The 60,843-nt window shown below is 46.1% G+C and overlaps 2 protein-coding genes across 2 annotated transcripts; both read left to right on the top strand.

Annotated features, from left to right (window-relative positions):
* Window positions 1–23,328: 23,328 nt before the first annotated feature.
* On the top strand, window positions 23,329–60,250 carry LOC144138199 (UDP-GlcNAc:betaGal beta-1,3-N-acetylglucosaminyltransferase 7-like). Its single transcript, XM_077670374.1, has 2 exons — window positions 23,329–26,710; window positions 56,520–60,250. Exons 1-2 carry the CDS (start codon window positions 26,701–26,703, stop codon window positions 57,917–57,919), a joined length of 1,410 nt encoding a protein of 469 aa, XP_077526500.1. The 5' UTR covers window positions 23,329–26,700; the 3' UTR covers window positions 57,920–60,250.
* On the top strand, window positions 50,521–52,858 carry LOC144139217 (acetylgalactosaminyl-O-glycosyl-glycoprotein beta-1,3-N-acetylglucosaminyltransferase-like). Its single transcript, XM_077671636.1, has one exon. The coding sequence runs from the start codon at window positions 50,624–50,626 to the stop codon at window positions 52,082–52,084; it is 1,461 nt and encodes a 486-aa protein (XP_077527762.1). The 5' UTR covers window positions 50,521–50,623; the 3' UTR covers window positions 52,085–52,858.
* Window positions 60,251–60,843: the final 593 nt, after the last annotated feature.

The raw sequence follows: 60,843 nt of genomic DNA, 5'->3' as shown, positions 1-60,843 counted from the left end.
ATCGGAACAGAGTAACAAGACGCGTTTGGCGAAGCGCTCGTTCGCGGAAGCAATTATTGGCGAAGCCTCGGCGGACTCGCAACTGTTTCGGCGGCCCATCGCGAATGACAACAAAGACAGCGGTGGGAACTCGTAAAACCCCTGGCACCGCGAGGCTAACGACTACGGTTAATGATAAAACAGCGTTCTTTCGCTTCCAGGGCTACAGCTGCGGAGGCGGTTTCCGCGTGACGAGAATGGGCGAGCTTTGATGGAGTCTGCTTTCGACGCGGCAAGGTGCTCGCTGCGAAGATTTGCAGAATGAATTGGGCGCAGCACCGGAGCAAAAAAAAGGAAAGAAATTAGCAGCTGGCTTAGCTAGGCTATGCCAGGATATACGTAGCGTGAGCTAAGGTTCAGCAACTTCAGCTGGTTATTCTTAGCTTTCCTGGTTGCCTAGGGTTAGCTGATTATCATGCTTACTGCTGCTAAAACAATTTCCAATCGAATCCAATTTAATCCAATCTAATGCAATACAATTTAATCCAATTCAATTCAATCGAATCTAATACAGTCGCGGCGGCAGCGGCTCCGGCGCGCCAGCTGTGCGCCGTGAGACGTCACTGCCCCTCTCACATGCGCAGTACGGCTCTCCAGGAGCCACGCGAAACTGCTCAACCTCGGCCAGTGTAGCTCACGCTACAAGAAGAAAAAAATTGGCTAGCGATGACGACACTCCCTACTGCGATGTTTGGGCGCAGCAGCAGTGCGCTGAGGCAGCACTCACTCGTGGGTTCTTTCGGCGGCTCTGCATCGGCGGCGCGAAGTGCGTCTCAGGAAGGGACCGCGACCCGCGTCGTAGGCAGAGAACGCACTGTGATGGTCGGCGATTCTCAACGTGACCCTGGGTCCACACGGGGCATGAGGAGATGGAAGCACAGACACATGGAAGGTTTTACATGGAATTTAATTGGATCAACTGGCTCGATCTCGCTTACGGCTCGGCGTCGCTATGGGCTGCTTCGCCGTGGTGCGGCACGGGCTTGCAGGAAGGGTCTGACGTTCGCCGCGGTCACACAGCGGCGGCTCGGGCTGGAACGAAGGGCCCGCCGCGATGAGGCTGCTGACTCGGTCTCGTACGATGGCTGGACGTCGGTTGGCGTAAGTGTGGAGACGGGTGGTCAGACGTCGCACTCGAGCGATGGCTAGACTCCGGAGTCTTAAGCTCCTTTGCCTTCTGCCTACCGCTGCGTCTCGTCTCGTTCACCCCTCAGGTCACTCTCCCGACTTCCACTGTTTGTCCCTCCATTATTACGGCTTTAAAAAGAATGTGCCCTAAATTTAAGCGCGAATAGATCGTTCGGCAAGCTCATAAGACCTGCCTAATTTGCGTTTGCTTTTGCGACCCTCCTCCAATCGCAGAGATGGCTGGTGTGACATCATAGGTTCTGTTGCGGGGAATGAGCTGGTGGGTCGCATGGTCATTCCCTGTTTTCTTAATTATGTAGCTTATTTGAGCGAAGATTACGTTAAAAGTGGTGTCAGTATGATTATAACGAGGCAATCGTTTGGATGAACCAAACTTGTGTTTTCTCTTCATGACTTCTTTAATGGGCCAGGACAGACCTCGTGATCGTGCTCTGGTGAGTGTACATCTAAATTAGCCCTCATATAATTTGCTTCGGTATAGTTTCGACAAAATAAGAGTTAGAGCCGTTTTCTGAAACCATACTTCCTCCGTTGACGGCCATGTACTGGCAGTGACAGCAGACGGGACTTCTGCAGCGTTTACAACTACGCTTTGAACCGAATAATCACGACAAGTAAACGAAACTCGGCGTAATGAAAAAGTCGTCTTAGCTGCCAATCTCAGTATGATTTTTCTCTGATACCTGTATATTAGGTCGCGAGCTGCAGATAATTACTTCGGGAGCCAGCGCGTGCGATTTTTTGTCGACCCGACGCTATAGACGCCCGCAAGTTGGTTAGAACCTAGCGCGAGACCACATCGCTGTGAAAAAAGAAAATCACGCATCTCCACGAAGTGAATCATGACGAGTGGGAGATGCACTGGGGATCGTTCTATACCGTAAATCACCCGTGGCATTGCCCACTCACGCATGCAAATGAGTGACAACGCGTGTGTACAGTATATACAATTCCAATCCAATCCAATCCAATACAATTCAATTTAATCCAATCCAATCCATTTCAATCCAATCTAATCCAATTCAATGCAATGCTCCTCGCGCATGCTCAACATTGTGTACACGGGGACCAAGTCCCGGACAAATCGAGGTCCTAAGGTGCTTCGCCCGGTAAAAAACGAACTTAGTTTACCTTATGGTGCAATTCGCTTCTAGGAAAGCAATAAATTTGCTGCGGTAGATTTTTCGGGGTGCCAGAAGGTATCTAGCCTTTTTTTATATGTTCGTGTTATAAATAACCGCACGGCGTCACTGAAACACTCCAGGCGTAAACACCGCGTTTGGCATTGACATATTGTTCGTGACGAGAGTGAACGCTTGAGTCACGAGCTGCGGTTGAACGCATGATGTGACGCTCGTCGGAGCGAGTTTTTCAACGCGTCACTAGCATAGATCAAAAAGTTGCGAAGAGTGGGCAGACTCGAAGTAGGCGAGAAATAATTTCGAGCAATTCGTTTTGCCGCGACGCAGCGAAAAACGATATTTTGCATGCCGGCTGCGCAGTCATTTTCCGTGTGCTTGGATTTAATTTACGGTCACTGTTTATTTCGCGCGAAGCGAGAGAAGAACAGGTGGCTGGCAAGGCCTTTTTATTCTTGCACTTTATTTTCTAACCTTTAATTTATGGAGTACCACCGGATGCCTGTATGTGCGAAAAATTTCCCCGCATTTCCCCGAGGGGAAGAATGTGAAAGTGCGAATGCATGAGTTGAATTTGCGCGGTTCGGTAATGTTCGAGAAAGAGAGATCACACACACACACAACTACAAAGAAAGAAAGATGCATTTATTCACAGACACCTATTTGTGTTGTCGTTGTACTTGATTGCTAGAGCGGATCTCAGCTTTAAAATTTCGTGTCAGTACTCCTTTAAGCGGGTGCATTAGCCCTTCTCACGCCCGATTCCTGGCCAATCCCCCACGTGGGTATGTGCCATGTCAGCGGCCAGGCAGCGCGCGCCCATCTCCCCCCGTTGCCAAGCATAGAGTTTCATACTAATATACACTAGAGGGAAATCTGGCGCCACTGTCTAGGGGAGCCGCACTTCAGCGAGCGTGCCGTCATGTACCGGACAGGCACGTTCCACTTGTCCTTGGCATGGCTCACGAACAGGCTGAAAAGTTGGCTTTGGCTGCAAAAATACAACAATATTACTGCAGAAGATTAACTGAATTTGTTTTGTTATTGTAAAATTAAAGCTCCAGAGAGATTTATTTGTCAGGGATTATTTAGAAGCTTCATGCAAGATGAACAAAAAAAGAACGTTACCCCTTTTGGCTTCAAGACGAAAAAGAAGCCATGTGGCTAACCAAGCCAAGGAGGCGAGGAACGTCGCTAGCTGCAATGGCGCCGCCCACGGCGGCACGCGAATGCAGCGCCAGATTTCCCTCTAGTATATATTAGTATGAAACTCTATGTTGCCAAGGAAGACGAGGAGATTCCTGGCCAATCCCCCACGTGGGTATGTGCCATGTCAGCGGCCAGGCAGCGCGCGCCCACCTCCCCCCGTTGCCAAGGAAGACGAGGAGATTCCTGGCCAATTCCCCACGTGGGTATGTGCCATGTCAGCGGCCAGGCAGCGCGCGCCCACCTCCCCCCGTTGCCAAGGAAGACGAGGAGATTCCTGGCCAATCCCCCACGTGGGTATGTGCCATGTCAGCGGCCAGGCAGCGCGCGCCCACCTCCCCCCGTTGCCAAGGAAGACGAGGAGATTCCTGGCCAATCCCCCAAGTGGGTATGTGCCATGTCAGCGGCCAGGCAGCGCGCGCCCACCTCCCCCCGTTGCCAAGGAAGACGAGGAGATTCCTGGCCAATCCCCCACGTGGGTATGTGCCATGTCAGCGGCCAGGCAGCGCGCGCCCACCTCCCCCCGTTGCCAAGGAAGACGAGGAGATTCCTGGCCAATCCCCCACGCGGGTATGTGCCATGTCAGCGGCCAGGCAGCGCGCGCCCACCTCCCCCCGTTGCCAAGGAAGACGAGGAGATTCCTGGCCAATCCCCCACGTGGGTATGGGCCATGTCAGCGGCCAGGCAGCGCGCGCCCACCTCCCCCCGTTGCCAAGGAAGACGAGGAGATTCCTGGCCAATCCCCCACGTGGGTATGTGCCATGTCAGCGGCCAGGCAGCGCGCGCCCATCTCCCCCCGTTGCCAAGGAAGACGAGGAGATTCCTGGCCAATCCCCCACGTGGGTATGTGCCATGTCAGCGGCCAGGCAGCGCGCGCCCATCTCCCCCCGTTGCCAAGGAAGACGAGGAGATTCCTGGCCAATCCCCCACGTGGCTATGTGCCATGTCAGCGGCCAGGCAGCGCGCGCCCACCTCCCCCCGTTGCCAAGGAAGACGAGGAGATTCCTGGCCAATCCCCCACGCGGGTATGTGCCATGTCAGCGGCCAGGCAGCGCGCGCCCACCTCCCCCCGTTGCCAAGGAAGACGAGGAGATTCCTGGCCAATCCCCCACGTGGGTATGGGCCATGTCAGCGGCCAGGCAGCGCGCGCCCACCTCCCCCCGTTGCCAAGGAAGACGAGGAGATTCCTGGCCAATCCCCCACGTGGGTATGTGCCATGTCAGCGGCCAGGCAGCGCGCGCCCATCTCCCCCCGTTGCCAAGGAAGACGAGGAGCGCGCGCACCCGCAGCTGTTGCTATGTGGACGGACGGCGGTCACCGGAATTCAGGGTCGCTTATAAAGTGCATTCGCACTTAAAAAAACAGCTATAGTCCCCAGTATAGTGTACAATCAATCTCATATTTCTCGGACCCTGAAGGAGAAAGAGCTGACGGACTCTACTATTGTGGCGGGCACCATTTTATATAAACGTCCATTCGTTGACAGAGCAGCCACGCTATTTTACCGTCTGTATACCATCTTACCCCCTCTTAACTCACCTTAATCCATATAAATCCATCTTATTCACGGTGCGAGGACCAAGAACGCCTCATCGCTTGCGCCCAAGCTGCTGCGCTAGCTCGCGGCTATCTGGACTAAGAAAGCCACCCACGTTTTTGCTCAATAAACGTTTTCCAATCCAAAAACCTTGTAACCCATCATTTCATATTTTAATTCATTCTAATTTGTGTTAATTTATCTTACTCCGCCTTAATCTCACTTTAAAAATAGTAACGATTAGTGAATAATCAACAATTAATGAATAATTTTGATTGTAATTTTTGATGTCTCATACATAGCTAGCAGGCTTTGGTTCGCTTCTTGCCTTGCTCGCGTTTTTGACCGCCGAGGTCATTCGAGCACACTGTTCAATGAGACATATAATGCTTTTTCGTATTAAGTGCTTAATGTTGATTTTTTAACAGCAATGCAGAACTAAGCTAAAAGAAGCTTCGTAAAAGCAAAAGTCGTGAGAGGGGCCATTAGGACAGCACACGGGTCTGGTTCATTAAAGCAGACTGCTTTGTCTCGATAACAATGATACCAACGTTAACGCAAACTTCAAGCAAATCATTGGGATATAATGAAAAACAGACGAAGCTAGCTGTGGCGACTCCCTTCTTTCCCCCACACACGCACTTTCGGCCACTTTTCTATTACGTCACAGAATATTTTTCGTGCAATTGCCGGCCTCCGACCTGAGTTAGCGGGATTAAACATGACTGGGCGACTATATACTCTGGTACAATTTAAGAGTGGCAACGATGATGATGATGATGATGATTGCTATTGGTTTCCCCTTTGAAGCGGGGTGATGACATGTCATCTTACCAAAAAGGACTAATACCACCATGTTTTACACTCTTGGTTTAATACTAGTGCTGCTTAGGGCAGGCACTAAAGCTTATTAGGCCCGACATACTTTTTTTTTTCCTGTTACAGGTGGTAACTGTCCTAGGCAATATTCCCCTCTCTGCGTTTCGTCCACCAGCATTCTAATCTTCTTTTCGTCCCCTCGACAGCCTCGAAGTTAACTTCCTCTGTGATACCCTTAAATCCTAGGGCTTCTGAAAGCACAGCGATGATGATGATGATTGCTATTGGTTTCCCCTTTGAAGCGGGGTGATGACATATCATCTTACCAAAAAGGACTAATATAACCATGTTTTACACTCTTGGTTTAATACTAGCGCTGCTTAGGGCAGGCACTAAAGCTTATTAGGCCCGAAATACTTTCTTTTCCGTGTTACAGGTGGTAACTGTCCTAGGCAATATTCCCCTCTCTGCTTTTCGTCCACCAGCATTCTAATCTTCTTGTCGTCCCCTCGACAGCGGAAGTTGCCGCTGTGCCTTATCACCGCAGCCGGATGTTACTCCGCGTGGCGAAAATAGTGCGTTAATTGGAATACTTTGAACGTGGTGTTTTTTTTTTTTAACTTAATATGCTTATAAGCTACTGCAGCGACGGCACACAAACTACGTGAGAAGAGGCCGACGATATTCATTCACCTACATATAGCAATGTCCTCCTTTCGAAACGCGAGCGCCCGTAGACATCCAGGTCCGTCGCTTAGGCGGAGTGAAACCGTACATGAGCTATTGCCGTTATTAACTTGTTCCCGTGTATAGTAAAGGCCTCTATTCCTGTTTCATCGTATAACTTGAATGCTAACGCGCAGCATTCCGGTCTGGTTTGACAGCATCCGGTATCGGTTGACAACTAGAGACCGGATTTTAGGCAAATGCCTTTTTTGTTCCTTGCACTCCTATCCCCCTATTTTGATATATGAGCATGAATCGGAGGTTATGAATAGCTCACGTGGTGTTTTTATAGTGCCTATAAATGCCTATTTTGCCGTTTGTGCCTAAATGCCTATAAACGCATATTTTCACAATCGACGCCTATATGAACACTTATACGCCTCAAGTTTCGCTTTCGAGTGCAGTTTGAAAACGTTATTTATGTTACCAAGCAGCATTAACTGTTCGGAACTTTATATGGTTCAACCTAGTCGTCCAGTTCAATGAACTCCCGGAAAATAACTGCTAGCAGCAGTGGAATATAGGACGCACATTCTCAGAGACAATAGGCGCAATTAATCCAAAAATCTGGAGACAGTGGCAGTTTCCTTTTGTTTCCATAATTTTCACAGTGATTCTTGGACTACGTTCCGAGTTCTGTCCAAACAGATGTCTTCAAACTTGTGCAGTCGCATCTTCGTTCCTAAAAGTCGAGATCGTTTCCCGAAGTCCGGTGTCGACCAGGAACCCAATCGCCCGGGCTCCGGTTGATTTGGCAGGAGGCTGGCAGGGCGATGGTGTTGAAGTTCTTGGAGATGGTGGTCGAATTGACGAACTCGAGGCGTTGGGGTTGATTAAGTGAAACGAAGAGTTTATATACAGCTATTTACAGTACGAAAACTGGGTACATGAGAAATAAAAAGAAAAACTTCGAACTTCAGCTAGACGCTAGCTCCGAGTGCGCACAAATCACTCGAGCTCCTCAACTTCGTCTAACTCTCCTATTCTCGGAGCGTACACAAACCGCTCGAGAAACAACGGCCGAGACCCTGTCTCGCCACAAGACCCGTCTAGTTGCCCGGTGCGGCGCTGCACCCTAAACCTCCGACGCGATCTTAACCTCAACTAGGGGGCTCACAAATCCCAACCTAGCGTTAACGGTCGAGACTCCTTGTCCCGCCGGGAACTGCCAGCTCAGCGCTCAGACAAGAACGATTTCCAACGGCCAAGTTCGGCCTTATAAAACCTCGAGATCACCCTCTCTAGGTAACGCCCCTGTAGCGTTCGTACACGCGTATGGGAGTGCCCGAATTCACGTAGACAGCTGTCACTCAGCACGCCACGGAATATTCAATGAGGCGCCGCCATCTTCGGGTCAACGGCACGCTCGCAAACGAGCAGGTCGTGCGACCCCGCGGGGTGAAAGCGAAAGACGGCGACAGTGCGTCATGCTGACCAGGGCGCGACAACAATGGAGACACGCCGGTAATCCCACCACCTCCGCGCGTCGAGCAGACGTTCCTGGAATCCGGCGCCGCTGTTTGCTGTCTCAATGGGGGATTATACTTGAGGTATGCGGTGGGCCAGACGATCCGTCTCCCGTGCGCGCCGTGACGAATTAGCGGTGGTTGCAGCGCAGTGTTGGCAGTGCTACGTCGCTAGACAGAGCGGCGGGTTCTCACGCGCAGCCCGGGCGCCCGGCCGCTAATCTCATAAGTGGACCTTACACTAAAGGAATACTCAATTGATTGTAGGGTTTAACGGGCCGCCGCAACGCAGGCGATGAGGCGCGCCGTGGTGGAGGGCTCCGGATTAATTTTGACCACCTGGGGATCTTTAACGTTCGCTCAAATCTCGCACACACGGGCGTTTTTGCTTTTCGCCTCCATCAGAAAAGCGGCCGCCGCGGCCGGGAAACGAACCCGCAACCTCGGGCTCAGCAGCACGACGCCTTAGTCACTGAGCCACCTCGGTAGGTCTAAAGGAATACTCAAATACAACTCTATTTTCAAAGCACCGGTTGAGCATCGAACACGACTTTGTTAGCAGATCATTCCTGTACTAAAGAGTCAACGGCGAAGAATCAGTGCGGAGCTGCACTTTCTTGCGCCTTAAAATTAACACTGCCGGCGGGCTCTAAAACACGTTTTTGAATAAAAGATCTATTGGGCTGCTAAACAACCTTTTGAGAAATGCTCATCAAATGCGTTGAAGTGTATATGACAGCGTTGCAACGTCTTGCAAGAACAATCTGGATATCATTGTGTATAAGAAAATTGCTAGAATTGTACCTAATAGTCCTCATGTAAGAACACGTCCTTCTAGAGTGTCCGGCATACATCCATGAAAGAAATCACCTCGCACAAAAGATTGAGTGCCTCCACTAAGGATTCTATATCTGTGAAAGGCCTCCTTGGACCCCTACATCATCTCAGAAAAAGTGTTGGTTGTCTTATTTGACTATTTACACGAAATCGGCGTCGCAGAGACAATCTAGAACTTCACCTTTGAGATCGTGTGGACTTTTACGTCACCATGCAAAGCTTCATGTACCCTTTTTTTTTAACCTCTCCCTTTCCCCCCTCTCTTCTGCCCTACTTCTTTTAGGACCTTTACTCCCTTCTCCCCATCCCCGCAGAATAGCAGGTAGGCGGGAACATGCCGGCAAACCTCTCTGCTTTCATATAATAAAGAGCTGTCTCTCTCTTCCTCTTAATAAATCATCGTCTGTCTTGTGTTTGTCTTCTGTCGTCTGTCTTGTCGTCCGTCTTGTGTCTGTTTTTGTTGTGTCGTAATGAAATTGCGTCAGGGAAATATAAAGCAGCACTCCTGTTAATAGCTATTACCAACTTTTAAGTATTCTTTTTCATGCCTGTTTCACAATACGCGCGACGCTCGAGCAAGCGACAGTGATTACTGAACACGAATGTAAACAGTGCGCTTATTGAATGAAGCCAATCGATCGCCATTGGTACAGCAGTTGTATGGGACAATTGAACGGCTGCGTCCAATTGTTGGCCCTATTGTGCTATCATAAACAATGGCATTTTTAGTTTTCCCGTCGTAGATGGAGGTCGCGCACATATTCGTTTGAAATTAAGTGCATTGACGTAAAAACTTGGGGTGCCTATGTTTAGGCTGTTGCAGGCCTAAACAAATGTTTTGCCTGCCTGGTTTTGGGGCCTAAAACGAGCTTTTAATGCCTATATATCCGGCCTCTACTGGGAACCATGTTATTAGAGCTACCCTACACTGCGTCACTATTTCCCAATGTTATGTCAATGTAGCGCAAAATTTAAAAGGTCTTCAATATTTCTTGGGTTTTTTTGGCAAAAAAAAAACGGCTTTCGTGTCTGCAAGGTAGATGATTTTGTCTTGGTGGCTTCTTCAACACCCCGAAGCTCGTTGTGGTGAGGACAGTGTAAGGCTATGTTCAGAATACCGACGCAAAAGACATATCGTGATCTATGTACATAAAAAAATGGCGTGTCACGCAGTTAGGTTGGCTGAGACGTGAAATGACGTCATTCTTTAAAGTTATTACTACACTTGGGGCAACAGCCTGAACCCGACCTAAGGGACGCCCACCGCTCCTTTCACGTGCGTAAGAGCCCGTGTTAACGATTGTTTTAAGTGCGAATGCACTTCTTAAGCGAGCCTGAAGCGTCCGCCGCCGTCCGCATAGCAACAGCTGCGGGTGCGCGCGCTCCTCGTCTTCCTTGGCAACGGGGGGAGATTGGCGCGCCCTGCCTGGCCGCTGACATGGCACATACCCACGTGGGGATTGGCAGGGAATCGGGCGTGAGAGGGGCTAATGCACCCGCTTAAAGAAGTACTGACACGAAATTTCAAAGCTGAGATCCGCTCTAGCAATCAAGTACAACGACAACACAAATAGGTGTCTGTGAATAAATGCATCTTTCTTTCTTTGTAGTTGTGTGTGTGTGGGTGATCTCTCTTTCGCGAACATTACCGAACCGCGCAAATTCAACTCGTGCATTCGCACTTTCACATTCTTCCCCTCGGGGAAATGCGGGGAAATTTTTTTTTACGAAGGGATTGCGCACATCGCTAGTACGGGAATCCACGGCCCGGGACAACGGGATTTTAAGCGGCGGAAACTTAACCAGCACGCTCCACCACGGTACGCAGGCTTGAGGTTGTACGTGTTGTGCACTAAATGTAGGTGCACACATGCCGGCACAGCCGCACGTCGACAGTTCGCGCTTCGTTGGCTGCTACGTGAGCGGAACATCGGTAAGCAGGTGCGTTCTTGCCCGCCGACCCTGCCCCGTTTCCGTACACACAAACACACACACGCGGCAGTGTAATGTATTCCGCGGACAGCAACGTTCACCACTTAGACAAGAAGGCCTTCACTTGACGCAAACATACAATGATTGGCTAATTCTACTTTTGTGTTATGGGTAGAGATCATAAGTTGTCTCAAGCGGACCGATGCAATTGACCAATGAGGTTCAGTTAAACGGTGACGTCAACTGAGACGATGCGTATGCCTTGCTTTCACGTAGGTGTTTCCGTAGTTTAGCAATACCGGAGCAAGGTTAACCCGCGTCGACATTCGAAGCACCTTGTCGGTGAACGACAGCGGAGAGAAAGCGGGACGGCCGCAGTGCTGACAGGGAGACTGTGTCGACGTGACAGCTTCGGGTGACAATGGCGCCGTGAAACTGTAGCGTTGACGAGTGCGCCGATGCACGTGCCGGAAACGAACAATATAGTGGTGTAATGGGAGCACGATGTGTAAACCTCGGAAGCAATGAGTTCATGGGCGGCAGACAGGCCTTCTTCGGGCGATGTAAGTGGTGCTGCATAATCAGTAGGGCGAAAAATGCTTTGATCAAAAAAAAAAAAAAAGTGCTCACAACACAGTATCAGCGGTAAAAGGGAATTGCTATAGATGTTGGTAGAGTAAAAAAAAAAAAAAGACGGGTGACCAAAGGGCCCACCTCATTTAACGCACAGTTTTCGTCAAAAGTATCTGAGCCATGTAATGAAAGTGCCATAAACAATTCCAATAAAGGGCTCAAGGTTCCAGAGCGGGCGAAATATTTTATGCCAGTAAGAAAACAATGCGCTTTAGTTAACTTTCTGGCCTCAAAGCGTTGTGTCTAGCTCGACAGATAAGGTTCCGTATTAAATTTATTGCCCCCCATTAATTTTGGTATCACCCAGAATCGAAATTCGACAGAGACTGTACATATTTTCTCTGGTTATGATTTAACGCCATGACGCTTCAGAGGCGATGAGGCGCGCCGTAGTGGAGAGCTCTGGATTAATTGTGATTACCTGGGGATCTTTAATCTGCGCCGAAATCTCGGAACACACGGGCGTTCTCGCTTTTCGACTCCATCGGAAAAGGGGCCGCCGCGTTCTTGGGCTACATATATTTTCTGCCTGGTGCCCTGTACGCAAGTCATTTTAAATCGACAACAAAGTGCGCGTATAAGTATGGCCTACACACATAAGATGTGGGCTCCGATGATATGGTTACTCTTCTTCATAAACGGTTATAGTAGTCCTAATAAGTTTGTGGGTCCCATCAAATTTATAAGTTTAAGTCATCGTCGGCTGGTAGCAGTGAAAGTTGTGGGAGGCTGGCATGCCTATAGCTTGTAGTTTTCATCCCTTTAGTCGTTCTCATCTTCGCACTTGTAGCCTAGTGACTTTAACAACCTAATCTGGCCATCAAAATAGAGGCACTCAACGGTTTATGAAGAAGGCTGCGTTCGCATTGTAGCTTTGGATCACTTCACAGTGCACATGCACCCCGTATGCGAGCGCATGTGCCTACGTGTTTTATTGTATCCCATTTGATGGTCTTTTTTAATGGTTACTGTAAAGAGTGCTTCCAAATGTCTCCGGGGTCGTGCAAGTGTTCACACACGTGTGTAATTTCCTTTTTCTTTCTTGTTTTTGTACTTTTTTTTTCCCCCGCTGCAGTTGATCGCAGAACTAGGCAGCCTTTTTTATAGCGGATGCATATGATACGTGGACATTTCGCTCTTTTGCTTGCTTACTTTTTTTCTTTTTTTCGTCAGGTATCCACTCATCCCGCATCCGCTACGATTGGCACATGCCGCCAGCGTGGTGACGGTCAGGGAAGAGAACTCATCACGGCAACAGCTGCACCAACTGAGCTGAAACAGCATAGGAAACAGTCATTGCACCTGCCGCATCCATCGCCAACTCCGCAGCAAATTGGACAAACCTTACAACCGTCACAGACCCATAGACGACCTTCTTTGAACTGAAACCCTTCCCGTTCCACCGAGGTATAACGGGTATATTAAATAATTTGAAAATGGATGTTTGGATTTAAAACTAAAAAAAAGAATTTAAAAAGTTGCCGAAAATATATAAATTTTTCAGAGGATCTCCTCACCAGTGCTTGCTTTTCTTTGTAAAGCAAAAAAAAAAAAAAAAAACTTCACGCCTTCCACGTCACCCCCGGTACGGGTCCTTAGAGAGAAATGAAGGCGCAAATGAAGGTGCAATCACTCCGAAGCGTTTCCCGAGAGGGCAAGGAACCACGACGGAAGCCTTCATTGAAGCACACCGAACTAATTAGCCCTGTACCGTCGCAGCACTGTGCTCCTACGCCATCGCCCTGTTACAAGAGATAAAGCAATTATTTTCCGAAATGTATGGACAAGTTCCCACCTTCTGGTCGATTGTAGGGTTTAGCGCTCCGACGCATCGCAGGCGATGAGGCGCGCCGTAGTGGAGGGCTCCGGATTAATTTTGACCACCTGGGGATCTTTAACGTGCGCCGAAGTCTCGTACACACGGTCGCTTTTGCTTTTCGTCTCCATCAGAAAAGCGGTCGCCGCGGCCGGGAATCGAGCCCGCGACTTCGTGCTCAGAAGCGCAACGCCTTAGCCACTGAGCCACCACGGCGGGTAATTCCTACCTTCTCGGCGCCTTACTACACGCTATATACCCTACCCCGTACACAGCAAACTGAACATTAAAGTGAAATCTTTGTTACTGAGACCGATGGCGTACTGTCAAAAAACTCGTGGATTTCTCCATAGACTAGTTCATGTGCAGCTTTCCCGCTCATGGCACTCCTTTCAAGAGCGATTACTTAGCAGTTATTTAGCGTAATTGAAAGTTATTTTGCGTTGCTAATATTGGGGGTGAAGACGAGCTGTGCGCACAGTTTCAAGTCTTGCACGCTTTGCGGCTAGGTTCCTGAGCCACGGAAACTATCCCATAGAAATGCATGGGGAGTGAGATTTGACAGCGAATTGCACATAAAATATTCAGAATCCTGGAAAGTTCTTCTAGTGTTTTCACCTCCACGTTGACTTCGTACTTTGTGCCAAATATCATTTCCCTGAAGTGGTTTCCCTAGGTTCCTGAGAGGTCGGAATGTTGAGCGAGAAAGCTGGGTATGGGTCGATTGAAGAGCTCTGATAACTTCTCCGGGCACGCGGCGCATGCGTGAAACCGGGCTTCCATTGTGTCAAAACGGTTACTTGAAAATGGCGAAGAAGGAACGCTTCTAGATAAGACAACACACGCATCGGTCATGAAGAAGGGGTGCAAGAGTATACCTTTATCTCATAAACCACGTATCGGTATACATTTAGATCGTTCGTAGACGCGTTTACTTGGTGCGCGAGAAATCGTCGCGCGGGTTCATTATTCGTTTGCGATATGTGGCATTGAAGGTTTGACAATCGGTTAAGACGCACTTTCAACTAAGGTTGGACGCGCTTTAGCGAAAGTTTTGACGCAATTTTGATGTTAAAAAGCTTTCGCGCTTCTCTCAACTTTCTTCATGAAGGGATGGTAACTTTTTATGTAATAAGCCCCGAATGCTGTTCCGCATTGTGTTGAACGGCTTCCAAACCCCATGCCGCACATCTATAACCAGAATCCCAGTTATAAGCACCGGGAGGCCAGGGTGACTAGTTACCGCCCTTTTCACCAGCGAGACCCGGTGGCCACGGCCAGCCCGGACTGCCTGCACCGAAGACTTCGGCCGACTAAAGCGGCTCCCTAGAAGAGATGAAAGCGGTTTAAGAAAAACGTTAAAACTTTATTATGCCGGATAGAATTTACAGAAAAATAACGCATCTACCCCACACCTGATTGCCCCCTATGCGGCGCCCCATCAAATCTACCTCACATAATGTGGGCCTGCCCTCGAAATAGCTTTCCCTTCATCACATCCGAGGGGCAGTGGGAGGAGGCACTGCGTAGCCCGGACCCAGGCGTGCAAACCACCCTGGTCACCCGAGCTACCGACGTCGCCGCTCGGCTCATGCCTGTGGCCACGAGTATCCTCTGACCTAAAAAGATGCTCAATAAAATGCTCTCTCTCTCTCTCTCTCTCTCTCTCTCTCTCTCTCTCTCTTGAAAGATACACTTGTAACGTATTGGCGTTAAAATGTTTGGTCAATCTGTTGTGTGGATATGTTCCATATTTCATGTATGCGTAAGTTTGGGTTCGGGGCAGCCGGAGCCTTTTGTTTTTGTTTCTTTTTTACGCAAGTATATACGCTCATTGGCATAAACTAAATGAAATCTCGAGTAACATTGCATAATAATTTCATGCATACGTTCAAGAACACCGTTGCGCACATGGACAGGGCTTGTAAAAACTACACGCTGACAAGATCTTTCCGCACAACTGTACCAGGACTGCATCCAATGCCCAATGATACCTCGACTGACGCGAAGCAACCCCACCGAGTGACGGCTCAACGGCCACCTTTTTCTATATTAAACTCTTATTCTCTCTCTCTCTCTCTCTCTCTCTCTCTCTCTCTCTCTCTCTCTCTCTCTCTCTCTCTCTCTCTCTCTCTCTCTCTCTCTCTCTCTCTCTCTCTCTCTATCTCTCTCTCTCTCTCTCTCTCTATCTCTCTCTCTCTCTCTCTCTCTCTCTCTCTCTCTCTCTCTCTCTCTCCATCAAATTGTGTAGTGATATAAAGCTCACCGGACGTCGGAAAACGAGTCTAATGTCGCGCGAAAATGACTGATGAACTTGGCTAGCTAGCCTGCAAAAACTTGTGTTCGCGCGATCCAACCGCAACGTCTGGAAGGCTTTGCCCGCTGCCCAGATAAACATTGACGCGCAAAGCGAAAATAAATTGGATACGGATTGATTTAAATGTTAATCTTGGCTCTGGGATGTGAAATAAATGCATCCACGTGAAATCGCGCCTAGACATTGAAAGAAGAATCTCTGCTGGGACATTTTGGTGCTGTTATGTAGCAATTACATTCTTTGTAGTGTTAACAAAATGAGTGTGCCGAGCTTATCGCAGCTCGGAGCAGTCGCCGTTTTTTTTAAAGTTTTTGTATGAAAACAAAAACTTTCTTTCGGGCCCTATAAAATTTTATGAGTACATCTCTACGCCTTTCAGGGTAGGTGCCCCTACCACCAGCATCTAGGCGCTTTCCAATAAATGTTTATTCCACAAACAAACAAACAAACAAACAAACAAACAAACAAACAAACAAACAAACAAACAAACAAACAAACAAACAAACAAACAAACAAACAAACAAACAAACAAACAAACAAACAAACAAACAAACAAACAAACAAACAAACAAACAAACAAACAAACAAACAAACAAACAAAACAAACAAACAAACAAATAAAAACAAACAAACAAACAAAAACATACAAACAAACAAGAACAAACAAACAAACAAACAAAAACAAACAAACAAACAAATTTAATCGTTAATAACTCATAATGATTAATTGAGTAATTATTATTACAACAGCTAAGTAATCAAGCAGGAGCCCTCTGAAACCCTACGGTGCTGGAAAAGTGGAAAGCTTTTCCCTTGCTCTCCCCTTGTAGTGACAGCTTTTACTATGGGGCGCCTTTTTTTATGAGCACAAGGTTCCTGTTCTAGCAATGCGCAGCAAACAAGGCCGTTTTGTGTTATCTCGTCCTTTCGACTGCATAAGTTCCACAATGCGGATGTGGGTCCCTCGCGCGTGTCGAGCGATGTTCCTCTTCGCTGGCGGCATATTGCAACAGCGGAAGAAACTTCGTGTACTCCAAGGGATCAAACGTGAGCATTTAAAAAATACCCTTTTGGCGATTGTGTATTTGGTGACGTGGGGGGGGGGGGAGGTGATTGTAATGAACAGAAGTGGAAGGATTAACGGACCTCGATCGTCCAATCCCTGCTCGGGTATGCGCCGTAAGCACCCAGCTATCATCATCATCTCCGTGCGTCCGTGTGCTAAGAGCAGCGATCCCCTATTCGGTTCACCTGGAAGAGACGGTGCTGATTCCCGCCTCCCCCTCGCTTTTACTGCTCGTTAGTGAATAAACAGCCGTTCAATATATATATATATATATATATATATATATATATATATATATATATATATATATATATATATATATATATATATATATATATATATATATATATATATATATATATATATATATATATATATATATGTAAGCACTGTAGTTCTCCGGGGCACAATATTTCGCTGATTTCAATCTTATGTGTAATCATCATCACCTGTCATCCTTTTCAGTAATGCTTCATCTTCGTCACCTGTACATGATCATTATCATCCCTGAGGCTAGTGCTGCTTGGCTGCGCGTTCGCCAAATAAACGGCGTCTGTCTTCTCCGCTCTATCAGTGAGCGACGTCTCCTTGAAGGCCTCTTACAATATATATATATATATATATATATATATATATATATATATATATATATATATATATATATATATATATATATATATATATATATATATATATATTATATATATATTGGTAAGGTCGTGCAATGAGCGTAGGGCGCATATTGCTTACGGCTAGATCGCACCCGTACACACCGCACGAGTCATCCGAAATGCGTAGTAGCTTTGAGTGTTTGCGTTGGCGTTCTTCCGCCCGCGTTTCACGTGCTGGTGGTTGTGTACTGAGCGATACTCAGCCTTCTATAGCCCGCATTTACCACCTGCATATATACAACCACGGTATACAACTTTAGCTCCGGGTTGTTTCCAGCTCACGGACGAGACTGTTTATGCGCGAATGGCGTTCACAGTTTACCCGGAGCAGCTCGCTGCAATTTAGGTAGCGATTACTGAAAAAAAAAATGCTTCAGCGAAGTGTTTATAAGAAAGCTACAGGCTAAAGGCCAACCTACATTTAGCGTTGGCGTCACAGTTTTATGTAGAGTAGCCCTCGTCAAACACAGAACTGCAATTGGGGATGGCTATTAAGCTGAGCAGCCAACGTTGGTTTATTTGCGGGGTTTCAATAGGCACGGTTTGCAACAGGTTAGCTGTTTATTAGGTGGATGACGGTCAAGGGAACGTTGCTTAAGAGTTAAGCAAGAATGAATACCCCCCAATCGATTCAGGGGTGGGGGTGTCCAGCTACACTGCGATAGAACTGACGGAAATAGTTTAAGGAACACACGTTTCATCTAAATTCCTCACGCAGGCCGCAGTTCACTATTTACGCAATAAAGTTGTTTATGATCACCTTTTTCGTTCACATATATCGTCAAATTGCGCAGTCCCCGCTGCCCCCCGTTTGGATTCGAATACAATAGATGGAACATGTGGCGATTGGTTCTGTTGCTAACTTAATGAATAATGTAAGCGGTTAAATTTAAACGAACCAGGAAAGGCGGTGTAACGCGTAATTGCGAATAACCGTACCTTTACCTTTATGACTATTTAGTTTATCTGGCAACAACAGGTAAATACAGTAAAAGCTCGTTAATTCGGACTTGAAGGGGACCATAAAACTGTTCAAATTAGGCGGAGTTCGAATAAGCAGGAGGGCGCTAGAATGAATGGACATCGCGTAACACTGCGGGGGTAGAACACAAAGAAGCGACCTCTGGACTTGTCGCGAATTAGGCACTACTACACGTTTGTGGCAGGGCATTATTTAAAAAAAAATGTTCCTAGAGGTTGAACAGCTAACGAAATTAATGAATCAGTCAGTTATACGCCCGAAACAGTGAGCCGTAATGTCGAAAAATCACGGTGTCTATTTATGCGCGAATACAAGTTCACCAACATCTGCATGAAGAACTCATTTTGCCTCCATTGTACGTTTCTTCTCGCCTTGATCATGCTCACAAAGTCTGTATAGAATCAAGCCGAACGACCGCTTTTTCTCAGTCGGTTATTCCCCGTACGTCGTTGGAATGGAATCGCCTTCCCTCTCCTACAGCAACCATTGTAAATCACACGCTTTTCAAAAATGCCATAGTCAACATTGTGTAATTCATTCTTTGTTGTGCGCAGTTATGCTTGCTTGCTGCGTTTGTTTTATTGTTGTTTTGCCTAATTTTGTATAAGATGTTCCTTTGATATGTATTTCTTTCGCTGCTTTTTTTCATTATACTTATGAATGTACCCACTCCCCTCTATAATGCCATTGGCCCTGAGGGTACTACTAAATAAATAAATAAATAAATAAATAAATAAATAAATAAATAAATAAATAAATAAATAAATAAATAAATAAATAAATAAATAAATAAATAAATAAAATGGCGATAATCGGTAATATGCATTTGCTTGCATTTCTTCTGTCACGACTCCATGAGCATCGCTTGGAACTTTCCAAAGAGCTCCAGCGCAGCGTCATAATTCTCATCTGCTGAGAAATAACGTGCTGCAACATCCATCATCGACGCTAATCTGCATGCATCTCTAGTAAATTTGGTTTTGCTTGGATTTGCACCACACTGTAATCACTCTGGGCCGACTTCTTCAGCGAGTATCGATGGAAAGCAAGGGATCCCAGTTCGAATTAACCGTTCTGGATACCGACGCGTTCGAATTATCGCGATTTTTTCCCCATTGAAATGCACGGGGATGTGCCGCGACCAGGGCGTCAGGTCGAATTGACGGAAAGTTCGAATTAACCGAGTTCGAATAAACGAGCTTTTACCGTACTAAGTTCCTATAAGAACGAGAGACAATACATAAAAAAAACTTAGAGCCGTTGCACCATGTGAAGAGGGAATTCCAGTGGAACTGCTGGCGCTATGGTTAGATTCGCAATGTTGGGGCTTAACTGTATTGGTAATTGGCTATATTGAATTATATGTACACTGGGCTGATCTCTAAGTCATGGACTACGGACACACACGATTGGTGGGCAGAGACAGTGATGTTTTGCAGCAGCGCGGCTACGCCAGTCACAGAGCAGGCTCTTGTGCACCGCATAGGTAACTGCCGCAGTGTGCGCGGCATTACCCAATGTCAGAGGGGAGAGAGAGACGCCGCGATTGGCTAGGAGCATATTCACCGGAAAGTTTCACAAGGTAACTGCCGCAGTGTGCGCGGCATTACCCAATGTCAGAGGGGAGAGAGAGACGCCGCGATTGGCTAGGAGCATATTCACCGGAAAGTTTAACTGTAAATTTATTCGCTTGGCAACATTGGAAACGGCCACGGACGTGGCCGAAGCGCCACGGACATGGCGCGGCTTGTGCCACTGCGGCCGCACACTGCACAAAAACTGTGGTTGATTACTCTGTCATAGAAATCGGTAAAACACGAAAGTGAAATGTCCAGCGAAATCTGCGGCTAAGCATTATTTCTGGATCGGCGGCTGTCTTGTGGGTGTGCTTGGTGAGCGACGTCCTTCTGGCGGGTCGCCTCGGCAAAGGTGTACTGGCGTCATTTGCGTGACGGATATGACGTCAGTGAAATCTTGGTGTATCCCGGCATAAAACACTTTCATGTGAATTTATAAAACCCGAAAACAAACGGCCCTAAGTATAACGTACTCTTTATTACTAAAGGTTGCTTCCCCGCAAGAAGGCTTTATGTGCAGGGTTGCACCCTTTACAGGCCACTTGCTTCGTTGAAGTGGCATCATTTCCGTGACGGATATGATGTGATTGAAATATTTCTGTATCCGGGAATAAAACACTTTTGTGTTAAAAAAAGACCGGCGTGCGTCGTCTGCTCCGTTTCAACCCGGTTCTCAACGGTGGTGTCAACAGAGACGTTATTATTCGCACTCACATTGAAGTCGAGGCATTAATTTAGCTTCGGTGGGGTAGTGTTTGAAACGTCCAACACACATCATGTGCTTAGCACGGACAAGTGCCGCCATCCTGCGGAGCCCGACGTAACCAGTGACGGCGCACTCACAGGGTTGCCTGCATGCGTGCCTCGCTAGGGAATAGAACCTATGCACGACTCAGTAAAGAGGTGGCGATGGTGGAGAGGAGTGTAAAGTGGGGCTGTAACGATATTTCCTGCGTAGAGGGCTACACTTCACTGTGAAACACAATAAGTTGGAAAGCCAGCTTACACAAACAAAGCGCACGTCTATTACCTTAAAGTCGGCTCCACCTCTAAACACAGATGCATTGTTTGGAAGGCATCTGATCAAGGGCAGTATGGGCCGTTTTATGTCACACTATGGATGCCATAAGACCTTGTTTTTAACACGAAAGTGTTTTATGCCCGGGTACACCAAGATCTAAGGGACGTCATATCCGTCAGGGAAATGACGTCCCCAGAAAATGTGCCATTGACGCGGCGGCGCCCGGTTTCGAGCCCACAACTCCCTCGCCAAGTACGTGGCGCTCTGACCACTGCGCTATGAACGGAGACGTGAGCAGGTGTACGAACGTGCCTTATGTCCTTCACTATGGCTCATTTTGATGGTGCTGCCGTCTGGGAGAGGCGAAGCGAAGTAAGGCATCATGACGCTAATGAGTGCCGACAGATGGCCCCTCGATGCAAGCGCCTTCGTGTACGGTGGACGCACGTGAATTCAGGCACCCTCCACTGTTTTTTGTTTCTTGCGTGTCGGCGTCACATCGCCTGGCGGGGTGAGGCTCGCGAAACCTTCGCACATGAAGGAGGTTCCTTTAACATTCAACTGGTCCTGTGAAGGCCCTTTTCACTTCCGTGTTTTGCCGATTCCTGTGAAAGAGGGATCAACCACAATTTTTTTATTTATAAATTTTCGTTCGCTGAACACACGCCGCTGAGTCAGTTGTTGCCGCCCGCGCGAGACCCTAGGATCGTAGCAATGTACAACTTCGCTGTAAAATAAAATTCAAATGGCGAGCTTGAATGGTGTGCGGTTCGGCTTGACTGAGGCATTTGACGGCCCAATTCTCCGGGTATCGGCAGGAGACTGCAGGAAATTTTCGGTGGAGAGGAAGATGAACACGGTTAAAACAGTTAAAACTTGTGTAATATTAGCCACATTTCATAACAGGTATCCGCAGCCAACACAATGATTTGTTCTGTGACATCACTGCCGCCTTCACGCCAAATCTTTGTTGCCTAGAAGAAAAGGGTTTGTGCAAGGTATTATTTAAAATGTTCGTAGATGAACGAGTTGCGGGAGACGTGGCGGAGTACTGAAGAGCTCACCGTTTGATGAATCCAACATGTGGGATGAACGTAAGCTTGTCATCAAAGCGCACAAAATGATAAGGGGTGATCTAAATTTGGGCAATAACAAACATTCAACTTAGCCTTGAAAGACAGGGGTTAGTTTAACGCGCGTGCGATAATTTGTTTTCGCTGATGCTATCAGGTTGACTCCTTGCACCGGTGACTTTACCAGTCGACACCTTATTGCAACTGAATACAATCGCGAAGGCATGCAAACTTCTCAAAAATCTTCCGTTGCTGTTGCCCCGATCCTCTGTTTCAACTCCAGGGGCCGAAGAAGCCGCCAGACACCAAACTCTCCTGCTGGAGTAGACACGGCACAGGCCGCATTTTATTGCGGCAGAGGAAGAAGGCCCCTAGGCTCTCTACTTCTGGAGAAATGAAGTGCTTTTTCACTCTCCTTGAATATCTGCACGACATCAGCATGAATAAAAGATAGGGGCACTTTATACAGGCCGCACCATCACTAACAAAAAAAAAAACAAGATAAGGAAGAGAACAGAACCTTGCGGTACACCACTTGAGGCACTCTTAAAACTGATGGCAGTTAACATTGCAGAAAAAGGTCCGCCCGCTCAAAAAACTTTCGAAAAGTTCAAGAAATGAATTTTCTATGTTCTGAAGGGACAGTTTTGTAGTTAGTAAGCTGTGATTCGTGACAACAAAAGGCTTGGGCAGGTCAAATTACACACTTTTGAGCTGTCTTAAGAATGAACATTTTGGACGAGCGTCATAAAAATCGACATTAACAGCAGCCGCAGCAGCACCAACGACAGCAACAAAAATGATAATATACTGCTAATATCACGACAATAGACAACGGCGTCAACTACGTACTATAAACATGTGGAAAAAGCACATGGAACGACCTATTTTACGTTCAGAAAAGCAAAGCGTCTGGGAACTCCCACGCGATTTGCAGTCACTGAGCGTCTAAAAAAACCGACCCAAACTGAGCGTCTAAAAAAACGGGCCCAAAACTTGCACGCAGTCTTGCCTGTTCTTAGTTTCTCTTGCCAGCTGTCTTGTAAAAAAGTCGTGCCTAAGTCATAACGTATCACCGAAGAACCGATGAACGCGTATCGCGATTGCCAGGCGCGTAAAAAAAGCGACTTATGCAGGTAACGAAAGACGCAAAGGTGACGAGGCTGTCGTAAAAGGAGCGTGCCGCAAACAACGAAGTCCCGGGAGGCTAAAAGGTAAATACCTTCGCAAGGTACGAGGAGAGTTGACAGAGGGGGAGAGAAAAGCTGTGATTGGTCGGCGGTGCGTGAAAAAAGGAAAGCTGCGCGCTCTCGCCATCTCTGACACGCGACGCGTGTGTTGTGTTTGTGTCGAGTCCGCGCCAAAGTTGCAGGCCGCTCTCGCGCGACGAGACTCGATCGGTGCGCACCCCGCGAGCGTGTACGTGCCCCCGAGTGCTGACTCCTGCACGGATGTTGCTCCATGGTCACACCCACCGGAAGACGGATGCACCAAACGCCCGGAGATGATGGAATTGCGCAAGACGGCTTCTTAACAACCGCGTGGTGGTAGTTTTGCTCCTCATAGGGTTTGCCTATTTTGTGGGGCTTCCTTCGAAATCGCCGCACAATTTGACTGTTTATCAAGTTCGTCTGTCATCTTGGAAGCCGGAGTTACGCCACTAGCATTTTAAAGCTTCCGTTGCCTCTGCAGCTTCTCGAATGTGCAAGTCATCACTCGCGAGTTACTTGACCACTAGATGACGGTACGACTCGAAAAGACTCTGGACTCTCACCACGGGCAACTCTGAGAAGAAGACTTGCTTCTGCGAGTGTGAGCCTAAAGCGGAAAAATTTGCGGTTTTGAGCGAATGTGTGTTGTGGAAACATGGTTCTCACACAACACCAAGAAGTTCTGCTCAAGAAGGCATGGCAATGAATCGAAAAGAAGCTGATAGATTTTTTGAAAGGCAGAGTCCTATAGATGTTCTTTCTACTGGCAGCCGCGGCTCGTTTCGAAACTTCGGTTTCCACTGAACGTTACTTCATCAACTTCTAAGAAGCACAAATTTCTCCTAGTTTATGATTCCTTCGAGAGATTCACGATTGCATGCTGAGTGGTTAGATTGTGAACTTCTCCGTCTTACAGTGAATTGCACCTTTTTACTCAGGACCGGTTCTCAGTAACTGCGGATGTGCAGTTCGGGTGAATTTCAACTTTACGAAATTGATGCCCAAGACTGTACGCAATAGTGTGAGCCATCCAGTCATCCGTTATTCTTTCTTAAAACATAACTGCTTGGCATTGCCTTTGTGTGATCAATGAGATCATAAAGCAAGCTTCGACATTCTTTTTCTTTCTACGGGAGGTGTGTTGTGTCCTCAAGGCTGAACGGTATTCAAGGTATTCGCATATCACTTCACGTACGCCTGGATGTCTTTTTTACCGGCTATGTAGGTGTGTAGTTCAAATGAGGGAGTTTCCTGTAAAAAGAGTTCCTCACTTAAGTTTCAAGCGCCGTCGAGTGGAATGGTTCCCCCGGTTTTTTGGGCTGACACCTTTAATATTATATAAATAAATTCCGTGAAAATTTTTATTTTATTTATTTGTAGAGAAAATCGCAATACAGAGATAAGTTTGGGCTACTCGGTTCTGATGAATCAAATCACACCCGCAAAAAATAAACGGAGATACTTGTTTTCATAACCATATTTTTATGCGTTCTTTACGGCACCTACTACCTCATTTTTATGTAGGCCTGTACACATTAAGTAGAAGAAAGGAGGGACCCATTTCTTATACAGTTTCGTGGAGCGCTTTATAAAGCCTAATTGGGTCAGGCCAGTTCTCTAGTGAGGCTACCGGTGCGTGTCATCGTGAAGAGCCTGTAAAATTTGACACGCTGCCTTTTGACACGCTGCTTTTGCACGTCGTTTTGTAATTTTATCTCACCAGATTACACATCAAATTCTTCGAAAAGTAAGTTCTCCAAAGCGTACTTCTTGTGCTCCAGTCCTTACGTTTCACGCTTCACCGTGTGAGCTGTTTGAAGTTTCCCGAGAAGGTTCCAACGCGACCTCCTATACTTCACTAAGAGCTCTTCGTTGGAACTATCGTATATAACGTTCGACACCAGCATCTAAAACAAAGGACCGTGATAACTAATCCTGTGGTGATTGTGCGAAAATTTTGGGTTTGCAACCAGAGTGCCTACAGAGCGGGTTCAGCGTTCTACGGTTACCGGAAATGCAAGAGGCGTGTCTGTAGCTCATACTCCCACGACAATGCAACCTGTTTGCATTTATGTAAAACGGGTAATAACTCCATGTTAGTTCAGACGTTCTCAGCGCCGTCAATCGTACCCTCATCCGAAAAAGGCTAACGCCGACATTTCCTTTGCCGCAATTTCCTTTTGTCTGGGGACAGATGTTCCGTGAAAACCTCATCGTCGTCGAGGCGCTTTCCGTTTGTTTAACGCCGAGGCCGCCCTATTCGTCCATTCAAAGGTCTACCGCTAGGCATGTGTGATGGCATACAATGATGTCATCGTGTTTCTGACCAATGGCTTGAAGTTTCACGCCTAGGGGCACTTCAAGCAGCTGCGACAGAACTGATTGATGGACTTAGGTGCGCTCAGGCGGGCTGCTGCTGTATCGCTGGTTCTGACTACATCTTGACATTAGGGGAATCTGGCCAGCTGCGCCTGCAGCAATTTATGGCTTAGACCCTGCGGAAACACCTTCACTTGTCTTCAGACATGTATCGCGTCATTGTTTGACCCTCTAGCAGTTGGTATTAGCATCAGGCCCACGTATCGACGCCACCGCACTCGCCACTTAACGGAACATTCAGGGTGCACTTCGTTTGAGCTGTACACCTGACACCACCAGAAGCCATTCCTGAGGAATGCCTAAAATCAAGTGGGACCTTCGAGGGCTTGGGGTGTGGTAAAGGACTAACGTGCGTCCTTGTTAGCCCCCTGGGCTGAAGCTTCAATCTGTCCGTGTGGTTGATGCTGAAGACGTGCGCGTAGCGGCGCTAAATGAGAACTATCTCCGGCAACCTCAAACTCCATAGACACCGGTTGAAGCATAAAAAGGACAGCAATGATGGCATTACGTTGATATAAGCTGCCGAGTTCGCCGATGCCGCGGGCGTTTCGAAGGCGTAATTTCCACAAACTGAACCGCCTTGTATTCCGTGCTGCTTCCCCTGAACCTATAAGTGGACTGAGCCCGTGACACAAAGGTTACATATCAAGTCGCGCTTTATCTGCACTCTTATCCTGCACCGCCCGCACAGCGTTATCGATCTGCTTCCAGAGGCGGCAGCAGAACTGCGGACCTGGCTTCCATTCGTAGTTCAGTTATTCGCTTGTGTCTTGACTTCTGCAAAGTCCTCGTTGTGAGTGGATCCGCGGAAAGGAACATGCTGCACTGAACCGTCACACGAACCGTGCAACGTATTTGTTCTGTGTGGCAGACTGATAAGCTTGAAGATACCCTCCTGTCGAAGTCCGTCTGACAGAAGTGCCGAGTGAGCGGTCTGCGCTCAGCTGTACGACAACGGATGTGCTGCCAAGTCAAGTGTTGTTCAGGTGAATAACAACGCGCACAGCAAGAGAAGATCGCACAGGAAAGACTAATCCCCCCCTCCTACTACGTTTATCTGTATCCAGTTTTCACAGCAGGAAGATCACATTTGCGAGGAGTACAATGCCAAGTTGTAAGTATACGCACGAATGTTTTCACTTCTCTGCTGTCGGCCAGCTGTTGATAGTCTCATAGCGCTGTGCACTGTCTTTGTTGTCATTCTTGCACCCTTCCGCACCTGCACAATAGTGTTGTTATATATATATATATATATATATATATATATATATATATATATATATATATATATATATATATATATATATATATATATATATATACCACCCTCAAGCGTCAGATACAGTTGTAGTAAATATAAATACCCCAGAAAGTGAAGCAGAACACAGTCGCCCAGATAGCCGAATTGGTAAGGCATTCGAGATCTAATCGAAAGGCGTGGGTTCGGTCCCCACTCTGGGCGCGTGTTTCTCTTTCTTTCTTTCTCACGTAATTAATAAAAATTAATAATAATGTAACGTCACTAACGTTAGAAAAATAGTCTAACCTTTGCCTATGCCTTCTTTGGCGTTGTAGACTGCCGGCATTTCTTTCTGTACATATATATATATATATATATATATATATATATATATATATATATATATATATATATATATATATATATATATTAAACGACCAGATTTAGGGGAAATCCACAAGGTGGAGTAAGTTTCTGTGAAGGAAAGTTTGACATCCACCTAAATGCAGCCATACGGCTACAAAGGAAAGCTATACAGCTTTCTCAGAAACTTCGCAGTTGAAGAAAAATTCGTCCTGGTCCAGGATTCGAACCCGGGACCACTGCTTAACCGGAGCAGTCGCTCCGGTTAAGCAGTGAGCTAACCAGAAGGCTAGTCGTTTGTAGCGCGAAAGCGAATTGATCAACAACTCGAAGTGAAGGACAGGTGATGAGTTGTTGATCACCTGTCCTTCACTTCGAGTTGTTGATCAATTCGCTTTCGCGCTACAAAAGACTAGCCTCCTGGTTAGCTCAGTTGGTAGAGCGACTGCTCCGGTTAAGCAGTGGTCCCGGGTTCGAATCCTGGACCAGGACGAATTTTTCTTCAACTGCGAAGTTTCTGAGAAAGCTGTATAGCTTTCCTTTGTAGCCGTATGGCTGCATTTAGGTGGATGTCAAACTTTCCTTCACACACACACACACACACACACACACATATATATATTACACCTCTTGCTTGATGCATAAGGTTTCCATATGTCACAGCATTAAAGTTCTGTTATGCGTTATTTTGTTGCGAAAATTGTTCAATATAATTCGTTCTAGTGTTTTCGGCTGCAAAAGCACAGAAAATGTTTTTAGGGCTAGAGATGCAATTATTTCTAACGAAACGTGTTGCCAGCAATAACGGGCAGTTAAGGCATCACTAATGTCTTATTTCTACTTCTGAACATTCGTTTAAAAGCCATTTCGCCCGTTCATGCGTTTTCAGCCGAGAAAATTGCATATCACAGTGGCGTGAAGACAGACTCATTCTTAGCGGTTCATTGGGGATTGGGGGAGATAAAATACAAAAGAGATTGCAAGACAAAATCAAGCATGCTTTACTCATTCAGCATTATGCTGTTGCCGTTGAGGTCGCCGCGAGTTTGGAGTGTTTCGAGCGGTTTCTGAGAAGAAGCGTGCATTACGCGAGACGGCGGCCATAAAGCCCCGAGTGAAATCGCTATTGCACGACGCGATAACGCATGTAGGCAATACGGCGGAACAGTGCCATACTTCCTGCACCTTACGTCAGGTGTTCGCACGGTAGAAGATAAAACGAGACCAACCCTTCTGAACGCCATAAAAATAGTGCTGAACGCGAGAAAGAACAGCAAGCCCAAAGGGATAGGTCCGGCTGTTAAGTATACCTAACCGGGTATACTTGGGCTTGGCGGGGCGTCGTTTGAAATTCGAGAAGCGCAGAGTCAAATGTGTTTTGAGAGGAGGTTGAGAGCAATGGATCAACGTAGGTGGGCAGCTAAGGTTTTTAGGTACTTACACTTGAAAAGCGTGGATACGCAGTGGGTAAAGAAGACTAGAAGGCTAACGATGAAATACGGAAAGAAAAGTGGAGAATCCAAAACAGCCAAGGTAACCAAGTTAGCCTTGAAACAGAAAAATTTATCTCCGAATAATGGCACATAGTAGCTATGAGAAGATATAACCATGATAATAACCAGGTAAAGCTTGTGACAATCACAGACGCTTTGAATTGTAGTTATTTTAATAATGTCAGCCGCGTGGCATGAGATGCTTTTTTGAGAAGTTCAGTTTATTTTTCGTAATAAACATTACATAAGGTAATCAGAAAAAAAGCCGGCAACAGCTTGACGGGCCCTGATTACCCTTGAGCAGTTTCGGAAAACAGGGCTGTAGGCATGTTGGCAGTAAACGCCAGTAATGGAAAATATGAAACAATATGAAAGATAAAACAAAATGGTTACACTTCTGTCTCAACTAAAATTGGGCGCTAATTTCTGAATGAAATGTCGGGTAGGTCAATGTTAGCATTACGCAAGTCATTTAGCATATTAGAGACAGTATTTGACATTCGTTTTCCATTGTACGACACCTGGAGACCTTCCATAATTCAGGGTGGCGGGTATTATAAAAGTACGACGTTTCTGTTAAATTCGCTAGCTTTTTATGGGCTTGTTTAGCTCCACTTTAGAAAAACGGTAAAGCTTATTTCGATACAAATTATCGATCCTTATGACATTGGTGTTCATAAATAGTTATCTGGGGTGAGCAAGGTTGATAGGGGCGCACCGGGCAAGCCGCCAAAAATTCACGTGCAACTCCCATTCTGATCTCGCTATAGTTTATGATTGCGCTTTTGATTTCGCGGCAAGAATTTGTCGACGCTTTCTGCCGTTTCCATTGATTGCAGCTGTATGACATAAGTGTGCAGTGACGTCACATCCCCACCCTACTCCCCTTCCGCGGATTCAGGTGGCGTCGTGCCATATCATCCAGTACGCGGTTTCGACACTGATTGTAATATGTGATAACGAGGCTCGGAATGCTACATTGACTACGGCTGACGGTGACATCGAGACAAAGAGTGTAACGTGGCGTATAGTTTGTCGTGGCACGCATGCGGCTGGAGCTTTCTATACGGCTGAATGTCCACCACGGCGGAGAGTCCAATTATGGTTGAAGTTAGCAGTGTATCGATGCCAGAGAAGTAGGAAAATACGTGGACCAGGACAAACCAATTTACATGGCAATCACAGATTAAAAAAAGGCGTTTGATTCAGTAGACAACGCATTGATGGAATCGGTGCTAGGCCAGGGAGTAGAGGAGACGCACATGAAGCTCTTGGAGGACATACAATAAACCAATGGTCACGACAGTCTTTCAGTAAAAGTGTCGGAAGATTCTATCAGGAATAATGTCATACAAGGAAGCACCATAGTACCAAAATTGTTTGCAGCATGTCTAGAGGGGGTATATAAAAAAATTCACGCATCTCCACGAAGGGAATCATGACGAGTGGGCGAAGCACTAGGGATCGTTCTTACCGTAAATCAGCCGTGGCATTGCCCACTCGCGCATGTAAATGAGTGACAATGCGTCTGGACAGTATATACAATTCCATCCAACCCAATCCGATACAATTCAATGTAATCTAATCCTATCCAACCCAATTCATTTCAATCCAATCCAATTCAATACAATGCTCCTCGCGCATGCGCAACACTGTACACGGATGCCAAGCCCCGGACAGAGCGACGTCCTAAGGTACTTCGCCCGTAAAAGCTTTATTTGGAGAACTAGGGGACAAGAGTAAATAGAGGTTGTCTGAGCTACTTTACATCAGTGTATGACGCAGTTCTGTTAAATGGAAGAGAAAATGTCTGCAAAAAGTGCCCAAGAGACTGTAATTAGAGAGCCTAGCGTTTACACAGGGTGGCAGGCGCATAGGAACACGTCGAATGTGACGTTAAAGGGTCATTCCACGCCAAACGTCCCAGACGCTGCAGTCGACCATCTCTGGTTACGCTGTAAAAAACCGTGGTCGATCACTTCAGTACATCATTCATTCTCATAAATGATTTTTTTGAGGAATGGATTGGATTGAGACGCGTTTATGGAGCATAGAAAGTTTTCTGCTGTCTCTTACAGAGTTTGGAATACCGAAGCGGTGACGAAGACCTCAGTTTCAAACAAAATTTGCAGGAAGGAAACAATATATGGAGCGCGTTAAAAAAATCCAGCTGATAGAATAAGAACCACGCTGCCTTGCTAGCAATGCACTTACAGCGCCTAGTGTGTATCACTGTGCGCTTCGCGGTGAAGCAACGCGGCATTTCTGAGGCACATTTTGACATTCTTTACAGCTGTCACAGTTTTTTAGAGAAAATGAAGCTGCATAATTTGTTTATATATGTCACGCTAATTGCGGGAAAAAATATGTGAGTTGAGAAGCGAGAAGTGTCAGAGCGGTTTAACTTTGTAGAATTGCTCATTTAGGCTCTTATAGGAGTGCGTGTCGTTCCATTTAAAAATAAAGGCTTGAGCTCATTTGAAAGGGTGTACAAAAATTATAAGGTTTTAAAAGTTTATTCAGAGTACTTTTTGTTTTAGCAAGAACATATTTTTTATGTTGAGAGGCCGAGGCCTCAGTCGGCGGGGCGTAAGTGCGCTTCAATGCACCGAAACTGCCTCCGCGGCAGCTGAGAGATGCGGCTGTCGCGCATGTCGAAAGACCGCATGTTCGTCGGGTTCTAAGGATATTGCCCGCTTGGTAAAAGTAATTTCAGGTATTTTCCCGCCTACTGCGGTGCCGCAGACGGAGTGAGCCAGTAAAAGCAAAAGCGAGAAAGACCTTGAAGAATGGCGTCACCTGTCAATTATTGCGGTGGTGAATGCCCCAGGCTTCGACCAAACTACAGAAGAACTAATGACAGCAATTGTGCGCAACATAGACAATGAAAACTACATGCGAAGGTGCTGTCCGGCCTGTCCAGCAAAGATGCCTTTCTGGGAATTCTGGAGAGCGCGTTAGATACGGACAAAGTCGATGACTTCGATGCTAAGCATCGAATTGCATATACTTGTTGCAAACTTGAAAGAATAATTTTAAGACTTACCGAATTTCGAAAAAGTTTTCAAACTCAATAGAACAGCTCAAGCTGCATCAAAGCATCCGAGAGAGCTGAAAAGGAGCTTAAACGAAGATGAGATGATTCTCCTTTTTGAATTCGCAGATAAAGCTTTACTGTGCACAAGCCCCTCAATCGTACCACCGGGTAAACACCCAAGCCACAATATGCTACTTTGTGGCGTACCATAGTTCAGAAGAAATTGGTGCTCTTTGTTTGAGATCGCTCGCCGTCATTTCGTGCTGTCTTTGCCTCACGGCAGGGGACGTGGCTACTTTTCAAGCTGAGGTGTTAAACGTCCGGATACACGAAATGCCATGAGGATTGCGCGGAACGACGACACTGAGAGGAGACAACAGACGAGCGCTCGTCCTGTTGTCTTCTCTTTGTGTTGTCGGATCGTTCCGCGTAATACTCATGGCGTTTCAAGTATCAGACCAACTAGCCCGTCAACAAATCTTGCTGAAGTCTTGATACACGAATTATCTTTCACCCGTAAAATTTCCCACTTTTTAGATGGTGCGTCAGCACAGTACAACAACAACGAAAAATTTTGAATCTCTGTTACAATGAAAATGACTTCAAATAAGCAGCTGAGTGGAACTTTGCAACGTCACATAGAAAGAGCGCTTGCAACGGGGTTGCGGCGCCGAGAAGCAATTTAAAGCCAGGGCCAGTTTAAGAGACGTTAACAGGGGCAAATACCTATGCCATACGAGGTTTTCACATGGGCGGAAGAGAGGACCAAAAGTATAACCCTGCGGAAAAAAGACCACCTCTCAAGAAGGGTTTGAATCGAGAATTCCCTCGAAGTGCACGCGAACCTTTCAACCTTTCAACCTAGACTATCTAAGGGTAAAAGCACCAACATCGACGACTACGGTGAAAATTACAACCTTCGAAATGCACCAAGGCCACGCTGGCAACCTGTGTTCCACAACACCTCTCCGACCAGCATGATCGCAGCATGCGGAAGTGATTGAAGAGCTCGTATAGCTGATCTCCCGCCAATTACACCCTCCCGAAGTCAAGTACCAGCCAGTCGCACTCTTATAAAGCAGCTATCCACTTTGAAAAGTCAAAGCGTGTGAGACGGGTGCATCTCTCCGCTTCTGCGGAGAATGGTCTGCTGCATTGAAGCGCACTTACGGCCCGCCGACTAAGGCCTTCGTGGCCACTCTACATGAAAAAAAAAACATTTTTTCGCTTAAAACAAAAAGTACGCCGACTAAACACTCACAAATAAGTGCCTTTTATACACTATTCCAAATGAGCCCAAGCTTATATTTTTACACGGACCACCAAGCGCTGCTATGAGCGCCCGAACTGAGCAATTTTGCAAACTTTTCAAATTTGATGTGTTAACCGCTCTGAAATTACTCGCTTCCCGACTCACTTATTTTTTCTCGCACTTGCCGTCAGCAATATAAAGAAATTGTGCAGCTGGATTGTCTCTGAAAAAGTTGTAACAGCTGCAAAAAATATCTAAATGTGGACCAGAAACGGCGCTTAGCTTCACCGCAAAGCCAACTAGCAGCTTGTCAGTGCATTGTAGCAAGGCAGCGCTGTTATTTTTCTTTCTGGCGGATTTTTGTACCTTGCTGCGTGTATTATTTTATTTTAGAGAATTTTTTTCAGAACCTAGGTTTTCGTCACCGCCGCGATATTCAAAATGCTGTGAGAGACAAAAGTGTTCCCCCGCGTGGCTTACTGTACAAGGATGGCCATCCACAGCTCATTCACTTTTTTTCCCCATTCCCGATCCCCTGTATTTCAATAAACGTTTTTCATCATCATTATCCTAACCTCCGAAAATCGGTTACGAGAACGAATCATGTAGCGAAGTGATCAACTATGATTTTTAAAGCGCAATCTGAGATGGTCGAAGGCAGCGTCTACGACATCTGGTGTGGAATGACCCTAAAGAGACTTGCAAAAAAGTTTTCCCTCCTGCTTGATAATAAGAGATTTGAAGAGGTGGCTGAAAATAACTATACTGGACAAGGTCTTAGCATCGATCCAAACAACAATGGAGTCTGGCGAAGAATTAGTATGGGCTGAGGTCAATTCGGCGAGCAATCTGAAACATTCTACAATAGGCTGCCTTTGCCACAAAATGAAAATGTATGCAACTAATCGGCTTTCCCGGGGACTACCCATGAACAGAAACTCAGAAGCTTGAAAGAAAGCTTATAGTGAGCCAACGAGCTACGGAAACAAGAATTTGTGAAGTAACGCTTAGATTTAGTAACAAGCGTTTGGAATCAGGGTATCTTGAATTGGGAACGTCTTTCAATCGGGAGGAAGACATCCTAGCTGTAATTAGGAGAAAGGCGTTGGGTTGGACATGTGAGGCGCAAAATCGGAAGTTGGTGGAGCACCAGGATAATTGATTGTGTTAACGCGATACGGGACCAGAGGGGAGGGAAGGCAGATCATTCAATGGAGGGAGAGGATAAGAAAATTTGACGCGGAAGAATGAATTCTAAAAGTGGAGTAGTGGAGCAGTTGGAAGACCGGGGGAGTTTGGACCGATAGTGGACAAAAAATAGGTTGACGCTGCTTCTGGTGATCATTATGTATGTATGTATGTATGTATGTATGTATGTATGTATGTATGTATGTATGTATGTATGTATGTATGTATGTATGTATGTATGTATGTATGTATGTATGTATGTATGTATGTATGTATGTATGTATGTATGCATGTATGTATGTATGTATGTATGTATGTATGTATGTATGTATGTATGAATGCATGAATGCATGTATGCATGTATGCATGTATGTATCTATGTATGCGTATGTGTGTATATATGACTACCGGGTCCGCAGTATGCTGGGTAGCAGAGTGGATCACTGTGGTCATTGCAGAGTAGCTAAGGGGCCAATTCTTCTATACGCGTAAGCGCTAGATGCCGTAGGTAAAAGAAAACGTCTTCAGAAGCGGCGCAGAGTGGTTAGCGGCATTAAAAGCGGGGCAATAATTTGCACGTGCCACGGGCTGTATGTGAAGGCGAGACACTTCCGCCCATTTTTCAAGGCCGCCTCTGTCGCCTCTCTTCTACCAGAGACAACTCAACTTACGCAGTGTGCTACGAATGCTGGGCGCGTTGTGAAAAGACTGGCAGTCTGTAATAGCTGCTCGACCCCGGCTGGAAAGATCACGCGTCATTTCTTTCGTTTTTTTTTTCTGGCGACGACAAATAAATACGGGGAACAAATGGCCCATGAAGTGTGCAGGAACGAAGTCTGCGCTTGGGCTTGATTTAAATGAAGTTCGCTTTTTATTTGCTCCCGCGTACGAGGCGCAGGTGGTGCGAGAACTGCGGCTTGCTTGGGAGAAAGTTTAATTTGTTCGGTCCTCGAGTGCTACTGCATCGTCGGCAGAGTGAACGGAACAATGTGGACGCCGTGGCAAAGGAAATGATGGTTTGCGTTTCTGTCAGCACGCTTCTTTTATGATTATACCGCCTAGGGTTTAGGAAGATTTTACGACCATTTCTTGAGAGCCAGTTTTCTCATACGGCGTACAGAGGGCCATTATTTGAACCCTGCATCCTAAGCTATCCGGACTTGCCGAATTGTCCGTGCCATGAGGCATATAAGGATTTCGCCTTCGTGAACAACCATAATAATAGGGGTCGTTCCCATCAGAGGCGCGATTGCTAAGTAAATCTGACTAGCTACTATATCCTACGAAAGAACGCCGGAAGAATCAGTTCAATTAGTCGATAGTAAAATAATCAGAAATGGTGGATTGGCGAAGGTTTGAAGAAATGTTAAAGAGGCCATGAAGACAAAAGAAATTAAGTTCAGTTTAAAGCAACTAGCCTTTCGTAACTCGCTCAGCTTTATTACAGTCATAAAAAACGCTTTTTAACAAACTAACGCGAGAATATTGAAGGATCTTAATTTCACGTTGCAGTGACGAAATATGGGCCGGAGTGACGTCACATGGGCCTGCAATAAAACAGTTATGAGTGTTCACCGCACGTTAGTTTTCAAGTGATACCACCAAACGGAACCAGAGGCCATATTACAATCGTCCAGTCATGTTTCTTGGCGGTGACTTTTGTCGGCGGCCGCCATTCGCACAAACAAGATTTTGTGACGTCATAAAAACAGCCGGAAGTGACTACGCAGTAGCCGCTGCTTCATACATTATCATTATTATCTTGATTATATTTGGAAGTATGCAATAAGATGGGTATCATTGTTATCAGGACAAAGCGGTCTCTTAATGAACCAAAGTGCATTTTGTTTTAGAAACAACCATTTGTGGCTTCGTGCGTTCATGACAGCCCACGACAAGTTGGCCTGTCGAGAGCCCTGCGCTATCGTAGCTGGTGCTTTTACGACGCGGAGGAAGATGCTTCAGGTAGCACGTAACCCATTTGCGCAGGTAAATCTCAAAAGTGGCTGCCTACAGATCTACCCACTCTCTCGATCCTTCAGGAACCTGCAACGCTCTTTAAAACTTGACACCCTACGCACAGAAAGCTTTTGCCGTCAAAGTTAACTCTGGGACAGAGCTCTGCAGAACTTTCGAATAATTGTAGGCGTGCAATGGCCGGAAGCAGTCGCTGAGGAATAGCGCGAGTGAGAGTTTGACTGTGGTAGTGCGATAAGTGAGAATGAGAGCAGTAGAAGTAGTGCGAGCACGAGTATTGTGTGTGAATGTGTGTGTGTGAGCATGTGTGTGTTGTTGTTCTTGCACCAACGGCAACTTCATGACGTCTTCGAGCGCACGTGGTGTGGGAGACCAGACAGCCAGACATGGCCTTGAAACCATGATTTGTAGCCAAAGAATCCCGCGGACTGATATGTACTGAGCACGCTTTCACTTGTTGCCCTTCTGTGGAATTGGAAGCCGAGTTACCACCTACAGACCATACCATATATGCTAGTTTCAGCCAGGCTTTAAGAAGGTTTTTCAGTGCTTCAAGCTGCCAAGGTATAGAGTGCGCTCCTACGACAGCCCCGCCGGTCTTGGTGCGCGCTTATAGTTTCATTTTTACAAACTCTTACTTTCCTGAATGATTTCCACATGGTGTACCACACTTCTGGGCAATATTGGTGCTCAACAACGAAAACGACTGCAAGCGCCCTTGTAAATACGCCAGTAGGCGTTGGGAAGCATGTTAATGATACCTCAGGAAGGTTTGAGGAGCAGCTGATTGACAGGCAGCGACGGGAACACGAAGTCGCGCTGTCCATATTATGAAAAACACCCGATTTCAGCGTCACGACATTCATAACTTACTATACGCGGGGTAATCTTCGGGCATCTCATTTGCGGACATGTCAATTGTGAAGATACGACCGTCACGCCTTCGCGATTTTGTCATCTGTTTTACGCGAAGAGCTCCAACGTCGGTGAAAATCGCTGGCGTATGTACAGTCAGCAAGTAACTAAATGAAATCTAAGGGAAAAGTATTGTATTTAGGAACACAGATCTTAAGGTTTCAATTTACAGAAGTGATAGATGGCCATGGTTTCTGTACAGATCGCAAGGGAGACATCGGCAATACCACGTGAAAAAGACGAAGTCGGAGAGTGGCCCACACCTCCATGTCCACCAACATATATGATGCACATGCTGTCGTGTAGCAGTAGTGCGTGTGCAAATATGGCTGACACTCATCAAAATCTATATCTCATCATCTACCATGGTTCGTGCCACATTCGTCCTGCTGCCACGTAACAACATGAACGAGCCGTTCCACTAGTTGTTACGAATCAAAATGAACGAAACCAGTTCGAACTTCAATTCATAATTCAAAGGTGTTTCGTTTATATTACCGGCTATATTTGGTAATGACGGCAAGTAAGCAGCGTCTGCACACGTTCCTTATAACCCGTACTGCTCGCGAGAAAGCAGCCTTCTCGAAAGCGACAGGGGATTAGGTAACGCTCACTACAGCCCGCCTCCAACCCACACCGTCACGATTCTCATCATGCACTCGGAAGCCGCTTCGTTAGGCTTACGATTCTGCCGCGTCGCAATTCTTGCAACAAAAGGTATACCGGGAGCGGCTGCGACAAGGGGGCGTTAACGAATGCCCTCTTTAGCGCACTCGGTCACCGGAAACGAAGTAACCAGCTGGCTGGCAAAAGACGTGCAATTAGCGCCGGAACTTCCATGCAGGAAATGGTCTATGCTGGAACGTGCCATCGACAACCGTTTTCTTAAGAAATGCGGGCACGTGAGGCCCCTGCGGGGATTAAGCGCTCGCGGTTCGCTAATGCCCTGACATTGGCAGGACATGGTTGCAGATGGCGTGCACCTCTCGTAGCACCGTAACAACAGCGAAGGAAACAACGGGCGCAAATGGGCGTAACGACGCAACGGGCGCCGACACGCATTGTGCGATTCGCCGACGTCTGTCTGTTCGTGAACCATTGTCCTTGTGCGCAGGAAATCGCGGCCGCGCAGCAACAGCCTTGGTGAATACACTGGGTATGGTGAGATCAATCGCTGTTCATTTGGCTGCTCGTACATGAGGGAGAAATTTTCATGTCATGAAAAGGTTAGCTCAATCCCATTTGGAGGACCAATGCCACTAATCCTTAAAATCTTACTGCGGCGAAGAACGTCGAAAAATAAAATTACAGATTATAAAGTTCACAAATGAAGATCATATTCTCATGGCAACAAGTTCACAAGCCAGCAGGACACAACGTTGATACAATGAAGATTTTAATGGAGAAAATGCACCGAAAGAGGCTGGTCTCCGGTTGGATAAACAGGATGACTACGGCTGGTAGGTGCTCGACAACACTTTCTGCGAGAAGGCGTTTGCGCGAAACTGCACTTCGTGACTTCCTTTAAACCTGCCCTCCCACTGGACCACTCCGCTTGCTTTCCTAGCTAGCTTTGATTTTCATATCCGTTTCTTCCCGTGCTCTCGTCGTACCCCAATTTATTCTCCTTCTTCATTCTTCTACGTCCCCTTTCATATGCCGCTCTCCATAAAAACTAAGTTAAAAGATCCAAAATGTATAGGAAGTATACACAAAGTCTATGCACCTATAATATTGTGGCAGCAAGTTAGAGGCATAAAGTACAAGACACTCAAAAGCGATCATAAAGGAGGCCTACGAGCTGCTTCAAACACACACGTGCAAAATATTGTGCGTTCCATACATATATATATTTAGGCAGCGCTGTCTGAAAGGGGTATACCTGAGTAGATAAGATTTTAATGGAGTTTCTATGTTTCCAGCGTGCTGATCAGAAATAAAGGGTACGTCTGCACCGGCTTTTTTTCGATAGTACTTTAAAGATGCCATACATTCGATAGACGAGGGATGATGAGCCCATACAAACTCTAAATCGGCTTTCCCGGTCGTTTGAAACATTAAACCAGTTGGATGTGCCCTGATGCAGGTGTGCCCTGATGCAGAGCCATAAAATTCAATGGCTGAAATATCGTCGTTTTTTTCCGACATCAAATGAACGACGCTATTTCCGGCGTAACTTTCACAGCTCCTTTCGTCGCTACGTCGGCGCCTGCGACATGTGCCCACTTCGCTGCCGCTTAGCCTTGTTCGGCCTCTGCATATATTATAATCAGACAATTCTTGCAGGTTGATTTAGACCCGCTCAGCCCGTTCCTTCAGGCTACACGAGGAAATAAGTGGATGGCTTGTCGCCACTGATTATGCGACACGCCGCAGAGTCACGCATGACCTTCCTGCCAGCTGCACCTCAACGTCGCAGATTTTCTTTTGCTTGACCCCATTTCGTTACGCCTGACCAGCTGTTGAGAAATATGGCCCACGATTTTCTCTTCCGGGATGTCAAAGATACCTTTCCATCGTGCGGGACGTAACACGAGATTCCCATTGACTGCCTTGCACGGAATCGCTTTTTACCATAAATGAGGATTGCAACTGGCCTTCGGTGTATGTTTCGTGAGGCAGTGTTTTCTTTAGCAGTTCGAAGAAACCCCAGGGCAGAGAAAGGTTCTAGGTTGCGGGGAGAGAACTGCTCGCACTTTGCAGTCTCAGAGTCCCCTACATTCATGACGATCCCGAAGCGCACCTTTTGTCACCATTATGAGAATTTTTACAGTTGTACAGCTATCGAGCACTGTAACGCACCAACTTTTCAGCTATAAATATTTTACCTAAATACGGTGGTCAGGATTTTCTAAGGGTCAATTTCCTTCTAAGCGATATCTATTGCTGGAATTACCAAATCGTATTTGTTATCACTACTTTCAGCACTTTTGTGCGAACTGACACTGTTATTTTCTGCTCCACATTGACGCTATGTAAAATAGTTTTCTGATGCACGCGAATAAAAATATGTGTTGAGATTTCGGCTTGTATTCAATGACCCAAGGTGCCTTAAATTGTTCTGTAGTAATCCTAGGTGTAGCGTAGGCAGACAAAATCTCATTTGTTTCTTACAAACGGTGAAAAGAGGCCACTAACACTGCATATACTTCTTAAAGCAACCCTAAACACTTTTAAGTGGCGCCACAATTTTCTTTCAAGCATCTATATAGAGTGTTTCAGCTCACGAATTCAATTTGCAAGCAATGCCTCATGGAGCACTGAGGTTCTCTGGTTCAAATAAGTACTAGTACCAGAGTATCGTCTAAAGCTTTCCAAGCATGCAACGAAGGGTGTTCCAAAGTCAGGGTACAGCAGAAGTCCAGATCTTTTCTAGTCCAAGAGTTTGCACATGCGTTGAATGATGATGGCTGCATGTGCGCCATTATGAAGTGCCGTGCGATTGTTATTAAGTGCATCACGCTGGACATCCCTCTTGTTTGGCCAACCAGTTTTTAAGTGCCAGCCAAATTAGTCGTTCCTTTATTCACTTAGTGTAAATTTGTGGCTTCGTGCATGCCTTTTTAACATATAAGACTACTCTGCTCCGTATAGACTCCGTGAAGTAGTGTAATGGGGGAGTAGTGTCAACCTTGATCAATCCTAAAATCGTCTCTTTGCTCCTATTGGAGACAAAACCTCTACGCCACTCTTCTGCTAACTTTTTTATGAGTCCTTGCAGAAACTAGACGCCGTCTTAAATTCAGTTTTCCGCTTGTGCTGGCAACTCTATCCACTGTTTACGCCGGTTTTGTAACAACTTTATCCACTTTAAAGTGCACACTGTCCAGTAAACACTCTGCCAAGATAGGTGCAACGAAGATGCGGACAATTGTTATATCCCGAACAATCGTAAAGTTACTGCTTTACTCCCTTCGGAAGCTGTAGATTTGTTCCGTACTCTTTAGGCAGGTAACTAACGTAGTGACTAAGTTACCAACAAGGGTACGCAATCAAAAAACTTCATTGCTACGATAAACGTGTTGCCATTCAAACGAAAATGCGTCCTTTTTCACTTCATGACTTCGTTATCCCGTAAGTGAGCGGCCACCAGTTGCGACACCCCTGCCACGGTAGCGTCACGTCCATGAATGATTTCCTTTATACTTTTAATTGCAGACAAGAAACAGAGAGCGACAAAGCGGTAAAAGTTAAAGGAGTGAAATAGGACTCACGAGAGCACGCACGAAGCACATTCGGCGCATTGGTTTCATACTTGATGCTCTCACGGGCCGTATATCTTAATGTAAGAAACGACCACAGCAGGAAGAAAATTTCTGAGACCATTTGTAGCTGAAACTTATTGTGGCATATGCTTGAGCGAATATGTCCACTGACAAATAAAATGTACAAGCGGAATGAAAGTGTCACCTAAATTTGTCTCCCCTGAACCGCCGTCAAATAATTCTGTTACTTTCGCAGCGTGCGCAGGCTTTGTCGGGTAGCTACCAATATGGGCCGGGAACTCACCCTTGAAAAGGAGTGCCAAGTGGAGAGAGTGCTGTAAATTCTAGAGAATTAATTCAATACGTGGCTGCCACGTCTTTGATGCCGTTCAACGTATTTTGCCACCGCATAAAACGAAATATTCTTATTGAAACCCACCACCTAAGGCACCTTGCAATTTGTAACGTATGTACAGATCAGAAATGTCACTTGACGTCACAACTTATGGGAAGCGCTCGAAGAGCGCACCGGAAAAGGGAAATGTTATGCATTTAGCAAATCTTTCAAAATCCTGCTCTAGTACCCAACAAAAAATTCCCCGTATGCATTGTGATCTCATATGTAACGAATGTTCAAAACACACTGTTAGTAGGAAGCTTGCAGAACTTTCGAAGTAAAACTAAGTGTTTTTACAAGTTTGGCGATCTCTGCAGATGGAGATTCTGGTAAGTTGTCTCCACATCACGGGTATTCAAAAATTCGTCTATTTCAGCTATCAGCAGTTTGTTTTTACTTTGCGTAACTGTCGGAATTCCCTTTACGGCAATCATTTCGCTGGGATCGCGTTGCACCCGCCGCGGTGGCTCAGTGGCTAAGGCGTTGCGCTGCTGAGCACGAGGTCGCGGGTTCGATTCCCGGCCGCGGCAGCCGCTTTTCTGATGGAGGCGAAAAGCAAAAACGCCCGTGTGTACGAGATTTCGGCGCACGATAAAGATCCCCAGGTGGTCAAAATTAATCCGGAGCCCTCCACTACGGCGCGCCTCATCGCCTGCGTTGCGTCGGCGCGTTAAACCCCACAATCAATCAATCAATCAATCGCGTTGCACCTTATCCTTCGTGATCAGCTAGCTCTCTCCTTCATCGTTTTCTGCCGTCTGTGCTCTTATTTCTTTAACTTGACCTGTAATTGCATAATAATCCTGTCTATTCCTGTTTTGTGTGGGCAGGCACGTTCTAACTGGTGAGTCTTAACGCTTAGTGTCAGAACATCATTTTTACGCACTCCTCAATAGCAGCAGCACTTTATTGCTCCTGTCAGTGTCTTTACGTCTTTAAAGATCGACACGTCTGAAGCCTTTCATTCAAAAATCACGCTTTGCGTGTTTTCTTCGTCTTCATTTCACTGACTGTGGGAAACGCAGCAACCTCCAGCTGTGAAGCCATTCACTCCTTCGTTTCTGCAGCTTGCTTATTTCCATTCAGCCTTCTTCGCCAGCCATTTTATTGTTTTCTGTCACGGGTACGAGAACCAGGTTTAAAATACTTTCGGGTAATGCACTACTTTTCGAGAGTGTATGGTAGCCAGCCGGGGTCGGAACGTAGTTGACATTCCTACCCTGCACATCGCTTCGATCCTTTCTGATTTTGAGCTAACACCATCTAAGACCTGAGCGTTTCGGGCGCCCATGGTGAAGAAGACGTGGGTACTATTGCAGCCGAGGCAGCTCTGTAAATGTAAAGAAGTTAATGCACATTAAGACCTCTTTTTCCTTTGAACCTTGAAAAATATCCTCGTGGCAGGCGGTATGGGTGTTTGAAAACCTTCATTAATATAACCAAAACTTTGAGATTAAAGATAATAATGATAAAAACGGTGGTTCATCTTTCTCTGAAGTAGCCATCGAGTGGCCCAGGTACTTAGTATAATTTCTCGAGTGAGCCATCCAAGTGGCAAATGAAGGTGCCGGCGTACCTACAAACGCTGCCCTTGTGCGCAGTGATTCCTGCGTATGTATGTATGAAATAAACATGCAAAGGTACTAGTCGGGCGATGCTTCATCCGAGCCAAACCTACGCAAACATAAACAATGCCACATATCCACATGAAGGAATTGACCCAAACTGTCACGCCAGTAACCTTATCAGTGTATCTGGAAGTCATCTGCCACATGCCAATAACGAAAATTTGGACACATGATGCAACATGCCCAATTTCAAGACAGGATTCATCGCGCCTAACGCCGCGAGTAACGAGCTGAACGAAAGAGGCATCGAAAATGAACTGATGAAAAATGCGCGGCTAAACAATTGCGGCCGCAGCAATAACTGCGACTGCGGCGACTGCTGCATGTTATTATAGACGCTGCCACCCGTGATGCATGCTGGGGCATGAGGGGGGAAATTTAAATATCTCAAATGAAAACTTTACCTTTCACCTTTACTTTGGTGAAAGAAAATCAGTCGTTGCGTAATATGTTCTGTTAGCGCAGACAAACCGTCCGACATTTTTAGCCGTACTATTCGCCGCGAGCTCGACATGTAGGTGGCGACAGCGTCGCGCTGCTAGTGTGGATGCTCCGCTGAGCGGCCCGTAAGAATGCACACTGTGGGCGCGCTTCGTGCCTCTTTCTCGCCGTATGTGCGCACGAAAGGTGAAAACAAGAGTGGTATGCTGTAGTTCGGTTCCTCAACGTTCAATGTATAGCATGGAAGCGGCAGTCAGTTTTCATTATTACGCCAAAAAAAAAGCGACGACTCATCAGGAATCTCAGAATGGCCGTAATTGTGACAATGAACTTGTACGCTGTGGCTCGTAGCAAGCTCGATCTTTCCAGACTATGGCTTTGAGCCTCCAATAAAACCATAAATAGAAACAAATCAGGAAGCCTCGATCTGTGAAATTCAGTTTACAACGGCAATCTCAATCGCTTTCACTGGTAGCATGACGCATTCTTGCATTTGTGGGATGCCCTGAAATGGTAACACTACTTAACTGCTCCGAAATTCTTTGTAATAGCTTACGATATTTTTTGTGTGTTCAAAGGCAACATAAGATTACTGAATTTTGATCAGTGCAGATATATAAATGTGACCGCTCTAACGGGTCTTTTAAATGAAATTTTAGCGACTCTGAAGGAAGGTTTGATGAATAACGGTTTCGGGTCACTTATTTACGGCTTTCGTCGCAAGTGAACTTGCGAATTGAATTGTCAACGCACGCAGTTTAAACAACATCTCATGTTTAGCTAGGTTTTCGCAAAGTGACAAGCAGGTTTACAGTGTGCCAACCAAGCTTCTGGGGCCTCACAGTGAGCATTTTCTGTTACGGCTGCTCTGTTGACCATTTGCGTTCCTTTTAAAATCTAACAGATGCCTGCAACAGCGAGATGTGTTTGCATTCTTGCGTATAAGTTCGCTTATGAACCCTAAATATGGCAATAAATGAAGTTGCGCCGTTGCAGATGTAGTAAAACATTTCCTTTTTATTTCTCGTTGCGAATCAGCGCAACGGGTTCCCGGTAACTACTTTGTTTAGTAAACTGGATGTCGCCTTTGTCTTGGCATTTACTTCTTGAGGATTGGTTATAAAATAAAATTCTGTGCATTTCGTTTTTTTTTTTCGGGAAAGGGGGGAGGGGGGGGGGGTCCTGCCAACGTTGCAAGAGCAGCGAGAAGAGAATGCATGTAACGCGAAAAGCCAAACTATGGTTATCACAATTACTTACAATCGAAACTACACTAGGCGTCGTGTTCTGTAGCGGTGAAAAAGCAGTACTTTAACACGTATTTTCAAAACTGATCAACCCCCCTTTGGTCCGAGATTGTCCAGGAATTGTGGTTCGCCTTTTTCAAAATTGTATTGAAAGCAAGCATTGAGGGAAAAAATTTAAAAAAAAAACAGTGAGTCATGGCACACACCCCTCACACATGTGGGCAACAACGTGCATTATATTACGCGTTTTCTCCTCTTTCTTTAAACTTAGGTCCACTTTAAGAGGTTAAGACGTGACCATATTAGGCATTTGGTTATGCTGAGTGAGACACGTTTCTGGACAAGGTGACTCATGTAGGTATATGAAAATGACACACGGAATGCTCCATGACAGACGCAAACTCACAACTGCTTAATTTTACCGAAAAATCCCCCTAAATACTCTTGCGCATCCATAGAAACGTATTTTAAATAATACGTAAAATTAGCAACTCAATACAGTTGAATAAATGTTTATTCCTCCTCCTTAGTATAAACAACGACTGTCCAAAAATGGTATTTATTTTAGAAAATGCACGGCAAGGACACGATCACACAGGCGCTTGCATGCGGGTGTAAAATACGTGTCCGGTAATGTATGGGCGATAGCGCACGGGTCGTGTGCAGTGTAAATGTTTTTGTTTGTTTCTTCTTTCTATAAGGACACAGCGCAATTTTACAAGGGTGTGGAATTTGCACGCGTATGGACAGGTCTTGTCGCTTCTTACCCGTTTCGCGTACTAAACTTTTATCCTTTAAATAATCACCTCGCCACCTTCGAAAAGCACCCTTCGATGTTCCAGAAACTGCAGACGACTGCACTCAACAATAAGAAAAATGCAATGTGTGGAAGCAATGTTTATAACACGTTTCACACTCAAGCGGTGACCACGGCGAAGATGTTTCATGGAATTAAACCAGCGCATTCACCTGCAACGGCCGCTGATTATTGCGTTTCTAGAGGAAATGCGCAAGCAGAGGTAACTATGTCATTGCTTACTGTCAAACGAGCACACATATTGGTTGTTTTGTCGTGTGCAGCGCGTGTCTTGCGCCGCACGCAACGTGAAAAAGCAGACGACACGAGAGCGCCATCCACACTAGGAGCGGTTCGTCCCGCCGCCGCCAGGGGCCGACTGTGTTCGCGCTCGGGGCGAATAGCCCCGAGGACGACTGGTGGGCAAGAACTCATGAAAACAAAAGGAAATAGTTTATTCCTGGCAAACGCATTTTATGACAAAATTTGGAAGCTGAAACTGTTTATGCGTAGGAAAGCATTATAGTACCGAGGGTAAAGAGTTTTAGGGTTCCATTTGTACATCTATTCAAGTTGGTTCTGCTGGTTATGTTGGCGCCACCATCTTCCTCGGAACCAAGAACAGCAGAGGTGGCCGCAGGGCCGGCAGGGATTGTGGAGGAGTATCGCGCACAGCGCCCTGGCCTGTTGGTAACTACTGCGCCGCTGAGTGGTTCAGCGGCGGCGCGCGTGCAGCTCTGCTGGAGGAGCAGCCGCCGTGGCCGGACAGGTGGAGAGGTGATAGGGGGCTCCCTGACTGCGCATTCGCGGCAAATCACGCGTCTTTTTTTCGTCCTCGCTGTACCAGAGTCCTACTCTGGCTGTAACTATCGTTTGTTCTCCCTTAAGCGCTTGCGCCGCAGGCCTTATTGTGTATTTTATGATCTTATTCTGGTCACGCCACTACCGCCAGCGCTTTCGTTCCTCATAACGGGAGGTGTAAGGCTTCTGCTTGCTTAATGTAATAAATAATGTCGACGTGAAGAGCGGGAGTCTGTCATTCATGTGTCCTTGTCGACATAAGCTTCGTGTCGTTTGTTTCCGATGGTTGTTTTACCCCTGCCTAGCTTTCGCACTTACTTAAGGACTTACCTTATGGTCGGCTACCTCTGCCAGACAACCCATGTAGAATGCCGTGAAATGTGAGCAGGACTCGTGTATGGAAGTTTTTTCATGCAGAAAAAAGCAAACGCTAATAAAAAAGAACCAAAAACAAAGTAAACTGCTTTGCACGCAAACTACAACTACATATTACTTGCGCTCACACCCTACAATGTGTATTTCGTGGCGCAAGGTACTGCACTTCTCTACAGGGTGTCAATTGACATTTTTTTGACCAGTATATGCCGCCTCAGTTTGAGTTCCAACGTCGCAATTCCAGAACGGCACTTCTCGCGTGGTAGAGCAAGACGAATCATCCAGAAATTGATATGAACTCGTTGGCTGCACACGAATCCCTTGATGAGGATGAGGTGGCTCCCGCCGCAGTCTGATGTTTCGAACACCGGCTGTTTGTCTTATGGGACATCCATTACTCCTTTGACCTAGCTGACAACCTATCCTGCGCAATACGGACATCTTGGCGGACTACCGGCACAAATTGTGAATTTTCATAATCCACACTACCAAGGCACAGGAGGTACGCCACCATCTTCGGACGACTGCAGACAAACACATGCCCGCACCGCGCCCTCCTCGATGCCATCTATCCAACACAATATCAAGTTACCTCTAATTTCTGCCCACCTACATCAAAAGGTGTGGGAATGTCAGAAAACAGCAGATCCGTAATCCCTCCGTTATTCCTCCACACAACAGTGGATGGCGCGGTCAACCAGCAAGACATGATCCACCATGACATGGTAAAAAGGGGCCGCGTAGCCAGCAGTACTCAGGGGCCAGTACCCAGACCCTGTGTACCCAGGATCGCTACCCAGGATCGCTAGTCTCGGAATCCGGGACTAGCGATCCCCTTCACCGGGCGGGCGTCCAAACATTTGCACCTGTGTTGTTTGTTAAAGAGTTTATTTATTCATTCATTCAATATACGCTCGGAGAGAATTTTCTCGTTATAATTGTATAAGCATGAGGACGCACACACTCAAAAGAAATCTGCACAAATTCAAAGAACTGTCTATTAAGGCGTAGCATTCTTATGCCGCTTGTGTAGATTGGGAGTTCTTTACAACCAAATGAATATGGCGATGAGTAGCGAAAGAGGTTGAATTGTTTCATTTAAGCTTACTTTTGTTTTTTTGCCAATGATGCAACTTTATACCATTACAGTGATTTTCCGTTGCGAAGGTGCAACATTTTCTGTTGCATCATTTTCTGTATTTTCTGTTCCGAAGGTGCAAAGCGTTTATACGTATTTCCAACGTCCCTTTGCGAACATTTTTTGTTTAGTCTTCGGTTTTTTGGGGTTGTGTATAAGATGAATTTTTTTTATTTCGCAAGATCATCTGTGTGAAATTTTTTTTTATTTTGTTTATTTTTTGGTTTTTCAATGTTCTGTCCGACCAATTATCTTCATTTACGCCATATCTAACGATGAAAGGGGCCATTTCCGCCAGATGTGCATTTTGGTGGGAATGCAGGGTGTTACAGGGTTCTCCCTTCTGGTATTTTTTTATTCTTATTTTGGACGCTCTTTTGCTTACTTCTTCGTTTATTCTTCGTTTTTGGAGGGGGGGGGGTGTATATAAGAGGCATATCTTTAATTATGTCAGATCGTTTTAGTTTTACTATTTTTATTTCTTGGTTTTTCAAAATTCTGTTCGACCAATTATCTACATTTGCGATATTATCACGATTAAAGGTGTTACTTCCGCCAAATTTGCCTTTTTGTGCAAATGCAGGGCATTCACTGTTCCTCTCTGGGGGGTGTTCGGCAAAGAATGCTACTCATTAAAAAACTCCCGCCATCCCCACGAAGTGAATGATGATGAGAGGGGCGAAGCTGAAATGCTTATCGGTAAAAACATGAACGCAGTGTCTAGAGTGCCGTCCGACGGCACTCTAGCTGATCGTTGCAGGCATGGCTAGAGTGCCGTCCCCGACACTCGAATATTTAACACTAGGCTAGCACCATCCATAGAGTCTGCCGTTGTAGTGTAGGAATCGGTCTTAGCTTCTTCATCCCAAAGTCGGTGGTTCGAGACCGGCTCTTGCCTCGGTTTTCTTTTTTTTTTCATTAATTAATTGAAGTGTAATTTTTATGCCTTAGGTTAGTTTTGGTGTTTTAAATGATTTCTTTGTGTGCGTTAGGTTATCTGATGTTATATTTAGGTTAGGTTGCCTAGCTTTACGTTATCTACAGCGATGGTCTGCCAGACACGGCAATTTTGCCACAAAACGCCGGTGGACGTCGATATAGTGGAGTGCTTATAATACCGTCGGACGGCACTCTAGACACGGCCAACCATGAATCATCGTGTACTGTTGATCACGTTGACTGGCCAGACTTTGCATGCGGCAGTGAGAAAGTATCCAGCACCAAGAAGCATAAACTGATACTCTGGAAACGCACTAATAACTCAACAGACTGTTGTGCCCTTTGTGTCTCAGTTTTTTACCTCATCCCCTCAAACGAGGTTCATTTGCAGTATTTTTATTAAAGCAAATACTCAGCTCCAAAACCGCGGCATAAAGAGTGGGCTTGAGGCATGTCCGCACATAATTTGAAGGTCAAAATTGGCGACATAGTCTGATAAAAAATGTTATAATCTGAATAGTATCTCTTGGCCGTTCAGCGCACTTGATCAAATGATAAACAAAAACTCTCAATGTCCCATGCAGAACGAGAAACTCCTGCAGTATCCCGAAATATTCGGCCTTAAAATAGCTGTTTTCTTTTTTCTCTCCCTCAGGTTGAAGTCTTTGCTCTCAGAAAAAATAGCTTATTTTTCTTACTCACAAAGTCTAGGCGACTAAGGTAAAAGCAGGGTCGTTCACTAGCGAACCTATACGTGGAAAAGCGATGCGAAGTATTCCCCAATAGAATATAAAAATATGTTTAGTTGAAAGGCGGTAATGTTAGGCAATGTGATCATGCGACGAAACATTATAAATGAACAAAACTCCCGTTGTAAGTGGTAGGCAAAATTTTTAATTATAGTGAATGTTGCGATGTGGCATGATATTGGCCGTACGGTGGTTTGGTACTTAGGGTCAGACTAGTCGGTCTATCATGAAGAAGTAAAGTAAACAAGACTTTATGTTTAGTGAGCACATTTTTTTTGCTTCAAAAAGTGTTTTGTTTCATGGGAATAGTTAAATGTAACGTAAACTGCTGCACAGTACGCACCGCTTCATGATTGCACTGCGCACCATGGGCATCAAAATTGTTAAAACTAGTAAACCCTCTCTGCGAGAACCTGGACTTCATTTTGCTGGACTTGTGTATAAAATATTCTCTCACATTACAGGCCCTTCCTATACCGTTAACAGGGCGTAGTTCTGTAAGAAGTTTAGACATACCTTAAAAAGATCTCTTCTGCTGCACGAAATTGACCGATTGTAAAGGCAAAAACTCCTGGCACATAGCGGAATCAATTTTCTTTATGCAGCCTTTCACCAGGCATCTTGGGTTTTTGTTTACTTGGGCATGCCTTGATACTCAAGAAATATCGACTGCACGCAGATTCTTCCCTTGCACGCACTTGCCAGTTTGTTGGGCACACCGCACCAGCACCCGAGCACAAGAAGGATACGCAGAGAAGCAATCCTGACTCGAGACCGCTTGCAGGTACCTGCCTGCAAAACCTGTCGACGGCAACGCGCCAGTGGTGCCTTCTGGTCCTGCTAGCAATGTTCACCCTCTCCAATGTCATCCACTGGTATGTCCAAGGGGACTACTGGAAGCGAGCAGCAGTGCCAAGGAGTTTTCTCCTGCCCGTAATCAATCACACCCCCGCATGGCAAAACGAAAGGCCAGGAGCATATAACGTACCCCTCGAGGTGATGTTTTGGCGCCCCACTGAAGAACTGCTCAGAGGCTATGGTAGGCTGCCATTCGCCATCGAGAACGTAACGTTCCTACCGGACGCGCATTCTGTGAAGCATCGGTGCCGGACGAGTACGTTGAACCACATCTTCTTTGTGCACACAGCACCGGGAAACTGGGCAAAACGCCGCGTGCTCCGAAAGGCCATTGGAGACATTGAACTGGCGCACAAGCACGGGTGGACAACAGTTTTCTTCATAGGACTATCCCGGGACATCAAAATTCAGCAGAAGGTTGCAGATGAAGCTGAGAGACACGGGGACGTGGTTATGCTCCCTTACGTGGACACGTACAGGAATCTAACTTACAAGTACGTTTACGGCATGAAGTGGACCATGGACAACTGCGGATCTGCCAGTTATGTGGTCAAAATGGACGACGACATGGTCATCAACCTCACCAAGCTTCTGGCCTACCTCAAGAGCAGGAAGCTAGCCGAGAAACCGGCCTTTCACTGCTTCGTTTGGGTGAACATGATGGTCGACAGAAACACGAAGTCTCCGTGGTACCTGTCACGAAATGTGTACCGCAGAAACTTTTTCCCCCGGTACTGTTCCGGAAGCACGGTGCTCTTTGATAGCACCATCATGGAGGCACTCTACAACGCGTCTTTCCTGGTGCCCTTCATGTCGGTGGACGATGCCTTCGTCACCGGAGAGGCCGCCAAAATCGCCGCTGTAGGTCACGTGAGACTCAACCGCTTCTACTCGATCGGTGGCAGCAAGTGGAAGGAAGTCGCCAAAGGGAAATACATATTCGCACAAATCGGATCCGAGAAAAAGCGTCTACGAAGTTGGGAGATAATCATGCGGGACCTAAGGGAGCCGGGTCTTGCGCTCCTCGAAGATGCTAGTTACACGGCCACAGCATCGTATGAGGGAAGAGGAAGTGAGGAGGAGACATACGAGCTGCAACCACCAGATGACGGGATGGAGGCGTCTTCGACGAACATCTCGGCGAGGTCTTATGAAGACGCACCGGCGCCGTTGAACCTTACTGCTTCGGGCAACGAGATCAAGCTTTCTGCTTTAGGTGCCTACAGCGGAGAGAGGACTAAAATCAACGAGACCATAGAAGAACGGCTTGACAATCGGGCGTTTGCGAACAGGACAATCAAGGACTCTGCTGAGTCTGTTCCGCACAGAGATAGAAGTACGGACAATACACGAATCTACGCTGGAACAGACCTCCCTCACACTGCGCTGAACTCAAGAAAGACTCAAGCTTCTCGAAGCTCTAGAAAAAGGAAAAAGAAAGCCGGGTGACCCTGTGTATCTGGCAAGGATCGATTACACTATTTCGAACAGTTTGTTTACAAGACAGTGCCCTTCAGCAATGCTCTAGCGCGCCATTAGAACTCGGTGCGACCAGCTGCTAAGAGCGTCTTTCCCACTCTACTAGGCTTTTCGAGCATCGAAGCGTGTGCGTAAGGAAGTACTTTTGACATTTCTGGTAAAGTGCTAGGTGAGGATGTAGGTAAGTTGTCCCAGCAAACAGGAAATGACAGCAAAAGAACTAAAATAGTTGAGGTTGATGCGGCTCCGCCTGGAGCTGTCTTAGATGTCGGGACGACTGAATCTACGTGTCTGTCAGATATTCAGTTTCTGGTGCTGATTTGTTTGTATAGAAAAGACTCTGAAAAGAAAACGCAAAGCTCCACGCGGGGTGCTGTAAGTGCAGGCGTCCCAGGTTCCGTCAAATGATTGTTGCCCGTCCCAACAGAACGCTTGAAACTTAACTTGAAGATTTTTTGTAAGATTAGAGTCGACCAAGAAAACGTTAGCTTACAAGCGTATTTACATTAGTTCAGATCAGCCTTGAATGTGCATTTATCTTGTGGTTGCGCATGGTTCCTCTTGTGTAGCTAAAAAGATGCTATAACAGAACTTCGTACACGTAGTAAAGATGTCTGCCTACTAACTGGTAGGACAACAAGAAAATTAACGTGTTTTGAACTTATTAAAAATTGGGCTGCATTGACGATTCCCCGTGTCCTGTGATTACGCTGAATCTGTCAGTGTTCAAGGTATTTTTTAGACGTTACGTCCTAAGCTTTCGTCGAAGTTATTCGTATACTTACAATTTAGATACTTATAGCGAGAAGGCCAATGTTTATTTATTTATTTATTTATTTATTTATTTATTTATTTATTTATTTCAGTACGTGCATTCGCCCGAGGGCATAAGAGTAGGGGGCGAAAAATTACAAGGCATAAAGAATTGCGCCTATAAGTTTCGCAAGCAGCAGTCAGACAAAAATTTGAACAGAGAAAGAATCAATATATACAAGAAAACAATCATGTGGTAACAAACATAAGCACCGCAGTTAACCATTAGAACGTTATGTGGTAAAGACTGCAAGCAAAGCATGAAACAAGGCACGGACAAGTCATAAAACAGAGCTTAAAACAGGTCTTTAAAAAGGGCATATACAAGAATTTTTTTTAAATATTGCGAGAATGGAAAAGACACAAACACAGTACTACTCATTGAGTAAATGCTGGGTTAATCATTCAAAAAATCAGTCGTTGCCGATCATTACCATGACATGCTTCGGGAGGCGATTTCAATGCTTCATGGAACGGGGAAAGAAAGAATTCATAAAAATTGAGGTACGTGCAGCATTTTTTAAAATTTTAAATCGGTGGTCACACTGAGTAGGTACGTAGGTTGTGGATGTAAATATATATCCCTGGTAACATCAATGCGTTTAAGGTACACATCACGCAGGAAACAAATGCAGAAACATGCCCGTCGCAAAGAAAGGTTAGGCCAGTCAAGCGAGTTTCAGTAATGCTAGTTGGGAACTGATGATTTTGAGTCGCAAATCGAGCAGCACGATTCTGAACGGGTATTAGGCGGTCTTTAAGGTTTGGAGTGTGGGGATCCCACACAACGCATAAGTACTTGAGGATGGGCCCAATGTTTGATAAGTATAGGTGTGCCTTTACTTCCTGAGGTGCGTGTCTAAAATTTCTGGGAATAAAGTTTAGAGTGGGTGTAACTTTGAAAGACACTGCTTCAACGGGACGTTTCCAAGCTTAGAAGATTACGCCAAGGTATTTAACTTCGGTTTTAGCGGGATGAGCACATTATTCAAATGATATTCCTCTGGGAGAGGCACATGTTTCCTAGAAGATCAAATGTGTTGATATTTAGTCATGTTTAAGGGCATACACCAAGTGCAGTACCAAGAATAAATTATGTCCAGGTCTGTCTGTATCGCCAATTTATCAGGATGGTCATTAATCTCCCTGTATGAAACGCAGTCACCCGCATAAAGCCTGATTTTTTACTTTATGCCCCGGCCTATATCAATAATGCATATAAGAAATAACACATTCTTGTTGAGCTATAAACTGCTAAAAAGAACACGTGATCAAAGCAAAGGAAAAGGTAAGTAAATACTCTTTGGACGAATGGTATTTATTGCTTTGTCGTTACGCGATTCCATGTGCACGGTGTATTTGGTGATCAAACATTTAAACGATCATAGTGCATTCTATCGGCTCAGTAAAGCCGTGACACTTTGACCCCACAAACAGACCTATTTTAAGGTAAGCCGTAAGCTCCCAGCCAGATATGGGGGTTGTGGAACACCGATATTGTGAAGATAAAGTCATAACTGGGGCCCATGTCTCCACTTTATGAATTCTCCGTTAATTCGTTGATTCTCCGGAAGCTTTGTCTGATAAGCATTCAGATTTGTCACGGCTGACAAAATGGCTGTCCGTTCTGTCGTTATTTTGATGTTTCATGACGCTTACCGGCACCAGTTCTAAAGGTTGCCTTTTTTCTCGCTACTGAAGGTCCATAATTATTGGCCGGCATTGAAAAACTAGACGAAATGCGACAAACATGACAACGTAGTCCTGTTTTTGCTATTCACCAAGGACATGAATCGTAGGCCACGCCCTCGTTCTGATTTGCTGAGAATATGTGGCGCATTACAAACAGTTGGTGGAAGCATCAACATAACACATTGGCAACTTCATCCCTGCGTAAAAGTCACGTGATCTTACGTAAGAGCTTGCTAATGGTGGCTGCCATCGCCCAAAAATTGGGTAAAACAATTCACAGGTGCTGTTTGGTATGAGGCGCCGTTTAAAACTGTTTTTTATAGGAAAAAGTAATTTTTAAAGCTTCTAGGTCATATACGACGGAGATTAAAAATAACGCCCCATGTTCGGCTTAACAGCTAGCAGCAGAAGAGATCGGTAATTACCTCTCCACTACGAAAAACCCAACACATTGAATTTGTCCACACTCCTCCTACAAAATGAGCGTGTCACATGATCGAAAATAGAAAAATAACAAAGAAAACTGGTTATTCATTTATTCATTACTGCGCTGATCGAGTACGAGCTTGATGAATGAGGGATTTGGGGCATCAATATGCTCTGCCTTTATTAGGCGCAGCTTTTCGCTGTCCTTACCGCATCATACAGTGATAGTCACGGCCGTCTTTATCGGTGGTCACCCCATAAGCTTGTTGTAACATGGCAGCAGACGATATCGTGGCAACGGTGGCGACCGGGAAGGTAATAACCCAGCATCCAGCTAAAACTGAAACAAAGCGCTCCGTTATGCTACAAAATGCGATTTAAAGAAAAAAATGCAAGCTGAAATGCGCCGAAGGAAGGCAACAAATACTTTACCGAACAGGTTAAGAGTTTATGAAAGAAACACAGGGCGGTAGCCTTGAAACAAACCTACTCGTCAGTTTCACTGCGCAGGAAGCCAAGAGCGTCAGCCTGAGACTGCGGGATGCTGAGGGGACCGAGCATAATAAATTAGGCCATAACAAGCTAGGGGGGGGGCAGAAAGATAGAAAAACAATAGCATTTCTTGATATGTCATTTCATCACAACCTTTGTCTATTCTTTTTGGGTATATTTGCCTCTGAGCAGAATTACAGTCGAACTCTGCCCGCGGTGGTAATTTCGCAATTATCATGGATATATAAACATGCTACAATGGCTAAACATCATCTGCAGCCTACTGCAAAGTAGAAGACAAGAGCAACATTCAGATCTTAGACAATTTGCATCAGCTTAGCTGCTCTGATTAGGCAAGAGCGCCGTACTAACAGAACGTCGCCAATAAATTCGTTCAAGTACTACAGGATCCCTTTGAAGCAGGCATCACATCTTTCAATTTCATTCACTACCTGGATGGCTGGTAGCCCTGGGTATTACGTGCGTCTCATTGATGACGCAACCGAACGCCTCTTGTGCCACTGCGCCAAATTGTCAATGCAGAGGAAGCACCTCTCAATAGCATTACGGAGAGCCGACAACCACCCGCAGACCATTTTTGGTCAAAGGAATTATTCATCGCCTCAGACTGAAGTTTCGAAAGTCACAAACTTTTCCGGACGATTGGAAGGACAGTGTGAATTTTCCTTCGTTAGGCCATCTGGTCGGTTTACCTGCTTTGTTTGATGCTTGCTATTAGGCCGTAGTTTTCTCTTTGTACTTACTGTTTACCCTCCATTTTTTCCTCCTAATTTTCACGCTTATTTGTACACTTACTTTGCCCTCCCAATGTGCAGGGTAGCCAACTGGATACTTTCGTGGTTGTCCTCCCCGCCTTTCCTCTGTTGTCTTTTTATTCCCTCCTTGTAAGCAGACAACGGTTAGCATTACCAATTAAATCATATTTGCCCTGTTAATTACGCTTTTTGTTCCTTTTTTGCAGATCCGTGCTTGAGGCCTCTGACGTCTACTGTGAAACGTTGCTGGCTACCCCTACTTGGCTTGCTCGGAATCATCTACCTCGTCTTCGGGATAGTCAACTACAACCCCGTCATCCCGCAGTCGCCACTGCCTTATGCGTTGAACACCGCCAAACCCATTACTTACGTTGTGTCTAAAACAAATTACGGAGATCGCCTAGGCCTTCAAACATCGCGTATTCCATTCGCATATCCAAAACACGACGGTCCGTATCAACGCGTTCCAAAGAGTGAAGCGCATCGGACAACAACGAAGCCGACGACTGTCAGCCAAAATTTCAGCTCCAGTTGGAGGCCGTGGGAGCAGCTGTTCAAAGGGTACCACAAGGTGCCATTTCCTTTAGAAAACTTCACTGCATTGCCCACTGCCACGAAGGTCGTTTCACAGTGTGAGAACAATTTGGATTACCTCTTTTTTGTCCACACTGCTTCAACCCACTCCAACCACCGACGAATCCTGAGAGAGTCCGTCGGCAACGCATTGCTTGAAGCCCGGTACAACTGGTCCATCGTTTTCTTCGTCGGTTTGTCAAACGTCGAGAAGGTCTCGCAGGGGGTGATCAATGAAGCACAGGTTCACGGTGACATTGCCGTTCTGCCCTTCCTTGATACTTACCGGAACCTCACGTACAAGTTCGTCTACGGAATCAAGTGGACCGTGGAGAACTGCCCAAAGGTGCGGTTCATCCTCAAGATGGACGACGACATCGTGATACACATGCCGACAATAATGAAGAAATTCGGGAGGATACCAGAGTCGCCCGTGGCAGCTGGTGGTCCCAAGATCCACTGCTGCGTCTGGGACAACATGCCGGTACTCAGGCAAACGGCTCTTCCGTGGTACCTATCCGAGAAGATGTACCCGAAGAATGTGTTTCCCAGGTACTGTTCCGGAAGTGCAGTGTTTATAGAGGCGTCCGCACTTCTGGCCCTGTACAACGCTACCTTTAGCGTTCCTTACATTCCAGTGGACGATGCCTACGTCACAGGAGAGTTGGCCGCTGCGGCTGGTATCACCCACGAACCACTAAATAACGTTTACTCTTTTGACACTAATCGCTGGACGTCAGTGGGCGATGGCTCGCTCCTTGTCGTGCAAGTGTCCAACGCAGACTTGCGTGCGAAGGCGTGGAAAATTGTGCTGAACTCGCTGAGTGCGAGCTCTGCTCCAACGACGTCGACAGCTTCGCCTACAACGCAGACAGTTTTTCCATCGGGTGAACGATTTTCACGTCTAACATCACCAACTTCGGCCATGACGCAAAGAACTGCTCCTATGGTGCGTGCTGTGAATGTGTCAGTGACGGTCTCTTCGACTGCAATCACACAGATGCAGCTAGACAACACCACACGAACTTCTTAAATTCATTCTAGGAGAGACTGAAGAAGAAAGTGCGAGCCGCGTCCACGAGAAATGTTGGTGGTCGCCTTGCAGACACACTGGGGACGAGTGTGTCGCAACTTCACACTTGACAACATGGCTTGTTGATTTCTTGTAGACAAGTAATTTATGCTAGTCGTGGGTGGAACCGTTCGTAACCGAGGATGAGGCTTAAGTAAGCATCTCACTGTACTTTGCTTCTCATCGCGAGAGATTTCAACGCATCATCTCTCCTGATATCCTTAAAGGGGCCACGAAGACGAAGCCCGGATTTGGTTCCTTAAAAAAAATGCCAAGTCCCGATAACAATAATGCCACTATTATCGCAAAATTCAAACACATAATCAATGTAGTAATGAAAACAGGTGAAGCAGCGGCGACTCCCCAATAACTTTCCGACGATTTTTCTCTCATCTAACATAATCTTGTTTGTGCGATTGGCTGCAGCTGGCCTTACTCAGCGCAATGCAACGTGTCTTGGCGATTTTATTCGAGCCGCTAGTTTTGTTTTATGGTATTACTTGAATGGTAATGAGCAGTTAACGCACTGATAGCTATGAGAAGGAAAATTTGACAACCACCTCAATGCCGCCGTACGGATACAAAAGAAAGTTGTACAGCTTTCTCAGAAACTTCGCAGTTGAAGAAAATTCGTCCTGGTTCAGGAAAAAAAAGGTGCATTTTTGCGGCCGTCCCATTCCATAGGGGCGATTTTCGTTGCAAGCCGGGTGAGCTTCCCAAGCGTTGTAGTCCGGCACAAGGGCGCTTGTACAGTCTTTGTCAAAATTTTCTTGGCCAAGACTAAAGTGCCCAGGCCGCAAAAAATCCAATGTACAAGCTTGCGTCTCGAGCGAGGCTGAAACGTTTTATGCCGGAAAGCTAGAGCAAACACCTTTCTTTCTTGCTGTCATAAAAACATTTGGTCCATGTTGAAGGTTAAGCTTATTCTTTGTATTCTTTGTGGTCCGGAAGGCTTAGGTTTTGCGTAGAAAATTTTGACAAAAATTGTACCTATTTTACCGGTAGGTTCCCGGCGCCGCCAAGGCACCCGAATGCACATGGTGAACTCCACAGCCACGGCGGACGCTCAACTCGTAACCGCCTCTGGCAGGACATGTCGGTAGATTCTTTCATTCCCCGGCAATGCGGTGTTGTAGAAGGCCGGGGGTCAACGCCAGATCGACAGGGGTCAGGGGCCCCTCGGCAGTGCACAGGCAGCTTTCCAGGCGTGAATTCTCCTTTCATAAGTCCGCGCTCGACCAGGGACGCCCGTACCTTATTAAGGAACCTGCGGGTGCGCGATGGTACGCGGATTCGAACCCGGCATCTCCCGCATATGAGGCGAGTGCCAGTGTACCTCAGAGCCATCGCTGTAGTTGAGCTATCGCTGTACCAGGACGAATTTTTCTTCAATTGAGAGGTTTCTGAAAAAAAAAAAAACTCTGCAGCTTTCCTTTGTGGCCACACGGCTGCAATGAAATGGATGTACCTCTGAGCCATCGCTGTACCAGGGTACCAGGACCAATTTTTCTTCAACTGAGAGCTTTATGAGAAGACTGTGCAGCTTTCCTTTGTAGCCATACGGCTGCAATGAGATGCATGCCAAATTTTTCTTCGCAGAACGGTCCTCCACTGTGGGAATTTCCCTTAAATCTGGTCTATTAACAACCGATAACTGTATGTTTATTGCTGGCCCAAGTTAAGTCACTGCAACCCGTATTGCGTCCCTGTGGCACAAAATTCGAACGTGTTTCAATATTTCGTGCGGTTTTTCACTAAAAAATATTTTTCATTGCTGAGATGGAGCTGAGTGAGTTCCCACAGGCCAGTTCTTTCAGAATGCACAAGGTTGTATTTTGTCTTCATGGCCTCATTACCGACTTACCTCTCAGCCGACCCCAAGTAATATTTATCATCAAGGTACTAGCCAACACGGCCGCTATGCATGGCCTAATCCACAACAAATGGCAGGATCTTTGAAGAAAGGCATTGCCGCCACTGCCGCCTGTATTTGCACATTCCGGCCCTCCGTGTGTCAAGCCAATATGCAACATCTCGTCTTTTTCTGCTCCGCATTTGGTTGTCCGCATTGACACGACCATTGTATTTTTGAACATCGTGATGTAAAAGCTGTGCATACGGACATCCTTGAGCATCTGCATCACCTAGTCCCATTATCCCATTTATCTGTTATTAGGAGCCCGGCGTGCGTTGGTTAGTGTAGGGGCCTGTCTCTTTCCTTATCATCCTCTTCCCATCCCAGAGACCTCTCGTCCTCATCTTCCAAATAAAAACAAATTGTCAATCAATCAATTTGGCTACATTGTTCTATGCTGCCAAGCAAAACTCAAAAGGCACAAAAATATGCAGGCCCAATTGTGATATTTTTTTTGCGTCTTGCTGCAGGAGAGGAAGCGTGGAGGTTGAGGGAATGATTGAAATTGTGGCTTGCGATGCATTCTCAGAAACGTGAACGAAAATGTTTAATGACTTCTTAGGAAGGGTAAAATTTAAAGTTGTTCCCGGGGTGCGATTACAGTTGTTATATGAATTTCATGCAATTCTCTGCGGAAGTACGATAATCTCGGACTAATGGAAGTCGTCCACTGCAGGAGTCGCACTCTGAACTACGTCATTGCGCTTCAGCTCAAAATGCACCGAGGAGGCCAAAGCATGTCATCACTCTACGAATCAAGCGGAAAAAAACAAGCTGTCTCCTGAATGATGCAACAACTTCCTGGTGTACCGAACATTCACGCTAGGAATTGGATGTTTATTCCATTGTTAACGCGACAGTTTTTCAAAGATATACACAGGGCGCTGTGATTCAAGGAAGTCATTACAGACATCATCTTTATAAGCGCGTGGAGAATTTAAAACTAGTGCCATCCAGTAAAAAATGGCAG

The sequence above is a fragment of the Haemaphysalis longicornis genome, unplaced genomic scaffold (assembly GCF_048455015.1).
Source record: "Haemaphysalis longicornis isolate Haplotype H1 unplaced genomic scaffold, Haemaphysalis longicornis Haplotype H1 scaffold_5, whole genome shotgun sequence".
In the NCBI taxonomy this organism is placed as follows: Eukaryota; Metazoa; Arthropoda; class Arachnida; order Ixodida; family Ixodidae; genus Haemaphysalis; species Haemaphysalis longicornis.
This window is presented reverse-complemented; position numbering and strand designations above follow the sequence as displayed.

Excerpts from the sequence above, each read along its gene's own strand:
- LOC144139217 (XM_077671636.1), top strand. The coding sequence starts at position 50,624 with ATGTTCACCCTCTCCAATGTCATCCACTGGTATGTCCAAGGGGACTAC.